Here is a 72,089-nt window from a genome sequence, read left to right on the forward strand (position 1 = left end):
ACCTGAAGTGAAGCATCGGAATTCATAACTAGTGTCACAGGAATGGTTCAAAACAGAGTCAGTAAGGAGAGTCAGTCCTCTTGTATTTAAGTCGGCATTGTGCCTTTTCTATTTAATTCCGATGAAATTTGTGTGTTTCATCGTCAATAAGAAGGTCCAAGGGATACAGTAACCCTGGAGTGAAGCATCGGAATCTATAACTAGTGTCACAGGGATGGTTCAAAACATAGACAGTAAGAAGAGTCAGTTTTCTTGTACTTAAGTCGGCATTGTGCCTTTTCTATTTAATTCCGATGCAATTTCTGTGTTTCATCGTCAATAAGAAGGGCAGAGGGATACAGTAATCCTAAAGTGAAGCATCTGAACCTGTAACTAGTGTCACAGGAATAGTTCAAAACAATGTCAGTAAGAAGAGCCAGTCTTCTTGTCCTTAAGTCGGCATTGTGCCTTTCGTATTTAATTTTGATGCAGTTTCTGTGTTTCATCGTCAATAAGAAGGTCCAAGGGACACAGTAAACCTGGAGTGTAGCATCGGAATCTATAACTAGTTTTAGAGGAATGGTTCAAAACATAGACAGTAAGAAGAGTCAGTCTTCGTGTACTTAAGTCGGCATTTTGCCTTTTGTGTTTAATTCCGATTTAATTTCTGTGTTTCATCGTCAATTAGAAGGTCCAAGGGATACAGTAAACCTGAGGTGAAGCATCGCAATTTATAACTAGTGTCACAGGAAAGGTTCAAACTTAGTCAGTAAAAAGAGTCAGTCTTCTTGTACTTAAGTCGCCATTGTACCTTTTCTATTTAATTTCGATGCAATTTGATGTTTCATCGTCAATGACAAGGTCCATGGGATACAGTAAACCTGGACTGAAGCATCGGAATCTATAACTAGTGTCAATGGAATGGTTAAAAACATAGACAGTAATAAGAATTAGTCTTCTTGTACTTAAGTCGGCATTGTGCCTTTTGTATTTAATTCCGATGCAATTTCTGTGTTTCATCGTCAATAAGAAGGTCAGAGGGGTACAGTAAACCTGAAGTGAAGCATCGGAATCTATAGATAGTGTCACAGGAATGGTTCAAAACATAGTCAGTAAGAAGAGTCAGACTTCTTGTCCTTAAGTCGGCATTGTGCCTTTTGTATTTAATTACGATGCAATTTCTGTGTTTCATCGTCAATAAGATGGTCGGAGGGATACAGTAATCCTCAAGTGTAGCATCGGAATCTATAACTAGTGTCACAGGAATGGTTCAAAACAAAGTCAGTAAGAAGAGTCAGTCGTCATGTCCTTAAGTCGGCATTGTGCCTTTTGTATTTAATTCCGATGCAATATCTGTGTTTCATCGTCAATAAGAAGGTCCAAGGGATACAGTAAACCTGGAGTGTAGCATCGAAATCTATAACTAGTGTCACAGGAATGGTTCAAATCATAGACAGTAAGAAGAGTCAGTCTTCTTGTACTTAAGTCGGCATTTTGCCTTTTGTATTTAATTCCGATGGAATTTCTGTGTTTCATCGTCAATAAGACGGTCCACGTGATACAGTAAATCCTGAGGTGAAGCATCGGAATCTATAACTAGTGTCACAGGAATGGTTCAAACATAGACAGTAAGAAGAGTCAGTCTTCTTGTACTTAAGTCGGCATTGTGCCTTTTGTATTTAATTCCGATGCAATTTCTGTGTTTCATCGTCAATAAGAAGGTCGGAGGGATACAGTAAACCTGAAGTGAAGCATCGGAATCCATAAGTAGTGTCACAGGAATGGTTCAAACATAGTCAGTAAGAAGAGTTAGTCTTCTTGTACTTAAGTCGGCATTCTGCCTTTTGTATTTAATTCCGATGCAATTTCTGTGTTTCATCGTCAATAAGAAGGTCCAAGGGATACAGTAAACCTGAAGTGAAGCATCGGGATCTATAACTGGTGTCACAGGAATCGTTCAAGGCATAGTCAGTAAGAAGAGTCAGTCATCTTGTACTTAAGTCGGCATAGTGCCTTTTCTATTTAATTCCGATGCAATTTGTGTGTTTCATCGTCAATAAGAAGGTAAAAGGGATACAGTAAACATGGAATGAAGCATCGGAATCTATAACTAGTGTCAATGGTATGGTTCAAAACATAGACCGTAAGAAGAGTCAGTCTTCTTGTACTTAAGTCGGCATTGTGCCTTTTGTATTTAATTACGATGCAATTTCTGTGTTTCATCGTCATTAAGAAGGTCAGAGGGATACAGTAAACCTGTAGTGAAGCATCAGAATCTATAGCTAGTGTCACAGGAATGGTTCAAATCATAGTCAGTCAGAAGAGGCAGTCTTCTTGTACTTAAGTCGGCATTGTGCCTTTTCTATTTAATTCCGATGCAATTTCTGTGTTTCATCGTCAATAAGAAGGTCGGAGGGATACAGTAATCCTGAAGTGTAGCATCGGAATCTATAACTAGTGTCACAGGAATGGTTCAAAACAAAGTCAGTAAGAAGACTCAGTCGTCATGTCCTTAAGTCGGCATTGTGCCTTTTGTATTTAATTCCGATGCAATATCTGTGTTTCATCGTCAATAAGAAGGTCCAAGGGATACTGTAAACCTGGAGTGTAGCATCGAAATCTATAACTAGTGTCACAGGAATGGTTCAAATCATAGACAGTAAGAAGAGTCAGTCTTCTTGTACTTAAGTCGGCATTTTGCCTTTTGTATTTAATTCCGATGGAATTTCTGTGTTTCATCGTCAATAAGACGGTCCAAGTGATACAGTAAACCTGAAGTGAAGCATCGGAATCTATAACTAGTGTCACAGGAATGGTTCAAACATAGACAGTAAGAGGAGTCAGTCTCCTTGTACTTAATTTTGCACTGTGCCTTTTGTATTTAATTCCGATGCAATTTCTGTGTTTCATCGTCAATAAGAAGGTCAGAGGGATACAGTAATCCTAAAGTGAAGCATCGGAATCTGTAACTAGTGTCACAGGAATGGTTCAAATCATAGACAGTAAGAAGAGTCAGTCTTTGTGTACTTCAGTCGGCATTTTGCATTTTGTATTTAAATCCGATGCAATTTCTGTGTTTCATCGTCAATAACAAGGTCTAAGGGATACAGTAAATCTGAGGTGTAGCATCGGAATCAATAACTAGTGTCACAGGAATGGTTCAAACATAGTCAGTAAGAAGAGTCAGTCTTCTTGTACATAAGTCGGCATTGTACCTTTTCTATTTAATTCCGATGCAATTTCTGTGTTTCATCGTCAATAACAAGGTCCAAGGGATACAGTAAACCTGGAGTGAAGAATCGGAATCTATAACTAGTGTCACAGGAATGGTTCAAAACAAAGTCAGTAAGAAGACTCAGTCGTCATGTCCTTAAGTCGGCATTGTGCCTTTTGTATTTAATTCCGATGCAATATCTGTGTTTCATCGTCAATAAGAAGGTCCAAGGGATACTGTAAACCTGGAGTGTAGCATCGAAATCTATAACTAGTGTCACAGGAATGGTTCAAATCATAGACAGTAAGAAGAGTCAGTCTTCTTGTACTTAAGTCGGCATTTTGCCTTTTGTATTTAATTCCGATGGAATTTCTGTGTTTCATCGTCAATAAGACGGTCCAAGTGATACAGTAAACCTGAAGTGAAGCATCGGAATCTATAACTAGTGTCACAGGAATGGTTCAAACATAGACAGTAAGAGGAGTCAGTCTCCTTGTACTTAATTTTGCACTGTGCCTTTTGTATTTAATTCCGATGCAATTTCTGTGTTTCATCGTCAATAACAAGGTCCAAGGGATACAGTAAACATGAAGTGAAGCATCGGAATTTATAACTAGTGTCACAGGAACGGTTCAAAACATAGTAAGTAAGAAGAGTCAGTCTTCTTGTACTTAAGTCGGCATTGTGCCTTTTCTATTTAATTGCGATGCAATTTCTGTGTTTCATGGTCAATAAGAAGGACCAAGGGATACAGTAAACCTGGAGTGAAGCATCGGAGTCTATAACTAGTGTCACAAATCTGGTTCAAAAATAGACAGTAATAAGAGACAGTCTTCTTGAACTTAATTCGGCATTGTGATTTTTGTATTTAATTCCGATGCAATTTCTGTGTTTCATCCTCAATAATAAGATCAGAGGGGTACAGTAAACCTGAAGTGAAGCATCGGAATCCATAATTAGCGTCACAGGAATGGTTCAAAACATAGTCAGTAAGAAGAGTTAGTCTTCTTGTACTTAAGTCGGCATTGTGCGTTTTGTATTTAATTCCGATAAAATTTCTGTGTTTCATCGTCAATAAGAAGGTCAGAGGGGTACAGTAAACCTGAAGTGAAGCATCGGAATCTATAGATAGTGTCACAGGAATGGTTCAAAACATAGTCAGTAAGAAGAGTCAGACTTCTTGTCCTTAAGTCGGCATTGTGCCTTTTGTATTTAATTCCGATGCAATTTCTGTGTTTCATCATCAATAAGATGTTCCAAGGGATACAGTAAACCTGGAGTGAAGCATCGGAATCTATAACTAGTGTCACAGGAATGGTTCAAAGCATAGACAGTAAGAAGAGTCAGTCTCCTTGTACTTAATTCTGCACTGTGCCTTTTGTATTTAATTCCGATGCAATTTCTGTGTTTCATCGTCAATAAGAAGGACCAAGGGATACAGTAAACCTGGAGTGAAGCATCGGAGTCTATAACTAGTGTCACAGGACTGGTTCAAAAATTGACAGTAATAAGAGTCAGTCTTCTTGAACTTAATTCGGCATTGTGCCTTTTGTATTTAATTTCGATGCAATTTCAGTGTTTCATCGTCAATAAGAAGGTCAGAGGGATAGAGTAAACCTGAAGTGAAGCATCGCAATCCATAACTAGTGTCACAGGAATGGTTCAAATCATAGACAGTAAGAAGAGTTAGTCTTCTTGTACTTAAGTCGGCATTGTGCCTTTTGTATTTAATTCCGATGCAATTTCTGTGTTTCATCGTCAATAAGAAGGTCCAAGGGATACAGTAAACCTGAAGTGAAGCATCGGAATCTGTAGCTAGTGTCACAGGAATGGTTCAAATCATACACAGTAAGAAGAGTCAGTCTTCGTGTACTTCAGTCGGCATTTTGCCTATTGTATTTAATTACGATGCAATTTCTGTGTTTCATCGTCATTAAGAAGGTCAGAGGGATACAGTAAACCTGTAGTGAGGCATCAGAATCTATAGCTAGTGTCACAGGAATGGTTTAAATCATAGTCAGTCAGAAGAGTCAGTCTTCTTGTACTTAAGTCGGCATTGTGACTTTTCTATTTAATTCCGATGCAATTACTGTGTTTCATCGTCAATAAGAAGGTCGGAGGGATACAGTAATCCTGAAGTGTAGCATCGGAATCTATAACTAGTGTCACAGGAATGGTTCAAAACAAAGTCAGTAAGAAGACTCAGTCGTCATGTCCTTAAGTCGGCATTGTGCCTTTTGTATTTAATTCCGATGCAATATCTGTGTTTCATCGTCAATAAGAAGGTCCAAGGGATACTGTAAACCTGGAGTGTAGCATCGAAATCTATAACTAGTGTCACAGGAATGGTTCAAATCATAGACAGTAAGAAGAGTCAGTCTTCTTGTACTTAAGTCGGCATTTTGCCTTTTGTATTTAATTCCGATGGAATTTCTGTGTTTCATCGTCAATAAGACGGTCCAAGTGATACAGTAAACCTGAAGTGAAGCATCGGAATCTATAACTAGTGTCACAGGAATGGTTCAAACATAGACAGTAAGAAGAGTTAGTCTTCTTGTACTTAAGTCGGCATTGTGCGTTTTGTATTTAATTCCGATAAAATTTCTGTGTTTCATCGTCAATAAGAAGGTCAGAGGGGTACAGTAAACCTGAAGTGAAGCATCGGAATCTATAGATAGTGTCACAGGAATGGTTCAAAACATAGTCAGTAAGAAGAGTCAGACTTCTTGTCCTTAAGTCGGCATTGTGCCTTTTGTATTTAATTCCGATGCAATTTCTGTGTTTCATCATCAATAAGATGTTCCAAGGGATACAGTAAACCTGGAGTGAAGCATCGGAATCTATAACTAGTGTCACAGGAATGGTTCAAAGCATAGACAGTAAGAAGAGTCAGTCTCCTTGTACTTAATTCTGCACTGTGCCTTTTGTATTTAATTCCGATGCAATTTCTGTGTTTCATCGTCAATAAGAAGGACCAAGGGATACAGTAAACCTGGAGTGAAGCATCGGAGTCTATAACTAGTGTCACAGGACTGGTTGAAAAATTGACAGTAATAAGAGTCAGTCTTCTTGAACTTAATTCGGCATTGTGCCTTTTGTATTTAATTTCGATGCAATTTCAGTGTTTCATCGTCAATAAGAAGGTCAGAGGGATAGAGTAAACCTGAAGTGAAGCATCGCAATCCATAACTAGTGTCACAGGAATGGTTCAAATCATAGTCAGTAAGAAGAGTTAGTCATCTTGTACTTAAGTCGGCATTGCGCCTTTTGTATTTAATTCCGATGCAATTTCTGTGTTTCATCGTCAATAAGAAGGTCCAAGGGATACAGTAAACCTGAAGTGAAGCATCGGAATCTGTAGCTAGTGTCACAGGAATGGTTCAAATCATACACAGTAAGAAGAGTCAGTCTTCGTGTACTTCAGTCGGCATTTTGCCTATTGTATTTAATTCCGATGCAATTTTTGTGTTTCATCGTCAAGAAGAAGGTCCAAGGGATACAGTAAACCTGTAGTGATGCATCGGGATCTATAACTGGTCTCACAGGAATCGTTCAAGGCATAGTCAGTAAGAAGAGTCAGTCATCTTGTACTTAAGTCGGCATAGTGCCTTTTCTATTTAGTTCCGATGCAATTTGTATGTTTCATCTTCAATAAGAAGGTAAAAGGGATACAGAAAACCTGGGATGAAACATCGGAATCTATAACTAGTGTCAATGGTATGGTTCAAAACATAGACAGTAAGAAGAGTCAGTCTTCTTGTACTTAAGTCGGCATTGTGCCTTTTGTATATAATTACGATGCAATTTCTGTGTTTCATCGTCATTACGAAGGTCAGAGGGATACAGTAAACCTGAAGTGAAGCATCGGAATCTATAGCTAGTGTCACAGGAATGGTTCAAATCATAGTCAGTAAGAATAGTCAGTCTTCTTGTACTTAAGTCGGCATTGTGCCTTTTCTATTTAATTCCGATGCAATTTCTGTGTTTCATCGTCAATAAGAAGGTCGGAGGGATACAGTAATCCTGAAGTGTAGCATCGGAATCTATAACTAGTGTCACAGGAATGGTTTAAAACAAAGTCAGTAAGAAGAGTCAGTCTTCTTGTCCTTAAATCGGCATTGTGCATTTTGTATTTAATTCCGATGCAATATCTGTGTTTCATCGTCAATAAGAAGGTCCAAGGGATACAGTAACCCTGGAGTGTAGCATCGAAATCTATAAGTAGTGTCACAGGAATGGTTCAAATCATAGACAGTAAGAAGAGTCAGTCTTCTTGTACTTAAGTCGGCATTTTGCCTTTTGTATTTAATTCCGATGGAATTTCTGTGTTTCATCGTCAATAAGACGGTCCAAGTGATACAGTAAACCTGAGGTGAAGCATCGGAATCTATAACTAGTGTCACAGGAATGGTTCAAACATAGACAGTAAGAAGAGTCAGTCTTCTTGTACTTAAGTCGGCATTGTGCCTTTTGTATTTAATTCCGATGCAATTTCTGTGTTTCATCGTCAATAAGAAGGTCAGAGGGGTACAGTAATCCTGAAGTGAAGCATCGGAATCTATAGCTAGTGTCACAGGAATGGTCCAAAACATAGTCAGTAAGAAGAGTCGGACTTCTTGTCCTTAAGTCGGCATTGTGCCTTTTGTATTTAATTCCGATGCAATTCGTGTGTTTCATCATCAATAAGAAGGTCCAAGGGATACAGTAAACCTGGAGTGAAGCATCGGAATCTATAACTAGTGTCACAGGAATGGTTCAAACATAGACAGTAAGAGGAGTCAGTCTCCTTGTACTTAATTTTGCACTGTGCCTTTTGTATTTAATTCCGATGCAATTTCTGTGTTTCATCGTCAATAAGTAGGTCAGAGGGATACAGTAATCCTAAAGTGAAGCATCGGAATCTGTAACTAGTGTCACAGGAATGGTTCAAATCATAGACAGTAAGAAGAGTCAGTCTTCGTGTACTTCAGTCGGCATTTTGCCTTTTGTATTTAATTCCGATGCAATTTCTGTGTTTCATCGTCAATAAGAAGGATCAAGGGATACAGTAAACCTGGAGTGAAGCATCGGAGTCTATAACTAGTGTTACAGGACTGGTTCAAAAATTGACAGTAATAAGAGTCAGTCTTCTTGTGCTTAATTCGGCATTGTGCCTTTTGTATTTAATTCCGATGCAATTTCTGTGTTTCATAGTCAATAAGAAGGTCAGAGGGATACAGTAAACCTGAAGTGAGGCATCGGAATCCATAACTAGTGTCACAGGAATGGTTCAAAGCAAAGTCAGTAAGAAGAGTCAGTCTTCTTGTCCTTAAGTCGGCATTGTGCCTTTTGTATTTAATTCCGAAGCAATTACTGTGTTTCATCGTCAATAAGAAGGTCCAAGGGATACAGTAAACCTGGAGTATAGCATCGGAATCTATAACTAGTGTCATAGGAATGGTTCAAAACGTAGACAGTAAGAAGAGTCAGTCTTCGTGTACTTAAGTCGGCATTTTGCCTTTTGTATTTAATTCCGATGCAATTTCTGTGTTTCATCGTCAATAAACAGGTCCAAGGGATACAGTAAACCTGAGGTGAAGCATCGGAATCTATAACTAGTGTCACAGGAATAATTCAAACATATTCAGTAAGATGAGTCAGCCTTCTTGTACTTAAGTCGGCATTGTACCTTTCCTATTTAATTCCGATGCAATTTCTGTGTTTCATCAGCAATAAGAAGGTCCAAGGGATACAGTAAACCTGGAGTAAAGCATCGGAATCTATAACTAGCGTCACAGGAATGGTTCAAAACATAGACAGTAAGAAGAGTCAGTCTCCTTGTACTTAATTCTGCACTGTGCCTTTTGTATTTAATTCCGATGCAATTTCTGTGTTTCATCGTCAATAAGAAGGTCCAAGGGATACAGTAAACATGAAGTGAAGCATCGGAATTTATAACTAGTGTCACAGGAATGGTTCAAAACAAAGTCAGTAAGAAGAGTCTGTCTTCTTGTACTTAAGTCGGCATTGTGCCTTTTCTATTTAATTCCGATGCAACTTCTGTGTTTCATCGTCAATAAGAAGGACCAAGGGATACAGTAAACCTGGAGTGAAGCATCGGGATATATAACTAGTGTCACAGGACTGGTTCTAAAAAGACAGTAATAAGAGTCAGTCTTCTTGTACTTAATTCGGCATTGTGCCTTTTGTATTTAATTCCGATGCAATTTCTGTGTTTCATCGTCAATAAGAAGGTCGGAGGGATACAGTAAACCTGAAGTGAAGCATCGGAATCTGTAACTAGAGTCACAGGAATGGTTCAAATCATAGACAGTAAGAAGAGTCAGTCTTCGTGTACTTCAGTCGGCATTTTGCCTTTTGTATTTAATTCCGATGCAATTTTTGTGTTTCATCGTCAATAAGAAGGTCCAAGGGATACAGTAAACCTGAAGTGAAGCATCAGAATCTATAACTAGTGTCTCAGGAATGGTTCAAAACATAGACAGTAAGAAGAGTCAGTCTTCTTGTCCTTAAGTCGGCATTGTGACTTTTGTAATTAATTCCGATGCTATTTCTGTGTTTCATCGTCAATTAGAAGCTCCAAGGGATACAGTAAACCTGGAGTGAAGCATCGGAATCTATACCTAGTGTCACAGAAGTGGATCAAACCATAGACAGTGATAAGTGTCAGTCTTCTTGTACTTAATCCTGCTTTGTGCCTTTTGTATTTAATTCCGATGCAATTTCTGTGTTTCATCGTCAATAAGAAGGTCCAAGGGATACAGTAAACCTGAAGTGAAACATCGGAATTTATAACTAGTGTCACAGGAATGGTTCAAAACATAGTCAGTAAGGAGGGGCAGTCTTCTTGTACTTAAGTCGGCATTGTGCCTTTTGTATTTAATTCCGATGCAATTTCTGTGTTTCATCGTCAATAAGAAGGTCGGAGGGGTACAGTAAACCTGAAACCTGAAGTGAAGCATCGGAATCTATAGCTAGTGTCACAGGAATGGTTCAAAACATAGACAGTAAGAAGAGTCAGTCTTCTTGTACTTAATTCTGCTTTGTGCCTTTTGTATTTAATTCCTATGCAGTTTCTGTGTATCATCGTCAATAAGAAGGTCCAAGGGATACAGTAAACCTGAAGTGAAACATCGGAATTTATAACTAGTGTCAAGGAATGGTTCAAAACATAGTCAGTAAGGAGGGGCAGTCTTCTTGTACTTAAGTCGGCATTGTGCCTTTTGTATTTAATTCCGATGCAATTTCTGTGTTTCATCGTCAATATGAAGGTCGGAGGGGTACAGTAAACCTGAAACCTGAAGTTAAGCATCGGAATCTATAGCTAGTGTCACAGGTATGGTTCAAAACATAGACAGTAAGAAGAGTCAGTCTTCTTGTACTTAATTCTGCTTTGTGCCTTTTGTATTTAATTGCGATGCAGTTTCTGTGTATCATCGTCAATAAGAGGGTCCAAGTGATACATTAAACCTGAAGTGAAGCATCGGAATTTATAACTAGTGTCACAGGAATAGTTCAAAACATAGACAGTAAGAAGAGTCAGTCTCGTTGAACTTAATTCGGCATTGTGCCTTTTGTATTTAATTCCGATGCAATTTCTGTGTTTCATCGTCAATACGAAGGTCAGAGGGATACAGTAAACGTGAAGTGAAGCATCGGAATCCATAACTAGTGTCACAGGAATGGATCAAAACATAGTCAGTAGGAAGAGTTAGTCTTCTTGTACTTAAGTCGGCGTTGTGCCTTTTGTATTTAATTCAGCTGCGATTTCTGTGTTTCATCGTCAATAAGAAGGTCCAAGGGATACAGTAAAACTGGAGTGAAGCTTCGTAATCTGTAACTAGTGTCACAGGAATGGTTCAAATCATAGACAGTAAGAAGAGTCAGTCTTCGTGTACTTCAGTCGGCATTTTGCCTTTTGTATTGAATTCCGATGCAATTTCTGTGTTTTATCGTCAATGAGAAGGTCCAAGGGATACAGTAAACCTGAAGTGCAGCATCGGTATCTATAACTAGTGTCACAGGAATCGTTCAAAACATAGTCAGTAAGAATAGTCAGTTTTCTTGTACTTAAGTCGGCATAGTGCCTTTTCTATTTAATTCCGATGCAATTTCTGTGTTTCATCGTAAATAAGACGGTCCAAGGGATACAGTAAACCTGGAGTGAAGCATCGGAATCTATAACTAGTGTCAATGGTATGGTTCAAATATAGACAGTAAGAAGAGTCAGTCTTCTTGTACTTACGTCGGTATTGTGCCCTTTGTATTTAATTCCGATGCAATTTCTGTGTTTCATCGTCAATAAGAAGGTCAGAGGGATACAGTAAACCTGAAGTCAAGCATCGGAATCAATAGCTAGTGTCACTGGATTGGTTCAAAACATAGTCAGTAAGAAGAGTCAGTCTTCTTGTCCTTAAGTCGGCATTGTGCCTTTTCTATTTAATTCCGATGCAATTTCTGTGTTTCATCGTCAATAAGAAGGACCAAGGGATACAGTAAACCTGGAGTGAAGCATCGGGATATATAACTAGTGTCACAGGACTGGTTCTAAAAAGACAGTAATAAGAGTCAGTCTTCTTGTACTTAATTCGGCATTGTGCCTTTTGTATTTAATTCCGATGCAATTTCTGTGTTTCATCGTCAATAAGAAGGTCGGAGGGATACAGTAAACCTGAAGTGAAGCATCGGAATCTGTAACTAGAGTCACAGGAATGGTTCAAATCATAGACAGTAAGAAGAGTCAGTCTTCGTGTACTTCAGTCGGCATTTTGCCTTTTGTATTTAATTCCGATGCAATTTTTGTGTTTCATCGTCAATAAGAAGGTCCAAGGGATACAGTAAACCTCAAGTGAAGCATCGGAATCTATAACAGGTGTCACGGGAATGGTTCAATTCATAGTCAGTAGGAAGAGTCGGTCTTTATGTACTTAATTCGGCATTGTGCCTTTTGTATTTAATTCCGATGTATTTTCTGTGTTTCATCGTCAATAAGAAGGTCCAAGGGATACAGTAAACCTGAAGTGAAGCATCAGAATCTATAACTAGTGTCTCAGGAATGGTTCAAAACATAGACAGTAAGAAGAGTCAGTCTTCTTGTCCTTAAGTCGGCATTGTGACTTTTGTAATTAATTCCGATGCTATTTCTGTGTTTCATCGTCAATTAGAAGCTCCAAGGGATACAGTAAACCTGGAGTGAAGCATCGGAATCTATACCTAGTGTCACAGAAGTGGATCAAACCATAGACAGTGATAAGTGTCAGTCTTCTTGTACTTAATCCTGCTTTGTGCCTTTTGTATTTAATTCCGATGCAATTTCTGTGTTTCATCGTCAATAAGAAGGTCCAAGGGATACAGTTAACCTGAAGTGAAACATCGGAATTTATAACTAGTGTCACAGGAATGGTTCAAAACATAGTCAGTAAGGAGGGGCAGTCTTCTTGTACTTAAGTCGGCATTGTGCCTTTTGTATATAATTCCGATGCAATTTCTGTGTTTCATCGTCAATAAGAAGGTCGGAGGGGTACAGTTAACCTGAAACCTGAAGTGAAGCATCGGAATCTATAGCTAGTGTCACAGGAATGGTTCAAAACATAGACAGTAAGAAGAGTCAGTCTTCTTGTACTTAATTCTGCTTTGTGCCTTTTGTATTTAATTCCTATGCAGTTTCTGTGTATCATCGTCAATAAGAAGGTCCAAGGGATACAGTAAACCTGAAGTGAAGCATCGGAATTTATAACTAGTGTCACAGGAATGGTTCAAAACATAGACAGTAAGAAGAGTCAGTCTCCTTGAACTTAATTCGGCATTGTGCCTTTTGTATTTAATTCCGATGCAATTTCTGTGTTTCATCGTCTTTAAGAAGGTCAGAGGGATACAGTAAACCTGAAGTGAGGCATCGAAATCCATAACTAGTGTCACAGGAATGGTTCAAAACATAGTCAGTAAAAAGAGTTAGTCTTCTTGTACTTAAGTCGGCATTGTGCCTTTTGTATTTAATTCCGATGCAATTTCTGTGTTTCATCGTCAATAAGAAGGTCCAAGGGATACAGTAAACCCGGAGTGAAGCATCGGAATCTGTAACTAGTGTCACAGGAATGGTTCAAATCATAGACAGTAAGAAGAGTCAGTCTTCGTGTACTTCAGTCGGCATTTTGCCTTTTGTATTTAATTCCGATGCAGTTTTTGTGTTTCATCGTCAATAAGAAGGTCCAAGGGATACAGTAAACCTCAAGTGAAGCATCGGAATCTATAACAGGTGTCACAGGAATGGTTCAAACATAGTCAGTAGGAAGAGTCGGTCTTTATGTACTTAAGTCGGCATTGTGCCTTTTGTATTTAATTCCGATGTATTTTCTGTGTTTCATCGTCAATAAGAAGGTCCAAGGGATACAGTAAACCTGAAGTGAAGCATCGGAATCTATAACTAGTGTCACAGGAATGGTTCAAAACATGGACAGTAAGAAGAGTCTGTCTTCTTGTCCTTAAGTCAGCATTGTGAATTTTGTAATTAGATCCGATGCTATTTTTGTGTTTCATCGTCAATAAGAAGCTCCAAGGGATACAGTAAACCTGGAGTGAAGCGTTGGAATCTATAACTAGTGTCGCAGAAGTGGTTCAAAACATAGATAGTAATAAGTGTCAGTCTTCTTGTACTTAATTCTGCTTTGTGCCATTTGTATTTAATTCCGATGCAATTTCTGTGTTTCATCGTCAATAAGAAGGTCGGAGGGGTACAGTAAACCTGAAACCTGAAGTTAAGCATCGGAATCTATAGCTAGTGTCACAGGAATGTTTCAAAAGATAGACAGTAAGAAGAGTCAGTCTTCTTGTACTTAATTCTGCTTTGTGCCTTTTGTATTTAATTCCGATGCAGTTTCTGTGTATCATCGTCAATAAGAAGGTCCAAGTGATACATTAAACCTGAAGTGAAGCATCGGAATTTATAACTAGTGTCACAGGAATAGTTCAAAACATAGACAGTAAGAAGAGTCAGTCTCGTTGAACTTAATTCGGCATTGTGCCATTTGTATTTAATTCCGATACAATTTCTGTGTTTCATCGTCAATACGAAGGTCAGAGGGATACAGTAAACGTGAAGTGAAGCATCGGAATCCATAACTAGTGTCACAGGAATGGATCAAAACATAGTCAGTAGGAAGAGTTAGTCTTCTTGTACTTAAGTCGGCGTTGTGCCTTTTGTATTTAATTCAGCTGCAATTTCTGTGTTTCATCGTCAATAAGAAGGTCCAAGGGATACAGTAAAACTGGAGTGAAGCTTCGTAATCTGTAACTAGTGTCACAGGAATGGTTCAAATCATAGACAGTAAGAAGAGTCAGTCTTCGTGTACTTCAGTCGGCATTTTGCCTTTTGTATTGAATTCCGATGCAATTTCTGTGTTTTATCGTCAATGAGAAGGTCCAAGGGATACAGTAAACCTGAAGTGCAGCATCGGTATCTATAACTAGTGTCACAGGAATCGTTCAAAACATAGTCAGTAAGAATAGTCAGTTTTCTTGTACTTAAGTCGGCATTGTGCCTTTTCAATTTAATTCCGATGCAATTTCTGTGTTTCATCGTCAATAAGAAGGTCCAAGCGATACAGTAAACCTGGAGTGAAGCATCGGAATCTATAACTAGTGTCACAGGAATGGTTCAAAACATAGACAGTAAGAAGAGTCAGTCTTTATGTACTTACGTCGACATTGTGCCTTTTCTATTTAATTCCGATGCAATTTCTGTGTTTCATCGTCAATGAGAATGTCAGAGGGATACAATAAACCTGAAGTGAAGCATCGGAATCTGTAACTAGTGTCACAGGAATGGTTCAAAACAAAGTCAGTGAGAAGAGTCAGTCTTCTTGTCCTTAAGTCGGCATTGTGCCTTTTGTATTTAATTCCGATGCAATTTCTGTGTTTCATCGTCAATAAGAAGGTCCAAGGGATACTGTAAACCTGGAGTGAAGAATCGGAATCTATAACTAGTGTCAATGGAATGGTACAAAACATAGACAGAAAGAAGAGTCAGTCTTCTTGTACTTAAGTCGGCATTTTCTCTTTTGTATTTAATTCCGATGCAATATCTGTGTTTCATCGTCAATAAGAAGGATCAAGGGATACAGTAAACCTGGAGTGAAGCATCGGAGTCTATAACTAGTGTCACAGGACTGGTTCAAAAATTGACAGTAATAAGAGTCAGTCTTCTTGTACTAAATTCGGCATTGTGCCTTTTGTATTTAATTCCGATGCAATTTCTGTGTTTCATAGTCAATAAGAACGTCAGAGGGATACAGTAAACCTGAAGTGAGGCATCGGAATCCATAACTAGTGTCACAGGAATGGTTCAAAGCAAAATCAGTAAGAAGAGTCAGTCTTCTTGTCCTTAAGTCGGCATTGTGCCTTTTGTATTTAATTACGAAGCAATTTCTGTGTTTCATCGTCAATAAGAAGGTCCAAGGGATACAGTAAACCTGGAGTATAGCATCGGAATCTATAACTAGTGTCATAGGAATGGTTCAAAACGTAGATTGTAAGAAGAGTCAGTCTTCGTGTACTTAAGTCGGCATTTTGCCTTTTGTATTTAATTCCGATGCAATTTCTGTGTTTCATCGTCAATAAACAGGTCCAAGGGATACAGTAAACCTGAGGTGAAGCATCGGAATCTATAACTAGTGTCACAGGAATGGTTCAAACATAGTCAGTAAGAAGAGTCAGCCTTCTTGTACTTAAGTCGGCATTGTGCCTTTTCTATTTAATTCCGATGCTATTTCTGTGTTTCATCGTCAACAAGAAGGACCAAGGGATACAGTAAACCTGGAGTGAAGCATCGGGATTCATAACTAGTGTCACAGGACTGGTTCAGAAATAGACAGTAATAAGAGTCAGTCTTCTTGTACTTAATTCGGCATTGTGCCTTTTGTATTTAATTCCGATGCAATTTCTGTGTTTCATCGTCAATAAGAAGGTCAGAGGGATACAGTAAACCTGAAGTGAGGCATCGGAATCCATAACTAGTGTCACAGGAATGGTTCAAAACATAGTCAGTAAGAAGAGTTAGTCTTCTTGTACTTAAGTCGGCATTGTGCCTTTTGTATTTAATTCCGATGCAATTTCTGTGTTTCATCGTCAATAAGAAGGTCCAAGGGATACAGTAAACCCGGAGTGAAGCATCGGAATCTGTAACTAGTGTCACAGGAATGGTTCAAATCATAGACAGTAAGAAGAGTCAGTCTTCGTGTACTTCAGTCGGCATTTTGCCTTTTGTATTTAATTCCGATGCAATTTTTGTGTTTCATCGTCAATAAGAAGGTCCAAGGGATTCAGTAAACCTCAAGTGAAGCATCGGAATCTATAACAGGTGTCACGGGAATGGTTCAAAACATAGTGAGTAGGAAGAGTCGGTCTTTATGTACTTAAGTCGGCATTGTGCCTTTTGTATTTAATTCCGATGTATTTTCTGTGTTTCATCGTCAATAAGAAGGTCCAAGGGATACAGTAAACCTGAAGTGAAGCATCGGAATCTATAACTAGTGTCACAGGAATGGTTCAAAACATAGACAGTAAGAAGAGTCAGTCTTCTTGTCCTTAAGTCGGCATTGTGACTTTTGTAATTAATTCCGATGCTATTTCAGTGTTTCATCGTCAATAAGACGCTCCAAGGGATACAGTAAACCTGGAGTGAAGCATCGGAATCTATAACGAGTGTCACAGAAGTGGATCAAACCATAGACAGTGATAAGTGTCAGTCTTCTTGTACTTAATTCTGCTTTGTGCCTTTTGTATTTAATTCCGATGCAGTTTCTGTGTTTCATCGTCAATAAGAAGGTCCAAGGGATACAGTAAACCTGAAGTGAAGCATCGGAATTTATAACTAGTGTCGCAGGAATGGTTCAAAACATAGACAGTAAGAAGAGTCAGTCTCCTTGAACTTAATTCGGCATTGTGCCTTTTGTATTTAATTCCGATGCAATTTCTGTGTTTCATCGTCAATAAGAAGGTCAGAGGGATACAGTAAACCATCGGAATCCATAACTAGTGTCACAGGAATGGTTCAAAACATGGTCAGTAAGAAGAGTTAGTCTTCTTGTACTTAAGACGGCATTGTGCCTTTTGTATTTAATTTCGATGCAATTTCTGTGGTTCTTCGTCAATAAGAAGGTCCAAGGGATACAGTAAACCCGGAGTGAAGCATCGGAAACTGTAACTAGTGTCACATTAATGGTTCAAATCATAGACAGTAAGAAGAGTCAGTCTTCGTGTACTTCAGGTTGCAATTTGCCTTTTGTATTTAATTCCGATGCAGTTTTTGTGTTACATCGTCAATAAGAAGGTCCAAGGGATACAGTAAACCTGAAGTGAAGCATCGGAATCTATAACAGGTGTCACAGGAATGGTTCAAAACATAGTCAGTAGGAAGAGTCGGTCTTTATGTACTTATGTCGGCATTGTGCCTTTTGTATTTAATTCCGATGTATTTTCTGTGTTTCATCGTCAATAAGGAGGTCCAAGGGATACAGTAAACCTGAAGTGAAGCATCGGAATCTATAACTAGTGTCACAGGAATGGTTCAAAACATAGACAGTAGGAAGAGTTAGTCTTCTTGTCCTTAAGTCGGCATTGTGAATTTTGTAATTAATTCCGATGCTATTTCTGTGTTTCATCGTCAATAAGAAGCTCCAAGGGATACCGTAAACCTGGAGTGAAGCATCGGAATCTATAACTAGTGTCACAGGAATGGATCAAAACATAGTCAGTAGGAAGAGTTAGTCTTCTTGTACTTAAGTCGGCGTTGTGCCTTTTGTATTTAATTCAGATGCAATTTCTGTGTTTCATCGTCAATAAGAAGGTCCAAGGGATACAGTAAACCTGGAGTGAAGCTTCGTAATCTGTAACTAGTGTCACAGGAATGGTTCAAATCATAGACAGTAAGAAGAGTCAGTCTTCGTGTACTTCAGTCGGCATTTTGCCTTTGGTATTTAATTCCGATGCAATTTCTGTGTTTTATCGTCAATGAGAAGGTCCAAGGGATACAGTAAACCTGATTTGCAGCATCGGTATCTATAACTAGTGTCACAGGAACCGTTCAAAACATAGTCAGTAAGAATAGTCAGTTTTCTTGTACTTAAGTCGGCATAGTGCCTTTTCTATTTAATTCCGATGCAATTTCTGTGTTTCATCGTCAATAAGACGGTCCAAGGGATACAGTAAACCTGGAGTGAAGCATCGGAATCTATAACTAGTGTCAATGGTATCGTTCAAATATAGACAGTAAGAAGAGTCAGTCTTCTTGTACTTACGTCGGTATTGTGCCCTTTGTATTTAATTCCGATGCAATTTTTGTGTTTCATCGTCAATAAGAAGGTCAGAGGGATAAAGTATACCTGAAGTCAAGCATCGGAATCTATAGCTAGTGTCACAGGAATGGTTCAAAGCATAGTCAGTAAGAAGAGTCAGTCTTCTTGTCCTTAAGTCGGCATTCTGCCTTTTCTATTTAATTCCGATGCAATTTCTGTGTTTCATCGTCAATTAGAAGGTCCAAGCGATACAGTAAACCTGGAGTGAAGCATCGGAATCTATAACTAGTGTCACAGGAATGGTTCAAAGCATAGACAGTAAGAAGAGTCAGTCTTTATGTACTTACGTCGACATTGTGCCTTTTCTATTTAATTCCGATGCAATTTCTGTGTTTCATCGTCAATGAGAATGTCAGAGGGATACAATAAACCTGAAGTGAAGCATCGGAATCTATAACTAGTGTCACAGGAATGGTTCAAAGCAAAGTCAGTTAGAAGAGTCAGTCTTCTTGTCCTTAAGTCGGCATTCTGCCTTTTCTATTTAATTCCGATGCAATTTCTGTGTTTCATCGTCAATAAGAAGGTCCAAGCGATACAGTAAACCTGGAGTGAAGCATCGGAATCTATAACTAGTGTCACAGGAATGGTTCAAAACAAAGTCAGTTAGAAGTGTCAGTCTTCTTGTCCTTAAGTCGGCATTGTGCCTTTTGTATTTAATTCCGATGCAATTTCTGTGTTTCATCGTCAATAAGAAGGTCCAAGGGATACATTAAACCTGAGGTGAAACACCGGAATCTATAACTAGTGTCACACGAATGGTTCAAAGCATAGTCAGTAAGAAGAGGCAGACTTCTTGTACTTAAGTCGGCTGTGTACCTTTTCTATTTAATTCCGATGCAGTTTCTGTGTTTTATCGTCAATAACAAGGTCCAAGGGATACAGTAAACCTGGAGTGATGCATCGGGGTCTGTAACTAGTGTCACAGGAATGGTTCAAATCATAGACAGTAAGCAGAGTCAGTCTTCGTGTACATCAGTCGGCATTTTGCCTTTTGTACTTAATTTCGATGCAATTTTTGTGATTCATTGTCAATAAGAAGGTCCAAGGAATACAGTAAACCTGAAGTGAAGCATCGGGATCTATAACTAGTGTCACAGGAATCGTTCAAAACATAGTCAATTAGAAAAGTCAGTCTTCTTGTACTTAAGTCGGCATAGTGCCGTTTCTATTTCATTCCGATGCAATTTGTGTGTTTCATCGTCAATAAGAAGGTCCAAGGGATACAGTAAACCTGAAGTGAAGCATCGGAATCTATACCTAGTGTCAATGGTATGGTTCAAAACATAGACAGTAAGAAGAGTCAGTCTTCTTCTACTTAAGTCGGCATTGTGATTTTTGAAGTTAATTACGATGCAATTTCTGTGTTTCATCGTCATTAAGAAGGTCAGAGGGATACAGTAAAACTGAAGTGAAGCAACGGAATCTATAGCTAGTGTCACAGGAATAGTTCAAATCATAGTCTGTAAGAAGAGTCCGTCTTCTTGTCCCTATGTCGGCATTGTGCCTTTTCTATTTAATTCCGATGCAATTTCTGTGTTTCATCGTCAATAAGAAGGTCCAAGGTATACAGTAAACCTGAAGTGAAGCATCGGATCTATTACTAGTGGCACAGGAATGGTTCAAAACATGGTCAGTATGAAAAGTCAGTCTTCTTGTACTTAAGTCGTCATTGTGCCTTTTCTATTTAATTCCGATGCAATTTCTGTGTTTCATCGTCAATAAGAAGGACCAAGGGATACAGTAAACCTGGAGTGAAGCATCGGAGTCTATAACTAGTGTCACAGGACTGGTTCAAAAGTGGACAGTAATAAGAGTCAGTCTTCTTGAACTTAATTCGGCATTGTGATTTTTGTATTTAATTCCGATGCAATTTCTGTGTTTCATCGTCAATAAGAAGGTCAGAGGGATACAGTAAGCCTGAAGTGAAGCATCGGAATCCATAACTAGCGTCACAGGAATGGTTCAAAGCATAGTCAGTATGATGAGTTAGTCTTCTTGTACTTAAGTCGGCGTTGTGCCTTTTGTATTTAATTCCGATGCAATTTCTGAGTTTCATCGTCAATAAGAAGGTCCAAGGGATACAGTAAACCTGAAGTGAAGCATCGGAATTTATAACTAGTGTCACAGGAATGGTTCAAAACATAGTCAGTAAGAGGAGTCAGCTTTCTTGTACATAAGTCAGCGTTGTGCCTATTCTATTTAATTCCGATGCAATTTCTGTGTCTCATCGTCAATAAGAAGGTCAGAGGGATACAGTAAACCTGAAGTGAACCATCGGAATCCATAACTGGTGTCACAGGAATGGTTCAAAGCATATTCAGAATGAAGAGTTAGTCTTCTTGTACTTAAGTCGGCATTGTGCCTTTTGTATTTAATTCCGAAGTAATTTCTGTGGTTCATCGTCAATAAGAAGGTCCAAGGGATACAGTAAACCTGGATTGAAGCATCGGAATCTGTAGCTAGTGTCACAGGAATGGTTCAAATAATAGACAGTAAGAAGAGTCAGTCTTCGTGTACTGAAGTCGGCATTTTGCCTTTTGAATTTAATTCCGATGCAATTTCTATGTTTCAACGTCAATAAGAAGGTCCAAGTGATACAGTAAACCTGAGGTGAAGCATCGGAATCCATAACTAGTGTCACAGGAATGGTTCAAACATAGTCAGTAAGTAGAGTCAGTCTTCTTGTACTTAGGTCGGCATTGTATCTTTTCTATTTAATTCCGATGCAATTTCTGTGTTTCATCGTCAATAACAAGGTCCAATGGATACAATAAACCTGGAGTGAAGGATCGGAATCTATAACTAGTGTCAATGGAATGGTTCAAAACATAGACAGTAAGAAGAGTCGGTCTTCTTGTACCTAAGTCGGCATTGTGCCTTTTGTATTTAATTCCCATGCAATTTCTGTGTTTCATCGTCAATAAGAAGGACAGAGGGGTACAGTAAACCTGAAGTGAAGCATCGGAATCTATAGCTAGTGTCACAGGAATGGTTCAAAGCATAGTCAGTAAGAAGATTCGGACTTCTTGTCCTTAGGTCGGCATTGTGCTTTTTGTATTTAATTCCGATGCAATTCTTGTGTTTCATCATCAATAAGAAGGTCCAAGGGATACAGTAAACCTGGAGTGAAGCATCGGAATCTATAACTAGTGTCACAGGAATGGATCAAACATAGACAGTAAGAGAAGTCAGTCTCCTTGTACTTAATTTTGCACTGTGCCTTTTGTATTTAATTCCGATGCAATTTCTGTGTTTCATCGTCACTAAGAAGGTCCAAGGGATACAGTAAACATGAAGTGAAGCATCGGAATATATAACTGTGTGTCACAGGAATGGTTCAAAACATAGTCAGTAAGAAGAGTCAGTCTTCTTGTACTTAAGTCGGCATGTGTGCCTTTTCTATCTAATTCCGATGCTATTTCTGTGATTCATCGTCAATAGAAGGACCAAGGGATACAGTAAAACTGGAGTGAAGCATCGGTGTCTATAATTAGTGTCACAGGACTGGTTCAAATATAGACAGTAATAAGAGTCAGTCTTCTTGAACTTAATTTGGCATTGTGCCTTTTGTATTTAATTCCGATGCAATTTCTGTGTTTCATCGTCAATAAGAAGGTCAGAGGGATACAGTAAACCTGAAGAGAAACATCGGAATCCATAACTAGCGTCACAGGAATGGTTCAAAACATAGTCAGTAAGAAGAGTTAGTCTTCTTGTACTTAAGTCGGCATTGTGCCGTTTGTATTTAATTCGATGCAATTTCTGTGTTTCATCGTCAATAAGAAGGTCCAAGGGATACAGTAAACCTGGAGTGAAGCATCGAATCTGTAACTAGTGTCACAGGAATGGTTCAAATCATAGACAGTAAGAAGAGTCAGTCGTCGTGTACTTCAGTCGGCATTTTGCATTTTGTATTTAATTCCGATGCAATTTTTGTGTTTCATCGTCAATAAGAAGGTCCAAGGGATACAGTAAACCTGAGGTGAAGCATCGGAATCTATAACTAGTGTCACGGGAATGGTTCAAAACATAAACAGTAGAAGAGTCAGTCTCCTTGTACTTAATTCTGCATTGTGCCATTTGTATTTAATTCCGATGCCATTTTCTGTGTTTCATCGTCAATAAGAAGGTAGAAGGGATACAGTAAACCTGAAGTGAAGCGTCGGAATTTATAACTAGTGTCACAGGAATGGTTCAAAACATAGTCAGTAAGAAGAGTCAGTCTTCTTGTACTTAAGTCGGCATTGTGCCTTTTCTATTTAATTCCGATGCAATTTCTGTGTTTCATCGTCAATAAGAAGGACCGACGGGAACAGTAAACCTGGAGTGAAGCATCGGAGTCTATAACTAGTGTCTCAGGACTGGTTCAAAAAATAGACAGTAAGAAGAGTCAGTCTTCTTGAACCTTAATTCGGCATTGTGCCTTTTGTATTTAATTCCGATGCAATTTCTGTGTTTCATCGTCAATAAGAAGGTCAGAGGGATACAGTAAACCTGAAGCGAAGCATCGGAATCCATAAACTAGTGTCACAGGAATGGTTCAAAGCATAGTCAGTAAGAGGAGTTAGTCTTCTTGTACTTAAGTCGGCATTGTGCCTTTTGTATTTAATTCCGATGCAATTTCTGTGGTTCATCGTCAATAAGAAGGTCCAAGCGATAGAGTAAACCTGGAGTGAAGCATCGGCGTCTGTAACCAGTGTCACAGGAATGGTTCAAATCATAGACAGTAAGAAGGAGTCAGTCTTCGTGTACATCAGTCGGCATTTTGCCTTTTGTACTTAATTTCGATGCAATTTTTGTGATTCATCGTCAATAAGAAGGTGCAAGGAATAGAGTAAACCTGAAGTGAAGCATCGGGATCTATAACTAGTGTCACAGGAATCGTTCAAAACATAGTCAGTTAGAAGAAGTCAGTCTTCTTGTTCTTAAGTCGGCATAGTGCCATTTCTATTTAATTCCGATGCAATTTGTGTGTTTCATCGTCAATAAGAAGGTCCAAGGGATACAGTAAACCTGGAGTGAAGGCATCGGAATCGATACCTAGTGTCAATGGTATGGTTCAAAACATAGACAGTAAGAAGAGTCAGTCTCCTTCTACTTAAGTCGGCATTGTGCCTTTTGAATTTAATTACGATGCAATTTCTGTGTTTCATCGTCATTAGGAAGGTCAGAGGGATCAGTAAAACTGAAGTGAAGCAACGGAATCTATAGCTAGTGTCACAGGAATAGTTCAAAACATAGTCTGTAAGAAGAGTCAGTCTTCTTGTCCCTATGTCGGCATTGTGCCTTTTCTATTTAATTCCGATGCTATTTCTGTGTTTCATCGTCAATAACAAGGACCAAGGGATACAGTAAACCTGGAGTGAAGCATCGGAGTCTATAACTAGTGTCACAGGACTGGTTCAAAAATGGAAAGTAATAAGAGTCAGTCTTCTTGAACTTAATTCGGCATTGTGATTTTTGTATTTAATTCCGATGCAATTTCTGTGTTTCATCGTCAATAAGAAGGTCAGAGGGATACAGTAAACCTGAAGTGAGGCATCGGAATCCATAACTAGTGTCACAGGAATGGTTCAAAGCAAAATCAGTAAGAAGAGTCAGTCTTCTCGTCCTTAAGTCGGCATTGTGCCTTTTGTATTTAATTACGAAGCAATTTCTGTGTTTCATCGTCAATAAGAAGGTCCAAGGGATACAGTAAACCTGGAGTATAGCATCGGAATCTATAACTAGTGTCATAGGAATGGTTCAAAACGTAGATTGTAAGAAGAGTCAGTCTTCGTGTACTTAAGTCGGCATTTTGCCTTTTGTATTTATTCCGATGCAATTTCTGTGTTTCATCGTCAATAAACAGGTCCAAGGGATACAGTAAACCTGAGGTGAAGCATCGGAATCTATAACTAGTGTCACAGGAATGGTTCAAACATAGTCAGTAAGAAGAGTCAGCCTTCTTGTACTTAAGTCGGCATTGTGCCTTTTCTATTTAATTCCGATGCTATTTCTGTGTTTCATCGTCAATAAGAAGGACCAAGGGATACAGTAAACCTGGAGTGAAGCATCGGGATCCATAACTAGTGTCACAGGACTGGTTCAGAAATAGACAGTAATAAGAGTCAGTCTTCTTGTACTTAATTCGGCATTGTGCCTTTTGTATTTAATTCCGATGCAATGTCTGTGTTTCATCGTCAATAAGAAGGTCAGAGGGATACAGTAAACCTGAAGTGAGGCATCGGAATCCATAACTAGTGTCACAGGAATGGTTCAAAACATAGTCAGTAAGAAGAGTTAGTCTTCTTGTACTTAAGTCGGCATTGTGCCTTTTGTATTTAATTCCGATGCAATTTCTGTGTTTCATCGTCAATAAGAAGGTCCAAGGGATACAGTAAACCCGGAGTGAAGCATCGGAATCTGTAACTAGTGTCACAGGAATGGTTCAAATCATAGACAGTAAGAAGAGTCAGTCTTCGTGTACTTCAGTCGGCATTTTGCCTTTTGTATTTAATTCCGATGCAATTTTTGTGTTTCATCGTCAATAAGAAGGTCCAAGGGATACAGTAAACCTCAAGTGAAGCATCGGAATCTATAACAGGTGTCACGGGAATGGTTCAAAACATAGTCAGTAGGAAGAGTCGGTCTTTATGTACTTAAGTCGGCATTGTGCCTTTTGTATTTAATTCCGATGTATTTTCTGTGTTTCATCGTCAATAAGAAGGTCCAAGGGATACAGTAAACCTGAAGTGAAGCATCGGAATCTATAACTAGTGTCACAGGAATGGTTCAAAACATAGACAGTAAGAAGAGTCAGTCTTCTTGTCCTTAAGTCGGCATTGTGACTTTTGTAATTAATTCCGATGCTATTTCAGTGTTTCATCGTCAATAAGAAGCTCCAAGGGATACAGTAAACCTGGAGTGAAGCATCGGAATCTATAACGAGTGTCACAGAAGTGGATCAAACCATAGACAGTGATAAGTGTCAGTCTTCTTGTACTTAATTCTGCTTTGTGCCTTTTGTATTTAATTCCGATGCAGTTTCTGTGTTTCATCGTCAATAAGAAGGTCCAAGGGATACAGTAAACCTGAAGTGAAGCATCGGAATTTATAACTAGTGTCGCAGGAATGGTTCAAAACATAGACAGTAAGAAGAGTCAGTCTCCATGAACTTAATTCGGCATTGTGCCTTTTGTATTTAATTCCGATGCAATTTCTGTGTTTCATCGTCAATAAGAAGGTCAGAGGGATACAGTAAACCATCGGAATCCATAACTAGTGTCACAGGAATGGTTCAAAACATGGTCAGTAAGAAGAGTTAGTCTTCTTGTACTTAAGACGGCATTGTGCCTTTTGTATTTAATTTCGATGCAATTTCTGTGGTTCTTCGTCAATAAGAAGGTCCAAGGGATACAGTAAACCCGGAGTGAAGCATCGGAAACTGTAACTAGTGTCACATTAATGGTTCAAATCATAGACAGTAAGAACAGTCAGTCTTCGTGTACTTCAGGTTGCAATTTGCCTTTTGTATTTAATTCCGATGCAGTTTTTGTGTTACATCGTCAATAAGAAGGTCCAAGGGATACAGTAAACCTCAAGTGAAGCATCGGAATCTATAACAGGTGTCACAGGAATGGTTCAAAACATAGTCAGTAGGAAGAGTCGGTCTTTATGTACTTATGTCGGCATTGTGCCCTTTGTATTTAATTCCGATGTATTTTCTGTGTTTCATCGTCAATAAGGAGGTCCAAGGGATACAGTAAACCTGAAGTGAAGCATCGGAATCTATAACTAGTGTCACAGGAATGGTTCAAAACATAGACAGTAGGAAGAGTTAGTCTTCTTGTCCTTAAGTCGGCATTGTGAATTTTGTAATTAATTCCGATGCTATTTCTGTGTTTCATCGTCAATAAGAAGCTCCAAGGGATACCGTAAACCTGGAGTGAAGCATCGGAATCTATAACTAGTGTCACAGGAATGGATCAAAACATAGTCAGTAGGAAGAGTTAGTCTTCGTGTACTTCAGTCGGCATTTTGCCTTTGGTATTTAATTCCGATGCAATTTCTGTGTTTTATCGTCAATGAGAAGGTCCAAGGGATACAGTAAACCTGATTTGCAGCATCGGTATCTATAACTAGTGTCACAGGAACCGTTCAAAACATAGTCAGTAAGAATAGTCAGTTTTCTTGTACTTAAGTCGGCATAGTGCCTTTTCTATTTAATTCCGATGCAATTTCTGTGTTTCATCGTCAATAAGACGGTCCAAGGGATACAGTAAACCTGGAGTGAAGCATCGGAATCTATAACTAGTGTCAATGGTATCGTTCAAATATAGACAGTAAGAAGAGTCAGTCTTCTTGTACTTACGTCGTTATTGTGCCCTTTGTATTTAATTCCGATGCAATTTTTGTGTTTCATCGTCAATAAGAAGGTCAGAGGGATAAAGTATACCTGAAGTCAAGCATCGGAATCTATAGCTAGTGTCACAGGAATGGTTCAAAGCATAGTCAGTAAGAAGAGTCAGTCTTCTTGCCCTTAAGTCGGCATTCTGCCTTTTCTATTTAATTCCGATGCAATTTCTGTGTTTCATCGTCAATAAGAAGGTCCAAGCGATACAGTAAACCTGGAGTGAAGCATCGGAATCTATAACTAGTGTCACAGGAATGGTTCAAAGCATAGACAGTAAGAAGAGTCAGTCTTTATGTACTTACGTCGACATTGTGCCTTTTCTATTTAATTCCGATGCAATTTCTGTGTTTCATCGTCAATGAGAATGTCAGAGGGATACAATAAACCTGAAGTGAAGCATCGGAATCTATAACTAGTGTCACAGGAATGGTTCAAAGCAAAGTCAGTTAGAAGAGTCAGTCTTCTTGTCCTTAAGTCGGCATTCTGCCTTTTCTATTTAATTCCGATGCAATTTCTGTGTTTCATCGTCAATAAGAAGGTCCAAGCGATACAGTAAACCTGGAGTGAAGCATCGGAATCTATAACTAGTCTCACAGGAATGGTTCAAAACAAAGTCAGTTAGAAGTGTCAGTCTTCTTGTCCTTAAGTCGGCATTGTGCCTTTTGTATTTAATTCCGATGCAATTTCTGTGTTTCATCGTCAACAAGAAGGTCCAAGGGATACACTAAACCTGAGGTGAAGCACCGGAATCTATAACTAGTGTCACACGAATGGTTCAAAGCATAGTCAGTAAGAAGAGGCAGACTTCTTGTACTTAAGTCGGCTGTGTACCTTTTCTATTTAATTCCGATGCAGTTTCTGTGTTTTATCGTCAATAACAAGGTCCAAGGGATACAGTAAACCTGGAGTGATGCATCGGGGTCTGTAACTAGTGTCACAGGAATGGTTCAAATCATAGACAGTAAGCAGAGTCAGTCTTCGTGTACATCAGTCGGCATTTTGCCTTTTGTACTTAATTTCGATGCAATTTTTGTGATTCATTGTCAATAAGAAGGTCCAAGGAATACAGTAAACCTGAAGTGAAGCATCGGGATCTATAACTAGTGTCACAGGAATCGTTCAAAACATAGTCAATTAGAAAAGTCAGTCTTCTTGTACTTAAGTCGGCATAGTGCCGTTTCTATTTCATTCCGATGCAATTTGTGTGTTTCATCGTCAATAAGAAGGTCCAAGGGATACAGTAAACCTGAAGTGAAGCATCGGAATCTATACCTAGTGTCAATGGTATGGTTCAAAACATAGATAGTAAGAAGAGTCAGTCTTCTTCTACTTAAGTCGGCATTGTGATTTTTGAATTTAATTACGATGCAATTTCTGTGTTTCATCGTCATTAAGAAGGTCAGAGGGATACAGTAAAACTGAAGTGAAGCAACGGAATCTATAGCTAGTGTCACAGGAATAGTTCAAATCATAGTCTGTAAGAAGAGTCCGTCTTCTTGTCCCTATGTCGGCATTGTGCCTTTTCTATTTAATTCCGATGCAATTTCTGTGTTTCATCGTCAATAAGAAGGACCAAGGGATACAGTAAACCTGGAGTGAAGCATCGGAGTCTATAACTAGTGTCACAGGACTGGTTCAAAAGTGGACAGTAATAAGAGTCAGTCTTCTTGAACTTAATTCGGCATTGTGATTTTTGTATTTAATTCCGATGCAATTTCTGTGTTTCATCGTCAATAAGAAGGTCAGAGGGATACAGTAAGCCTGAAGTGAAGCATCGGGATCTATAACTGGTGTCACAAGAATCGTTCAAAACATAGTCAGTAAGAAGAGTCAGTCATCTTGTACTTAAGTCGGCATTGTGCCATGTCTATTTAATTTCGATGCAATTTCTGTGTTTCATCGTCAATAAGAAGGACGGAGGGATACAGTAATCCTGAAGTGTAGCATCGGAATCTATAACTAGTGTCACAGGAATGGTTCAAAACAAAGTCAGTAAGAAGAGTCAGTCTTCTAGTCCTTAAGTCGGAATTGTGCCTTTTGTATTTAATTCCGATGCAATTTCTGTGTTTCATCGTCAATAAGAAGGTCCAAGGGAAACAGTAAACCTGGAGTGTAGCATCGGAATCTATAACTAGTGGCACAGGAATGGTTCAAATCATAGACAGCAAGAAGAGTCAGTCTTCGTGTACTGAAGTCGGCATTTTGCCTTTTGTATTTAATTCCGATGCAATTTCTGTGTTTCATCGTCAATAAGAAGGTCCAAGTGATACAGTAAACCTGAGGTGAAGCATCGGAATCTATAACTAGTGTCACAGGAATGGTTCAAACATAGTCAGTAAGTAGAGTCAGTCTTCTTGTACTTAGGTCGGCATTGTATCTTTTCTATTTAATTCCGATGCAATTTCTGTGTTTCATCGTCAATAACAAGGTCCAATGGCTACAATAAACCTGGAGTGAAGGATCGGAATCTATAACTAGTGTCAATGGAATGGTTCAAAACATAGACAGTAAGAAGAGTCAGTCTTCTTGTACCTAAGTCGGCATTGTGCCTTTTGTATTTAATTCCGATGCAATTTCTGTGTTTCATCGTCAATAAGAAGGACAGAGGGGTACAGTAAACCTGAAGTGAAGCATCGGAATCTATAGCTAGTGTCACAGGAATGGTTCAAAGCATAGTCAGTAAGAAGATTCGGACTTCTTGTCCTTAGGTCGGCATTGTGCTTTTTGTATTTAATTCCGATGCAATTCTTGTGTTTCATCATCAATAAGAAGGTCCAAGGGATACAGTAAACCTGGAGTGAAGCATCGGAATCTATAACTAGTGTCACAGGAATGGATCAAACATAGACAGTAAGAGAAGTCAGTCTCCTTGTACTTAATTTTGCACTGTGCCTTTTGTATTTAATTCCGATGCAATTTCTGTGTTTCATCGTCAATAAGAAGGTCCAAGGGATACAGTAAACATGAAGTGAAGCATCGGAATATATAACTAGTGTCACAGGAATGGTTCAAAACATAGTCAGTAAGGAGAGTCAGTCTTCTTGTACTTAAGTCGGCATTGTGCCTTTTCTATTTATTTCCGATGCAATTTCTGTGTTTCATCGTCAATAAGAAGGTCACAGGGATACAGTAAAACTGGAGTGAAGCATCGGTGTCTATAATTAGTGTCACAGGACTGGTTCAAAAATAGACAGTAATAAGAGTCAGTCTTCTTGAACTTAATTTGGCATTGTGCCTTTTGTATTTAATTCCGATGCAATTTCTGTGTTTCATCGTCAATAAGAAGGTCAGAGGGATACAGTAAACCTGAAGAGAAACATCGGAATCCATAACTAGCGTCACAGGAATGGTTCAAAACATAGTCAGTAAGAAGAGTTAGTCTTCTTGTACTTAAGTCGGCATTGTGCCGTTTGTATTTAATTCCGATGCAATTTCTGTGTTTCATCGTCAATAAGAAGGTCCAAGGGATACAGTAAACCTGGAGTGAAGCATCGGAATCTGTAACTAGTGTCACAGGAATGGTTCAAATCATAGACAGTAAGAAGAGTCAGTCGTCGTGTACTTCAGTCGGCATTTTGCATTTTGTATTTAATTCCGATGCAATTTTTGTGTTTCATCGTCAATAAGAAGGTCCAAGGGATACAGTAAACCTGAGGTGAAGCATCGGAATCTATAACTAGTGTCACGGGAATGGTTCAAAACATAAACAGTAAGAAGAGTCAGTCTCCTTGTACTTAATTCTGCATTGTGCCATTTGTATTTAATTCCGATGCATTTTCTGTGTTTCATCGTCAATAAGAAGGTAGAAGGGATACAGTAAACCTGAAGTGAAGCATCGGAATTTATAACTAGTGTCACAGGAATGGTTCAAAACATAGTCAGTAAGAAGAGTCAGTCTTCTTGTACTTAAGTCGGCATTGTGCCTTTTCTATTTAATTCCGATGCAATTTCTGTGTTTGATCGTCAATAAGAAGGACCGAGGGAACGGTAAACCTGGAGTGAAGCATCGGAGTCTATAACTAGTGTCACAGGACTGGTTCAAAAAGAGACAGTAAGAAGAGTCAGTCTTCTTGAACTTAATTCGGCATTGTGCCTTTTGTATTTAATTCCGATGCAATATCTGTGTTTCATCGTCAATAAGAAGGTCAGAGGGATACAGTAAACCTGAAGTGAAGCATCGGAATCCATAACTAGTGTCACAGGAATGGTTCAAAGCATACTCAGTAAGAGGAGTTAGTCTTCTTGTACTTAAGTCGGCATTGTGCCTTTTGTATTTAATTCCGATGCAATTTCTGTGGTTCATCGTCAATAGGAAGGTCCAAGCGATAGAGTAAACCTGGAGTGAAGCATCGGCGTCTGTAACCAGTGTCACAGGAATGGTTCAAATCATAGACAGTAAGAAGAGTCAGTCTTCGTGTACATCAGTCGGCATTTTGCCTTTTGTACTTAATTTCGATGCAATTTTTGTGATTCATCGTCAATAAGAAGGTCCAAGGAATACAGTAAACCTGAAGTGAAGCATCGGGATCTATAACTAGTGTCACAGGAATCGTTCAAAACATAGTCAGTTAGAAGAGTCAGTCTTCTTGTTCTTAAGTCGGCATAGTGCCATTTCTATTTAATTCCGATGCAATTTGTGTGTTTCATCGTCAATACGAAGGTCCAAGGGATACAGTAAACCTGGAGTGAAGCATCGGAATCGATACCTAGTGTCAATGGTATGGTTCAAAACATAGACAGTAAGAAGAGTCAGTCTCCTTCTACTTAAGTCGGCATTGTGCCTTTTGAATTTAATTACGATGCAATTTCTGTGTTTCATCGTCATTAAGAAGGTCAGAGGGATACAGTAAAACTGAAGTGAAGCAACGGAATCTATAGCTAGTGTCACAGGAATAGTTCAAAACATAGTCTGTAAGAAGAGTCAGTCTTCTTGTCCCTATGTCGGCATTGTGCCTTTTCTATTTAATTCCGATGCTATTTCTGTGTTTCATCGTCAATAACAAGGACCAAGGGATACAGTAAACCTGGAGTGAAGCATCGGAGTCTATAACTAGTGTCACAGGACTGGTTCAAAAATGGACAGTAATAAGAGTCAGTCTTCTTGAACTTAATTCGGCATTGTGATTTTTGTATTTAATTCCGATGCAATTTCTGTGTTTCATCGTCAATAAGAAGGTCAGAGGGATACAGTAAGCCTGAAGTGAAGCATCGGAATCCATAACTAGCGTCACAGAAATGGTTCAAAACATAGTCAGTAAGATGAGTTAGTCTTCTTGTACTTAAATCGGCATTGTGCCTTTTGTATTTAATTCCGATGCAATTTCTGTGTTTCATCGTCAATAAGAATGTCCAAGGGATACAGTAAACCTGAGGTGAAGCATCGGAATCTATAACTAGTGTCACGGGAATGGTTCAAAACATAAACAGTAAGAAGAGTCAGTCTCCTTGTACTTAATTCTGCATTGTGCCATTTGTATTTAATTCCGATGCATTTTCTGTGTTTCATCGACAATAAGAAGGTAGAAGGGATACAGTAAACCTGAAGTGAAGCATCAGAATTTATATCTAGTGTCACAGGAATGGTTCAAAACATAGTCAGTAAGAAGAGTCAGTCTTCTTGTACTTAAGTCGGCATTGTGCCTTTTGTATTTAATTCCGATGCAATGTGTGTGTTTCATCGTCAATAAGAAGGTCAGAGGGATACAGTAAACCTGAAGTGAAGCATCGGAATCCATAACTAGTGTCACAGGAATGGTTCAAAGCATAGTCAGTAAGAGGAGTTAGTCTTCTTGTACTTAAGTCGGCATTGTGCCTTTTGTATTTAATTCCGATGCAATTTCTGTGGTTCATCGTCAACAAGAAGGTCCAAGCTATACAGCAAACCTGGAGTGAAGCATCGGCGTCTGTAACTAGAGTCACAGGAATGGTTCAAATCATAGACAGTAAGAAGAGTCAGTCTTCGTGTACATCAGTCGGCATTTTGCCTTTTGTACTTAATTTCGATGCAATTTTTGTGATTCATCGTCAATAAGAAGGTCCAACAAATGCAGTAAACCTGAAGTGAAGCATCGGGATCTATAACTAGTGTCACAGGAATCGTTCAAAACATAGTCAGTTAGAAGAGTCAGTCTTCTTGTACTTAAGTCGGCATAGTGCCATTTCTATTTAATTCCGATGCAATGTGTGTGTTTCATCGTCAATAAGAAGGTCCAAGGGATACAGTAAACCTGGAGTGAAGCATCGGAATCTATACCTAGTGTCAATGGTATGGTTCAAAACATAGACAGTAAGAAGAGTCAGTCTTTTTCTACTTAAGTCGGCATTGTGCCTTTTGAATTTAATTACGATGCAATTTCTGTGTTTCATCGTCATTAAGAAGGTCAGAGGTATACAGTAAAATTGAAGTGAAGCAACGGAATCTATAGCTAGTGTCACAGGAATAGTTCAAAACATAGTCTGTATGAAGAGTCAGTCTTCTTGTCCCTATGTCGGCATTGTGCCTTTTCTACTTAATTCCGGTGCAATTTCTGTGTTTCATCGTCAATAAGAAGGTCCAAGGTATACAGTAAACCTGAAGTGAAGCATCGGATCTATTACTAGTGGCACAGGAATGGTTCAAAACATAGTCAGTAAGAAGAGTCAGTCTTCTTGTACTTAAGTCGGCATTGTGCCTTTTCTATTTAATTCCGATTCAATTTCTGTGTTTCATCGTCAATAAGAAGGACCAAGGGATACAGTAAACCTGGAGTGAAGCATCGGAGTCTATAACTAGTGTCACAGGACTGGTTCAAAAATGGACAGTAATAAGAGTCAGTCTTCTTGAACTTAATTCGGCATTGTGATTTTTGTATTTAATTCCGATGCAATTTCTGTGTTTCATCGTCAATAAGAAGGTCAGAGGGATACAGTAAGCCTGAAGTGAAGCATCGAAATCCATAACTAGCGTCACAGGAATGGTTCAAAACATAGTCAGTTAGATGAGTTAGTCTTCTTGTACTTAAGTCGGCATTGTGCCTTTTGTATTTAATTCCGATGCAATTTCTGTGTTTCATCGTCAATAAGAAGGTCCAAGGGATACAGTAAACCTGGAGTGAAGCATCGGAATCTGTAACTAGTGTCACAGGAATGGTTCAAATCATAGACAGTAAGAAGAGTCAGTCTTCGTGTACTTAAGCCGGCATTTTGCCTTTTGTGTTTAATTCCGATTTAATTTCTGTGTTTCATCGTCAATAAGAAGGTCCAAGGGATACAGTAAATCTGAGGTGAAGCATCGGAATTTATAACTAGTGTCACAGGAATGGTTCAAACATAGTCAGTAAAAAGAGTCAGTCTCCTTGTACTTAAGTCGGCATTGTACATTTTCTATCTAATTTCGATGCAATTTCTGTGTTTCATCGTCAATGACAAGGTCCAAGGGATACAGTAAACCTGGAGTGAAGCATCGGAATCTATAACTATTGTCAATGGAATGGTTAAAAACATAGACAGTAATAAGAATTAGACTTCTTGTACTTAAGTCGGCATTGTGCCTTTTGTATTTAATTCCAATGCAATTTCTGTGTTTCATCATCAATACGAAGGTCCAAGGGATACAGTAAACCTGGAGAGAAGCATCGGAATCTATAACTAGTGTCGCAGGAATGGTTCAAAACATAGACAGTAAGAAGAGTCAGTCTCCTTGTACTTAATTCTGCACTGTGCCTTTTGTATTTATTTCCGATGCAATTTCTGTGTTTCATCGTCAATAGGAAGGTCCAAGGGATACAGTAAACCTGAAGTGAAGCATCGGAATTTATAACTAGAGTCACAGGAATGGTTCAAAACATAGTCAGTAAAAAGAGTCATCTTTCTTGTACATAAGTCGGCATTGTGCCTATTCTATTTAATTCCGATGCAATTTCTGTGTTTCATCGTCAATAAGAAGGTCAGAGGGATACAGTAAACCTGAAGAGAAGCATCGGAATCCATAACTAGTGTCACAGGAATGGTTCAAAACAAAGTCAGTAAGAAGAGTCAGTCTTCTTGTACTTAAGTCGGCATTGTGCCTTTTCTATTTAATTCCGTTGCAATTTCTGTGTTTCATCGTCAATAAGAAGGTCCAAGGGATACAGTAAACCTGAAGTGAAGCATCGGGATCTATAACTGGTGTCACAGGAATCGTTCTAATCATAGTCAGTTAGAAGAGTCAGTCTTCCTGTACTTAAGTCGGCATAGTGCATTTTCTATTTAATTCCGATGCAATTTGTGTGTTTCATCGTCAATATAAAGGTCCAAGGGATACAGTAAACCTGGAGTGAGGCATCGGAATCTATAACTAGTGTCAATGGTATGGTTCAAAACATAGACAGTAAGAAGAGTCAGTCTTCTTGTACTTAAGTCGGCATTGTGCCTTTTGCATTTAATTACGATGCAATTTCTGTGTTTCATCGTAAATAAGAAGGTCCAAGGGATACAGTAAACCTGAGGTGAAGCATCGGAATCTATAACTAGTGTCACAGGAATGGTTCAAACATAGTCAGTAAGAAGAGTCAGTCTTCTTGTACATAAGTCGGCATTGTACCTTTTCTATTTAATTCCGATGCAATTTCTGTGTTTCATCGTCAATAACAAGGTTCAAGGGATACAGTAAACCTGGAGTGAAGAATCGGAATCTATAACTAGTGTCAATGGAATGCTTCAAAACATAGACAGAAAGAAGAGTCAGTCTTCTTGTACTTATGTCGGCATTTTGCCTTTTGTATTTAATTCCGATGCAATTTCTGTGTTTCATCGTCAATAAGAGTGTCAGAGGGGTACAGTAAACCTGAAGTGAAGCATCGGAATCTATAGCTAGTGACACAGGAATGGTTCAAAACAAAGTCAGTAAGAAGAGTCAGTCTTCTTGTACTTAAGTCGGCATTGTGCCTTTTCAATTTAATTCCGTTGCAATTTCTGTGTTTCATAGTCAATAAGAAGGACCAAGAGATACAGTAAACCTGGAGTGAAGCATCGGAGTCTATAACTAGTATCACAGGACTGGTTCAAATATAGGCAGTAATAAGAGTCAGTCCTCTTGTACTTAATTCGGCATTGTGCCTTTTGTATTGAATTCCGATGCAATTTCTGTGTTTCATCGTCAATAAGAAGGTCAGAGGGATACAGTAAACCTGAAGTGAGGCATTGGAATCCGTAACTAGTGTCACAGGAATGGTTCAAAACATAGTCAGTAAGAAGAGTTAGTCTTCTTGTACTTAAGTCGGCATTGTGCCTTTTGTATTTAATTCCGATGGAATTTCTGTGTTTCATCGTCAATAAGAAGGTGCAAGGAATACAGCAAACCTGGAGTGAAGCATCGGCGTCTGTAACTAGTGTCACAGGAATGGTTCAAATCATAGACAGTAAGAAGAGTCAGTCTTCGTGTACATCAGTCGGCATTTTGCCTTTTGTACTTAATTTCGATGCAATTTTTGTGATTCATCGTCAATAAGAAGGTCCAACAAATGCAGTAAACCTGAAGTGAAGCATCGGGATCTATAACTAGTGTCACAGGAATCGTTCAAAACATAGTCAGTTAGAAGAGTCAGTCTTCTTGTACTTAAGTCGGCATAGTGCCATTTCTATTTAATTCCGATGCAATGTGTGTGTTTCATCGTCAATAAGAAGGTCCAAGGGATACAGTAAACCTGGAGTGAAGCATCGGAATCTATACCTAGTGTCAATGGTATGGTTCAAAACATAGACAGTAAGAAGAGTCAGTCTTTTTCTACTTAAGTCGGCATTGTGCCTTTTGAATTTAATTACGATGCAATTTCTGTGTTTCATCGTCATTAAGAAGGTCAGAGGGATACAGTAAAATTGAAGTGAAGCAACGGAATCTATAGCTAGTGTCACAGGAATAGTTCAAAGCATAGTCTGTAAGAAGAGTCAGTCTTCTTGTCCCTATGTCGGCATTGTGCCTTTTCTCTTTAATTCCGGTGCAATTTCTGTGTTTCATCGTCAATAAGAAGGTCCAAGGTATACAGTTAACCTGAAGTGAAGCATCGGATCTATTACTAGTGGCACAGGAATGGTTCAAAACATAGTCAGTAAGAAGAGTCAGTCTTCTTGTACTTAAGTCGGCATTGTGCCTTTTCTATTTAATTCCGATGCAATTTCTGTGTTTCATCGTCAATAAGAAGGACCAAGGGATACAGTAAACCTGGAGTGAAGCATCGGAGTCTATAAGTAGTGTCACAGGACTGGTTCAAAAATGGACAGTAATAAGAGTCAGTCTTCTTGAACTTAATTCGGCATTGTGATTTTTGTATTTAATTCCGATGCAATTTCTGTGTTTCATCGTCAATAAGAAGGTCCAAGGGATACAGTAAACCTGGAGTGAAGCATCGGAATCTGTAACTAGTGTCACAGGAATGGTTCAAATCATAGACAGTAAGAAGAGTCAGTCTTCGTGTACTTAAGCCGGCATTTTGCCTTTTGTGTTTAATTCCGATTTAATTTCTGTGTTTCATCGTCAATAAGAAGGTCCAAGGGATACAGTAAATCTGAGGTGAAGCATCGGAATTTATAACTAGTGTCACAGGAATGGTTCAAACATAGTCAGTAAAAAGAGTCAGTCTCCTTGTACTTAAGTCGGCATTGTACATTTTCTATCTAATTTCGATGCAATTTCTGTGTTTCATCGTTAATGACAAGGTCCAAGGGATACAGTAAACCTGGAGTGAAGCATCGGAATCTATAACTATTGTCAATGGAATGGTTAAAAACATAGACAGTAATAAGAATTAGACTTCTTGTACTTAAGTCGGCATTGTGCCTTTTGTATTTAATTCCAATGCAATTTCTGTGTTTCATCATCAATAAGAAGGTCCAAGGGATACAGTAAACCTGAAGTGAAGCATCGGGATCTATAACTGGTGTCACAGGAATCGTTCTAATCATAGTCAGTTAGAAGAGTCAGTCTTCCTGTACTTAAGTCGGCATAGTGCATTTTCTATTTAATTCCGATGCAATTTGTGTGTTTCATCGTCAATATGAAGGTCCAAGGGATACAGTAAACCTGGAGTGAGGCATCGGAATCTATAACTAGTGTCAATGGTATGGTTCCAAACATAGACAGTAAGAAGAGTCAGTCTTCTTGTACTTAAGTCGGCATTGTGCCTTTTATATTTAATTACGATGCAATTTCTGTGTTTCATCGTAAATAAGAAGGTCCAAGGGATTCAGTAAACCTGAGGTGAAGCATCGGAATCTATAACTAGTGTCACAGGAATGGTTCAAACATAGTCAGTAAGAAGAGTCAGTCTTCTTGTACATAAGTCGGCATTGTACCTTTTCTATTTAATTCCGATGCAATTTCTGTGTTTCATCGTCAATAACAAGGTTCAAGGGATACAGTAAACCTGGAGTGAAGAATCGGAGTCTATAACTAGTGTCAATGGAATGCTTCAAAACATAGACAGAAAGAAGAGTCAGTCTTCTTGTACTTATGTCGGCATTTTGCCTTTTGTATTTAATTCCGATGCAATTTCTGTGTTTCATCGTCAATAAGAGTGTCAGAGGGGTACAGTAAACCTGAAGTGAAGCATCGGAATCTATAGCTAGTGTCACAGGAATGGTTCAAAACAAAGTCAGTAAGAAGAGTCAGTCTTCTTGTACTTAAGTCGGCATTGTGCCTTTTCAATTTAATTCCGTTGCAATTTCTGTGTTTCATAGTCAATAAGAAGGACCAAGAGATACAGTAAACCTGGAGTGAAGCATCGGAGTCTATAACTAGTATCACAGGACTGGTTCAAATATAGGCAGTAATAAGAGTCAGTCCTCTTGTACTTAATTCGGCATTGTGCCTTTTGTATTGAATTCCGATGCAATTTCTGTGTTTCATCGTCAATAAGAAGGTCAGAGGGATACAGTAAACCTGAAGTGAGGCATTGGAATCCGTAACTAGTGTCACAGGAATGGTTCAAAACATAGTCAGTAAGAAGAGTTAGTCTTCTTGTACTTAAGTCGGCATTGTGCCTTTTGTATTTAATTCCGATGGAATTTCTGTGTTTCATCGTCAATAAGAAGGTGCAAGGAATACAGCAAACCTGGAGTGAAGCATCGGCGTCTGTAACTAGTGTCACAGGAATGGTTCAAATCATAGACAGTAAGAAGAGTCAGTCTTCGTGTACATCAGTCGGCATTTTGCCTTTTGTACTTAATTTCGATGCAATTTTTGTGATTCATCGTCAATAAGAAGGTCCAACAAATGCAGTAAACCTGAAGTGAAGCATCGGGATCTATAACTAGTGTCACAGGAATCGTTCAAAACATAGTCAGTTAGAAGAGTCAGTCTTCTTGTACTTAAGTCGGCATAGTGCCATTTCTATTTAATTCCGATGGAATGTGTGTGTTTCATCGTCAATAAGAAGGTCCAAGGGATACAGTAAACCTGGAGTGAAGCATCGGAATCTATACCTAGTGTCAATGGTATGGTTCAAAACATAGACAGTAAGAAGAGTCAGTCTTTTTCTACTTAAGTCGGCATTGTGCCTTTTGAATTTAATTACGATGCAATTTCTGTGTTTCATCGTCATTAAGAAGGTCAGAGGGATACAGTAAAATTGAAGTGAAGCAACGGAATCTATAGCTAGTGTCACAGGAATAGTTCAAAGCATTGTCTGTAAGAAGAGTCAGTCTTCTTGTCCCTATGTCGGCATTGTGCCTTTTCTATTTAATTCCGGTGCAATTTCAGTGTTTCATCGTCAATAAGAAGGTCCAAGGTATACAGTAAACCTGAAGTGAAGCATCGGATCTATTACTAGTGGCACAGGAATGGTTCAAAACATAGTCAGTAAGAAGAGTCAGTCTTCTTGTACTTAAGTCGGCATTGTGCCTTTTCTATTTAATTCCGATGCAATTTCTGTGTTTCATCGTCAATAAGAAGGACCAAGGGATACAGTAAACCTGGAGTGAAGCATCGGAGTCTATAACTAGTGTCACAGGACTGGTTCAAAAATGGACAGTAATAAGAGTCAGTCTTCTTGAACTTAATTCGGCATTGTGATTTTTGTATTTAATTCCGATGCAATTTCTGTGTTTCATCGTCAATAAGAATGTCAGAGGGATACAGTAAGCCTGAAGTGAAGCATCGAAATCCATAACTAGCGTCACAGGAATGGTTCAAAACATAGTCAGTAAGATGAGTTAGTCTTCTTGTACTTAAGTCGGCATTGTGCCTTTTGTATTTAATTCCGATGCAATTTCTGTGTTTCATCGTCAATAAGAAGGTCCAAGGGATACAGTAAACCTGGAGTGAAGCATCGGAATCTGTAACTAGTGTCACAGGAATGGTTCAAATCATAGACAGTAAGAAGAGTCAGTCTTCGTGTACTTAAGCCGGCATTTTGCCTTTTGTGTTTAATTCCGATTTAATTTCTGTGTTTCATCGTCAATAAGAAGGTCCAAGGGATACAGTAAATCTGAGGTGAAGCATCGGAATTTATAACTAGTGTCACAGGAATGGTTCAAACATAGTCAGTAAAAAGAGTCAGTCTCCTTGTACTTAAGTCGGCATTGTACATTTTCTATCTAATTTCGATGCAATTTCTGTGTTTCATCGTTAATGACAAGGTCCAAGGGATACAGTAAACCTGGAGTGAAGCATCGGAATCTATAACTATTGTCAATGGAATGGTTAAAAACATAGACAGTAATAAGAATTAGACTTCTTGTACTTAAGTCGGCATTGTGCCTTTTGTATTTAATTCCAATGCAATTTCTGTGTTTCATCATCAATAAGAAGGTCCAAGGGATACAGTAAACCTGGAGAGAAGCATCGGAATCTATAACTATTGTCGCAGGAATGGTTCAAAACATAGACAGTAAGAAGAGTCAGTCTCCTTGTACTTAATTCTGCACTGTGCCTTTTGTATTTATTTCCGATGCAATTTCTGTGTTTCATCGTCAATAGGAAGGTCCAAGGGATACAGTAAACCTGAAGTGAAGCATCGGAATTTATAACTAGTGTCACAGGAATGGTTCAAAACATAGTCAGTAAGAAGTGTCAGCTTTCTTGTACATAAGTCGGCATTGTGCCTATTCTATTTAATTCCGATGCAATTTCTGTGTTTCATCGTCAATAAGAAGGTCAGAGGGATACAGTAAACCTGAAGAGAAGCATCGGAATCCATAACTAGTGTCACAGGAATGGTTCAAAACAAAGTCAGTAAGAAGAGTCAGTCTTCTTGTACTTAAGTCGGCATTGTGCCTTTTCTATTTAATTCCGTTGCAATTTCTGTGTTTCATCGTCAATAAGAAGGTCCAAGGGATACAGTAAACCTGAAGTGAAGCATCGGGATCTATAACTGGTGTCACAGGAATCGTTCTAATCATAGTCAGTTAGAAGAGTCAGTCTTCCTGTACTTAAGTCGGCATAGTGCATTTTCTATTTAATTCCGATGCAATTTGTGTGTTTCATCGTCAATATGAAGGTCCAAGGGATACAGTAAACCTGGAGTGAGGCATCGGAATCTATAACTAGTGTCAATGGTATGGTTCAAAACATAGACAGTAAGAAGAGTCAGTCTTCTTGTACTTAAGTCGGCATTGTGCCTTTTGTATTTAATTACGATGCAATTTCTGTGTTTCATCGTAAATAAGAAGGTCCAAGGGATACAGTAAACCTGAGGTGAAGCATCGGAATCTATAACTAGTGTCACAGGAATGGTTCAAACATAGTCAGTAAGAAGAGTCAGTCTTCTTGTACATAAGTCGGCATTGTACCTTTTCTATTTAATTCCGATGCAATTTCTGTGTTTCATCGTCAATAACAAGGTTCAAGGGATACAGTAAACCTGGAGTGAAGAATCGGAATCTATAACTAGTGTCAATGGAATGCTTCAAAGCATAGACAGAACGAAGAGTCAGTCTTCTTGTACTTATGTCGGCATTTTGCCTTTTGTATTTAATTCCGATGCAATTTCTGTGTTTCATCGTCAATAAGAGTGTCAGAGGGTTACAGTAAACCTGAAGTGAAGCATCGGAATCTATAGCTAGTGTCACAGGAATGGTTCAAAACAAAGTCAGTAAGAAGAGTCAGTCTTCTTGTACTTAAGTCGGCATTGTGCCTTTTCAATTTAATTCCGTTGCAATTTCTGTGTTTCATAGTCAATAAGAAGGACCAAGAGATACAGTAAACCTGGAGTGAAGCATCGGAGTCTATAACTAGTATCACAGGACTGGTTCAAATATAGGCAGTAATAAGAGTCAGTCCTCTTGTACTTAATTCGGCATTGTGCCTTTTGTATTGAATTCCGATGCAATTTCTGTGTTTCATCGTCAATAAGAAGGTCAGAGGGATACAGTAAACCTGAAGTGAGGCATTGGAATCCGTAACTAGTGTCACAGGAATGGTTCAAAACATAGTCAGTAAGAAGAGTTAGTCTTCTTGTACGTAAGTCGGCATTGTGCCTTTTGTATTTAATTCCGATGGAATTTCTGTGTTTCATCGTCAATAAGAAGGTGCAAGGAATACAGTAAACCTGGAGTGAAGCATCGGAATCTGTAACTAGTGTCACAGGAATGGTTCAAATCATAGACAGTGAGAAGAGTCAGTCTTCGTGTACTTCAGTTGGCATTTTGCCTTTTGTATTTAATTCCGATGCAATTTTTGTGTTTCATCGTCAATAAGAAGGTCCAAGGAATACAGTAAACCTGAAGTGAAGCATCGGGATTTATAACTGGTGTCACAGGAATCGTTCAAACATAGTCAGTAAGAGGAGTCAGTCTTCTTGTACTTAAGTCGGCATAGTGCCTTTTCTATTTAATTCCGATGCTATTTGTGTGTTTCATCGTCAATAAGAAGGTCCAAGGGATACAGTAAACCTGGAGTGAAGCATCGGAATCTATAACTAGTGTCAATGGTACGGTTCAAAACATAGACAGTAAGAAGAGTCAGTCTTCTTGTACTTAAGTCGGCATTGTGCCTTTTTTATTTAATTACGATGCAATTTCTGTGTTTCATCGTCATTAAGAAGGTCAGAGGGATACAATAACCCGAAGTGAACCATCGGAATCTATAGCTAGTGTCACAGGAATGGTTCAAAACATAGTCAGTAAGAAGAGTCAGTCTTTTTGTTCTTATGTCGGCATTGTGCCTTGGTATTTCATTCCGATGCAATTTCTGTGTTTCATCGTCAATACGAAGGTCCAAGGGATACAGTAAACCAGGAGTGAAGCATCGGAATCTATAACTAGTGTGACAGGAATGGTTCAAAACATAGACAGTAAGAAGTGTAAGTCTTCTTGTACTTAATTCGGCATTGTGCCTTTTGTATTTAATTCCGATGCAATTTCTGTGTTTCATCGTCAATAAGAAGGTCCAAGGGATACAGTAAACCTCAAGTGAAGCATCGGAATGTATAACGGGTGTCACAGGAATGGTTCAAAACATAGTCAGTAGGAAGAGTCGGTCTTCATGTACTTAAGTGGGCATTGTGCCTTTTGTATTTAATTCCGATGTATTTTCTGTGTTTCATCGTCAATAAGAATGTCCAAGGGATACAGTAATCCTGAAGTGAAGCATCGGAATCTATAACTAGTGTCATAGAAATGGTTCAAAACATAGACAGTAGGAAGAGTCAGTCTTCTTGTACTTAAGTCGGCATTGTGCCGTTAGTATTTAATCCGATGCAATTTCTGTGTTTCATCGTCAATAAGAAGGTCCAAGGGATAAAGTAATTATGAAGTGAGGCATCGGAATCTATAACAAGTGTCACAGAAGTGGTTCAAAACATAGACAGTAATAAGAGTCAGACTTCTTGTACTTAATTCTGCTTTGTGCCTATTGTATTTAATTCCGATGCAATTTCTGTGTTTCATCGTCAATAAGAAGGTCCAAGGGATACAGTAAACCTGAAGTGAAGCATCGGTGTTTATAACTAGTGTCACAGGAATGGTTCAAAACATAGTCAGTAAGGAGAGGCAGCCTTCTTGTACGTAAGTGGCATTGTGCCTTTTGTATTTAATTCCGATGCAATTTCTGTGTTTCATCGTCAATAAGAAGGTCAGAGGGGTACAGTAAACCTGAAACCTGAAGTGAAGCATCGGAATCTATAGCTAGTGTCACAGGAATGTTTCAAAACATAGACAGTAAGAACAGTCAGTCTTCATATACTTAAATCTGCTTTGTGCCTTTTGTATTTAATTCCGATGCAATTTCTGTGTTTCATCGTCAATAAGAAGGTCCAAGGGATACAGTAAACCTGAAGTGAAGCCTCGGAATTTATAACTAGTGTCACAGCAATGGTTCAAAACATAGACAGTAAGAAGAGTCAGTCTTCTTGTACCTAAGTCGACATTGTGCTTTTTGTATTTAACTCCGATGGAATTTCTCTGTTTCATCGTCAATAAGAAGGTCAGAGGGATACAGTAAACCTGGAGTGAAGCATCGGAATCTATAACTAGTGTCACAGGATTGGTTCAAAACATAGTCAGTAAGAAGAGTCAGTCTTCTTGTACTTAAGTCGGCATTGTGCCTTTTCTATTTAATTCCGATGCTATTTCTGTGTTTCATCGTCAATAAGAAGGACCAAGGGATACAGTAAACCTCGAGTGAAGCATCGGTGTCTATAACTAGTGTCACAGGACTGGTTCAAAAATAGACAGTAATAAGAGTCAGTCTTCTTGAACTTAATTTGGCATTGTGAATTTTGTATTTAATTCCGATGCAATTTCTGTGTTTCATCGTCAATAAGAAGGTCAGAGGGATACAGTAAACCTGAAGAGAAGCATCGGAAGCCATAACTAGCGTCACAGGAATGGTTCACAACATATTCAGTAAGAAGAGTTAGTCTTCTTGTACTAAAGTCGGCATTGTGCCTTTTGTATTTAATTCCGATGCAATTTCTGTGTTTCATCGTCAATAAGAAGGTCCAAGGGATACAATAAACCTGGAGTGAAGCATCGGAATCTGTAACTAGTGTCACAGGAATGGTTCAAATCATAGACAGTAAGAAGAGTCAGTCTTCGTGTACTTCAGTCGGCATTTTGCCTTTTGTATTGAATTCCGATGCAATTTTTGTGTTTCATCGTCAATAAGAAGGTCCAAGGGATACAGTAAACCTGAAGTGAAGCATCGGGATCTATAACTGGTGTCACAGGAATCGTTCCAATCATAGTCAGTTAGAAGAGTCAGTCTTCCTGTACTTAAGTCGGCATAGTGCCTTTTCTATTTAATTCCGATGCAATTTGTGTGTTTCATCGTCAATATGAAGGTCCAAGAAATACAGTAAACCTGGAGTGAAGCATCGGAATCTATAACTAGTGTCAATGGTATGGTTCGAAACGTAGACAGTAAGAAGAGTCAGTCTTCTTGTACTTAAGTCGGCATTGTGCCTTTTGTATTTAATTACGATGCAATTTCTGTGTTTCATCGTATATAAGAAGGTCCAAGGGATACAGTAAACCTGAGGTGAAGCATCGGAATCTATAACTAGTGTCACAGGAATGGTTCAAACATAGTCAGTAAGAAGAGTCGGTCTTCTTGTACATAAGTCGGCATGGGCATTGTACCTTTTCTATTTAATTTCGATGCAAATTCAGTGTTTCATCGTCAATAACAAGGTCCAAGGGATACAGTAAACCTGGAGTGAAGAATCGGAATCTATAACTAGTGTCAATGGAATGGTTCAAAACATAGACAGAAAGAAGAGTCAGTCTTCTTGTACTTATGTCGGCATTTTGCCTTTTGTATTTAATTCCGACGCAATTTCTGTGTTTCATCGTCAATAAGAGTGTCAGAGGGGTACAGTAAACCTGAAGTGAAGCATCGGAATCTATAGCTAGTGTCACAGGAATGGTTAAAAACATAGTCAGTAAGAAGAGTCAAACTTCTTGTCCTTAAGTCGGCATTGTGCCTTTTGTATTTAATTCCGATGCAATTTCTGTGTTTCATCATCTATAAGAAGGTCCAAGGGATACAGTAAACCTGGAGTGAAGCATCGGAATCTATAACTAGTGTCACTGGAATGGTTCAAAATAAAGTCAGTAAGAAGAGTCAGTCTTCTTGTACTTAAGTCGGCATTGTGCCTTTTGTATTTAATTCCGATGCAATTTCTGCGTTTCATCGTCAATAACAAGGTCCAAGGGATACAGTAAACCTGGAGTGAAGAATCGGAATTTATAACTAGTGTCAATGGAATGGTTCAAAACATAGACAGAAAGAAGAGTCAGTCTTCTTTTACTTATGTCGGCATTTGCCTTTTGTATTTAATTCCGATGCAATTTCTGTGTTTCATCGTCAATAAGAGTGTCAGAGGGGTACAGTAAACCTGAAGTGAAGCATCGGAATCTATAGCTAGTGTCACAGGAATGGTTAAAAACATATTCAGTAAGAAGAGTCAAACTTCTTGTCCTTAAGTCGGCATTGTGCCTTTTGTATTTAATTCCGATGCAATTTCTGTGTTTCATCATCAATAAGAAGGTCCAAGGGATACAGTAAACCTGGAGTGAAGCATCGGAGTCTATAACTAGTGTCACAGGACTGGTTCAAAAATAGACAGTAATAAGAGTCAGTCCTCTTGTCCTTAATTCGGCATTGTGCCTTTTGTATTTAATTCCGATGCAATTTCTGTGTTTCATCGTCAATAAGAAGGTCAGAGGGATACAGTAAACCTGAAGTGAGGCATTGGAATCAATAACTAGTGTCACAGGAATGGTTAAAAACATAGTCAGTATGAAGAGTTAGTCTTCTTGTACTTAAGTCGGCATTGTGCCCTTTGTATTTAATTCCGATGGAATTTCTGTGTTTCATCGTCAATGAGAAGGTCCAAGGGATACAGTAAACCTGGAGTGAAGCATCGGAATCTGTAACTAGTGTCACAGGAATGGTTCAAATCATAGACAGTAAGAAGAGTCAGTCTTCGTGTACTTCAGTTGGCATTTTGCCTTTTGTTTTTAATTCCGATGCAATTTTTGTGTTTCATCGTCAATAAGAAAGTCCAAGGAATACAGTAAACCTGGAGTGAAGAATCGGAATCTATAACTAGTGTCACAGGAATGGTTCAAAACAAAGTCAGTAAGAAGAGTCAGTCTTCTTGTACTTAAGTCGTTATTGTGCCTTTTGTATTTAATTCCGATGCAATTTCTGCGTTTCATCGTCAATAACAAGGTCCAAAGGATACAGTAAACCTGGAGTGAAGAATCGGAATCTATAACTAGTGTCAATGGAATGGTTCAAAACATAGACAGAAAGAAGAGTCAGTCTTCTTGTACCTATGTCGGCATTTTGCCTTTTGTATTTAATTCCGATGCAATTTCTGTGTTTCATCGTCAATAAGAGTGTCAGAGGGGTACAGTAAACCTGAAGTGAAGCATCGGAATCTATAGCTAGTGTCACAGGAATGGTTAAAAACATACTCAGTAAGAACTGTCAAACTTCTTGTCCTTAAGTCGGCATTGTGCCTTTTGTATTTAATTCCGATGCAATTTCCGTGTTTCATCGTCAATAAGAAGGTCAGAGGGATACAGTAAACCTGAAGTGAGGCATTGGAATCCATAACTAGTGTCACAGGAATGGTTCAAAACATAGTCAGTAAGAAGAGTTAGTCTTCTTGTACTTAAGTCAGCATTGTGCCTTTTGTATTTAATTCCGATGGAATTTCTGTGTCTCATCGTCAATGAGAAGGTCCAAGGGATACAGTAAACCTGAAGTGAAGCATCGGGATCTATATCTGGTGTCACAGGAATCGTTCAAACATAGTCAGTAAGAAGAGTCAGTCTTCTTGTACTTAAGTCGGCATAGTGCCTTTTCTATTTAATTCCGATGCTATTTGTGTGTTTCATCGTCAATAAGAAGGTCCAAGGGATACAGTAAACCTGGAGTGAAGCATCGGAATCTATAACTAGTGTCAATGGAATGGTTCAAAACATAGACAGTAAGAAGCGTCAGTCTTCTTGTACTTAAGTCGGCATTGCGCCTTTTGTATTTAATTACGATGCAATTTCTGTGTTTCATTGTCATTAAGAAGGTCAGAGGTATACAGTAAACCCGAAGTGAACCATCGGAATCTGTCGCTAGTGTCACAGGAATGGTTCGAAACATAGTCAGTAAGAAGAGTCAGTCTTTTTGTCCTTATGTCGGCATTGTGCCTTTTGTATTTCATTCCGATGCAATTTCTGTGTTTCATTGTCAATAAGAAGGTCCAAGGGATTCAGTAAACCAGGAGTGAAGCGTCGGAATCTAAAACTAGTGGCACTGGAATGGTTCAAAACATAGACAGTAAGAAGAGTAAGTCTTCTTGTACTTAAATCGGCATTGTGCCTTTTGTATTTAATTCCGATGCAATTTCTGTGTTTCATCGTCAATAAGAAGGTCCAAGGGATACAGTAATCTTCAAGTGAAGCATCGGAATCTATAACGGGTGTCACAGGAATGGTTCAAAGCATAGTCAGTAGGAAGAGTCGGTCTTCATGTACTTAAGTCGGCATTGTGCCTTTTGTATTTAATTCCGATGTATTTTCTGTGTTTCATCGTCAATAAGAAGGTCCAAGGTATACAGTAATCCTGAAGTGAAGCGTCGGAATCTATAACTAGTGTCACAGGAATGGTTCAAAACATAGACAGTAGGAAGAGTCAGTCTTCTTGTACTTAAGTCGGCATTGTGCCGTTAGTATTTAATTCCGATGCAATTTCTGTGTTTCATCGTCAATAAGAAGGTCCAAGGGATACAGTAAACCTGAAGTGAAGCATTGGATCTATAACTGGTGTCACAGGAATGGTTCAATACATAGTCAGTAAGAAGAGTCAGTCTTCTTATACTTAAGTCGGCATTGTGCCTTTTCTATTTAATTCCGATGCAATATCTGTGTTTCATCGTCAATAAGAAGGTCCAAGGGATACAGTAAACATGAAGTGAAGCATCGGAATCTATAACACGTGTCAATGGAATGGTTCAAAACATAGTCAGTAAGAAGAGTCAGTCTTCTTTTACTTAACTCGGCATTGTGCCTTTTCTATTTAATTCCGATCCAATTTCTGTGTTTCATCGTCTATAAGAAGGTCCAAGGGATAAAGTTAACCTGGAGTGAAGCATCGGAGTCTATAACTAGTGTCACAGGAGTGGTTCAAAACATAGACAGTATGAAGAGTCAGTCTTCTTGTCCTTAAGTCGGCATTGTGACTTTTGTAATTAATTCCGATGCAATTTCTGTGTTCCATCGTCAATAAGAAGCTCCAAGGGATACAGTAAACCTGGAGTGAGGCATCGGAATCTATAACTAGTGTCACAGAAGTGGTTCAAAACATAGACAGTAATAAGAGTCAGTCTTCTTGTACTTAATTCTGCTTTGTGCCTTTTGTATTTAATTCCGATGCAATATCTGTGTTTCATCGTCAATAAGAAGGTCCAAGGGATACAGTAAACCTGAAGTGAAGCATCGTAATTTATAACTAGTGTCACAGGAATGGTTCAAAACATAGTCAGTAAGGAGAGGCAGTCCTCTTGTACTTAAGTCGGCATTGTGCCTGTTGTATTTAATTCCGATGCAATTTCTGTGTTTCATCGTCAATAAGAAGGTCAGAGGGGTACAGTAAACCTGAAACCTGAAGTGAAGCATCGCAATCTATAGCTAGTGTCACAGGAATGGTTCAAAACACAGACAGTAAGAAGAGTCAGTCTTCTTGTACTTAAGTCGGTATTGTGCTTTTTGTATTTAACTCCGATGGAATTTCTCTGTTTCATCGTCAATAAGAAGGTCAGAGGGATACAGTAAACCTGGAGTGAAGCAGCGCAATCTGTAACTAGTGTCACAGGCATGGTTCAAATCATAGACAGTAAGAAGAGTCAGTCTTCGTGTACTTCAGTCGGCATTTTGCCTTTTGTATTTAATTCCGATGCAATTTCTGTGTTTTATCGTCAATAAGAAGGACAGAGGGATACAGTAAACCTGAAGTGAGGCATTGGAATCCATAACTAGTGTCACAGGAATGGTTCAAAACATAGTCAGTAAGAAGAGTTAGTCTTCTTGTACTTAAGTCGGCATCGTGCCCTTTGTATTTAATTCCGATGGAATTTCTGTGTTTCATCGTCAATGAGAAGGTCCGAGGGATACAGTAAACCTGGAGTGAAGCATCGGAATCTGTAACTAGTGTCACAGGAATGGTTCAAATCATAGACAGTAAGAAGAGTCAGTCTTTGTGTACTTCAGCTGGCATTTTGCCTTTTGTTTTTAATTCCGATGCAATTTTTGTGTTTCATCGTCAATAAGAAAGTCCAAGGAATACAGTAAACCTGGAGTGAAGCATCGGAATCTATAACTAGTGTCACAGGAATGGTTCAAAACAAAGTCAGTAAGAAGAGTCAGTCTTCTTGTACTTAAGTCGGCATTGTGCCTTTTGTATTTAATTCCGATGCAATTTCTGCGTTTCATCGTCAATAACAAGGTCCAAGGGATACAGTAAACCTGGAGTGAAGAATCGGAATCTATAACTAGTGTCAATGGAATGGTTCAAAGCATAGACAGAAAAAAGAGTCAGTCTTCTTGTACCTATGTCGGCATTTTGCCTTTTGTATTTAATTCCGATGCAATTTCTGTGTTTCATCGTCAATAAGAGTGTCAGAGGGGTACAGTAAACCTGAAGTGAAGCATCGGAATCTATAGCTAGTGTCACAGGAATGGTTAAAAACATACTCAGTAAGAAGAGTCAAACTTCTTGTCCTTAAGTCGGCATTGTGCCTTTTGTATTTAATTCCGATGCAATTTCTGTGTTTCATCATTAATAAGAAGGTCCAAGGGATACAGTAAACCTGGAGTGAAGCATCGGAGTCTATAACTAGTGTCACAGGACTGGTTCAAAAATAGACAGTAATAAGAGTCAGTCCTCTTGTCCTTAATTCGGCATTGTGCCTTTTGTATTTAATTCCGATGCAATTTCCGTGTTTCATCGTCAATAAGAAGGTCAGAGGGATACAGTAAACCTGAAGTGAGGCATTGGAATCCATAACTAGTGTCACAGGAATGGTTCAAAACATAGTCAGTAAGAAGAGTTAGTCTTCTTGTACTTAAGTCGGCATAGTGCCTTTTGTATTTAATTGCGATGGAATTTCTGTGTTTCATCGTCAATGAGAAGGTCCAAGGGATACAGTAAACCTGAAGTGAAGCATCGGGATCTATAACTGGTGTCACAGGATTCGTTCAAACATAGTCAGTAAGAAGAGTCAGTCTTCTTGTACTTAAGTCGGCATAGTGCCTTTTCTATTTAATTCCGAAGCTATTTGTGTGTTTCATCGTCAATAAGAAGGTCCAAGGAATACAGTAAACCTGGAGTGAAGCTTCGGAATCTATAACTAGTGTCAATGGTATGGTTCAAAACATAGACAGTAAGAAGAGTAAGTCTTCTTGTACTTAATTCGGCATTGTGCCTTTTGTATTTAATTCCGATGTATTTTCTGTGTTTCATCGTCAATAAGAAGGTCCAAGGGATACAGTAATCCTGAAGTGAAGCATCGGAATCTATAACTAGTGTCACAGGAATGGTTCAAATCATAGACAGTAGGAAGAGTCAGTCTTCTTGTACTTAAGTCGGCATTGTGCCGTTAGTATTTAATTCCGATGCAATTTCTGTGTTTCATCGTCAATAAGAAGGTCCAAGGGATACAGTAAACCTGAAGTGAAGCATTGGATCTATAACTGGTGTCACAGGAATAGTTCAATAGATAGTCAGTAAAAAGAGTCAGTCTTCTTGTACTTAAGTCGGCATTGTGCCTTTTCTATTTAATTCCGATGCAATATCTGTGTTTCATCGTCAATAAGAAGGTCCAAGGGATACAGTAAACATGAAGTGAAGCATCGGAATCTATAACAAGTGTCAATGGAATGGTTCAAAACATAGTCAGTAAGAAGAGTCAGTCTTCTTTTACTTAAGTCGGCATTGTGCCTTTTCTATTTAATTCCGATGCAATTTCTGTGTTTCATCGTCAATAAGAAGGTCCAATTGATAAAGTTAACCTGGAGTGAAGCATCGGAATCTATAACTAGTGTCACAGAAGTGGTTCAAAACATAGACAGTAATAAGAGTCAGTCTTCTTGTACTTAATTCTGCTTTGTGCCTTTTGTATTTAATTCCGATGCAATATCTGTGTTTCATCGTCAATAAGAAGGTCCAAGGGATACAGTAAACCTGAAGTGAAGAATCGTAATTTATAACTAGTGTCACAGGAATGGTTCAAAACATAGTCAGTAAGGAGGGGCAGTCCTCTTGTACTTAAGTCGGCATTGTGCCTTTTGTATTTAATTCCGATGCAATTTCTGTGTTTCATCGTCAATAAGAAGGTCAGAGGGGTACAGTAAACCTGAAACCTGAAGTGAAGCATCGCAATCTATAGCTAGTGTCACAGGAATGGTTCAAAACATACAGTAAGAAGAGTCAGTCTTCTTGTACTTAAGTCGGTATTGTGCTTTTTGTATTTAACTCCGATGGAATTTCTCTGTTTCATCGTCAATAAGAAGGTCAGAGGGATACAGTAAACCTGGAGTGAAGCATCGGAATCTATAACTAGTGTCACAGGAATTGTTCAAATCATAGACAGTAAGAAGAGTCAGACTTCTTTTACTTAAGTCGGCATTGTGCCTTTTGTATTTAATTCCGATGCAATTTCTGTGTTTCGTCGTCAATAAGAAGGACCAAGCTATACAGTAAACCTGGAGTGAAGCATCGGAGTCTGTAACTAGTGCCACAGGACTAGTTCAAAAACAGACAGTAAGAAGAGTCAGTCTCCTTGAACTTAATTCGGCATTGTGCTTTTTGTGTTTAATTCCGATGCAATTTCTGTGTTTCATCGTCAATAAGAAGGTCAGAGGGATACAGTAAACCTGAAGTGAGGCATCGGAAACCATAACTAGTGTCAAAGGAATGGCTCAAAACATAGTCAGTAAAAAGAGTTAGTCTTCTTGTACTTAAGTCGGCATTGTGCCTTTTGTATTTAATTCCGATGCAATTTCTGTGTTTCATCGTCAATAAGAACGTCCAAGGGATACAGTATACCTGGAGTGAAGCATCGGAATCTGTAACTAGTGTCACAGGATTTGTTCAAATCATAGACAGTAAGAAGAGTCAGTCTTCGTGTACTTCAGTTGGCATTTTGCCTTTTGTATTTAATTCCGATGCAATTTTTGTGTTTCATCGTCAATGAGAAGGTCCAAGGAATACAGTAAACCTGAAGTGAAGAATCGGGATCTATAACTGGTGTCACAGGAATCGTTCAAACATAGTCAGTAAGAAGAGTCAGTCTTCTTGTACTTCTGTCGGCATAGTGCATTTTCTATTTAATTCCGATGCAATTTGTGTGTTTCATCGTCAATAAGAAGGTGCAAGGGATACAGTAAACCTGGAGTGAAGCATCGGAATCTATAACTAGTGCCAATGGTATGGTTCAAAACATAGACAGTAAGAAGAGTCAGTCTTCTTGTACTTAAGTCGGCATTGTGCATTTTGTATTTCATTCCGATGCAATTTCTGTGTTTCATCGTCAATAAGAAGGTCCAAGGGATACAGTAAACCAGGAGTGAAGCATCGGAATCTAAAACTAGTGTCACAGGAATGGTTCAAAACATAGACAGTAAGAAGAGTAAGTCTTCTTGTACTTAATTCGGCATTGTGCCTTTTGTATCTATTTCCGATGCAATTTCTGTGTTCCATCGTCAATAAGAAGGTCCAAGGGATACAGTAAACCTCAAGTGAAGCATCGGAATCTATAACGGGTGTCACAGGAATGGTTCAAAACATAGACAGTAGGAAGAGTCAGTCTTCTTGTACTTAATTCTGCTTTGTGCCTTTTGTATTTAATTCCGATGCAATTTCTGTGTTTCATCATTAATAAGAAGGTACAAGGGATACAGTAAACCTGAAGTGAAGCATCGGAATCTATAACTAGTGTCACAGGAATGGTTCAAACATAGACAGTAAGAAGAGTCAGTCTTCTTGTACTTAAGTCGGCATTGTGCTTTTTGTATTTAACTCCGATGGATTTTCTGTGTTTCATCGTCAATAAGAAGGTCAGAGGGATACAGTAAACCTGGAGTGAAGCATCGGAATCTATAACTAGTGTCTCAGGAATGGTTCAAATCATAGACAGCAAGAAGAGTCAGACTTCTTTTACTTAAGTCGGCATTGTGTCTTTTGTATTTAATTGCGATGCAATTTCTGTGTTTCATCGTCAATAAGAAGGACCAAGCTATACAGTAAACCTGGAGTGAAGCATCGGAGTCTATAACTAGTGTCACAGGACTAGTTCAAAAATAGACAGTAAGAAGAGTCAGTCTCCTTGAGCTTAATTCGGCATTGTGCCTTTTGTATTTATTTCCGATGCCATTTCTGTGTTTCATCGTCAATAAGAAGGTCCAAGGGATACAGTAAACCTCAAGTGAAGCATCGGAATCTATAACGGGTGTCACAGGAATGGCTCAAACATAGTCAGTAGGAAGAGTCGGTCTTCATGTACTTAAGTCGGCATTGTGCCTTTTGTATTTAATTCCGATGTATTTTCTGTGTTTCATCGTCAATAAGAAGGTCCAAGGGATACAGTAAACCTGAAGTGAAGCATCGGAATCTATAACTAGTGTCACAGGAATGGTTCAAAGCATAGACAGTAGGAAGAGTCAGTCTTCTTGTACTTAAGTCGGCATTGTGCCGTTAGTATTTAATTCCGATGCAATTTCTGTGTTTCATCGTCAATAAGAAGGTCCAAGGGATACAGTAAACCTGAAGTGAAGCATTGGACCTATAACTGGTGTCACAGGAATGGTTCAAAACATAGTCAGTAAAAAGAGACAGTCTTCTTGTCCTTAAGTCGGCATTGTGCCTTTTCTGTTTAATTCCGATGCAATATCTGTGTTTCATCGTCAATAAGAAGGTCCAAGGGATACAGTGAACATGAAGTGAAGCATCGGAATCTATAACAAGTGTCAATGGAATGGTTCAAATCATTGTCAGTAAGAAGAGTCAGTCTTCTTGTACTTAAGTCGGCATTGTGCCTTTTCTATTTAATTCCGATGCAATTTCTGTGTTTCATCGTCAATAAGAAGGTCCAAGGGATAAAGTAGACCTGGAGTGAAGCATCGGAATCTATAACTAGTGTCACAGGAATGGTTAAAAACATAGACAGTAAGAGGAGTCAGTCTTCTTTTCCTTAAGTCGGCATTGTGAATTTTGTAATTAATTCCGATGCAATTTCTGTGTTTCATCGTCAATAAGAAGGACCAAGCTATACAGTAAACGTGGAGTGAAGCATCGGAATCCATAACTAGTGTCACAGGAATGGATCAAAACATAGTCAGGAGGAAGAGTTAGTCTTCTTGTACTTAAGTCGGCGTTGTGCCTTTTGTATTTAATTCCGATGCAATATCTGTGTTTCATCGTCAATAAGAAGGTCCAAGGGATACAGTAAACCTGGAGTGAAGCTTCGTAATCTGTAACAAGTGTCACAGGAATTGTTCAAATCTCAGACTGTAAGAAGAGTCAGTCTTCTTGTACTTACGTCGGTATTGTGCCCTTTGTATTTAATTCCGACGCAATTTCTGTGTTTCATCGTCAATAAGAAGGTCAGAGGGATACAGTAAACCTGAAGTGAAGCATCGGAATCTATAGCTAGTGTCACAGGAATGGTTCAAAACATAGACAGTAAGAAGAGTCAGTCTTTATGTACTTACGTCGACATTGTGCCTTTTGTATTTAATTCCGATGCAATTTCTGTGTTTCATCGTAAATGAGAAGGTCAGAGGGATACAATAAACCTGAAGTGAAGCATCGGAATATATAACTGGTGTCACAGGAATGGTTCTAAGCATAGACAGTGAGAAGAGTCAGTCTTCTTGTCCTTAAGTCGGCATTGTGCTTTTGTATTTAATTACGATGCAATTTCTGTGTTTCATCGTCAATAAGAAGGTCCAAGGGATACAGTAAACCTGAAGTGAAGCATCGGAATTTATAACTAGTGTCACAGGAATGGTTCATAACATAGTCAGTAAGGAGAGGCAGTCTTCTTGTACTTAAGTCGGCATTGTGCCTTTTGTATTTAATTCCGATGCAATTTCTGTGTTTCATCGTCAATAAGAAGGTCAGAAGGGTACAGTAAACCTGAGACCTGAAGTGAAGCATCGGAATTTATTGCTAGTGTCACAGCAATGGTTCAAAATATAGACAGTAAGTAGAGTCAGTCCTCTTGTACTTAATTCTGCTTTGTGCCTTTTGTATTTAATTCCGATGCAATTTCTGTGTTTCGTCGTCAATAAGAAGGACCAAGCTATACAGTAAACCTGGAGTGAAGCATCGGAGTCTGTAACTAGTGCCACAGGACTAGTTCAAAAACAGACAGTAAGAAGAGTCAGTCTCCTTGAACTTAATTCGGCATTGTGCTTTTTGTGTTTAATTCCGATGCAATTTCTGTGTTTCATCGTCAATAAGAAGGTCAGAGGGATACAGTAAACCTGAAGTGAGGCATCGGAAACCATAACTAGTGTCAAAGGAATGGCTCAAAACATAGTCAGTAAGAAGAGTTAGTCTTCTTGTACTTAAGTCGGCATTGTGCCTTTTGTATTTAATTCCGATGCAATTTCTGTGTTTCATCGTCAATAAGAACGTCCAAGGGATACAGTAAACCTGGAGTGAAGCATCGGAATCTATAACTAGTGTCACAGGAATGGTTCAAAACATAGACAGTAAGAAGAGTCAGTCTTCTTGTCCGTAAGTCGGCATTGTGACTTTTGTAATTAATTCCGATGCAATTTCTGTGTTTCATCGTCAATAAGACGGTCCAAGGGATACAGTAAACCTGGAGTGAAGCATCGGAATCTATAACTAGTGTCACAGAAGTGGTTCAAAACATAGACAGTACTTAATTCTGCTTTGTGCCTTTTGTATTTAATTCCGATGCAATTTCTGTGTTTCATCGTCAATAAGAAAGTCCAAGGGATACAGTAAACCTGAAGTGAAGCATCGGAATTTATAACTAGTGTCACAGGAATGGTTCAAAACATAGTCAGTAAGGAGAGGCAGTCTTCTTGTACTTAATTCTGCTTTGTGCCTTTTGTATTTATTTCCGATGCAATTTCTGTGTTTCATCATTAATAAGAAGGTACAAGGGATACAGTAAACCTGAAGTGAAGCATCGGAATCTATAACTAGTGTCACAGGAATGGTTCAAACATAGACAGTAAGAAGAGTCAGTCTCCTTGTACTTAAGTCGGCATTGTGCATTTTGTATTTAACTCCGATTGAATTTCTGTGTTTCATCGTCAATAAGAAGGTCAGAGGGATACAGTAAACCTGGAGTGAAGCATCGGAATCTATAACTAGTGTCACAGGAATGGTTCAAATCATAGACAGCAAGAAGAGTCAGACTTCTTTTACTTAAGTCGGCATTGTGTCTTTTGTATTTAATTCCGATGCAATTTCTGTGTTTCATCGTCAATAAGAAGGACCAAGCTATACAGTAAACCTGGAGTGAAGCATCGGGGTCTATAAGTAGTGTCACAGGACTAGTTCAAAAATAGACAGTAAGAAGAGTCAGTCTCCTTGAGCTTAATTCGGCATTGTGCCTTTTGTATTTATTTCCGATGCCATTTCTGTGTTTCATCGTCAATAAGAAGGTCCAAGGGATACAGTAAACCTCAAGTGAAGCATCGGAATCTATAACGGGTGTCACAGGAATGGCTCAAACATAGTCAGTAGGAAGAGTCGGTCTTCATGTACTTAAGTCGGCATTGTGCCTTTTGTATTTAATTCCGATGTATTTTCTGTGTTTCATCGTCAATAAGAAGGTCCAAGGGATACAGTAAACCTGAAGTGAAGCATCGGAATCTGTAACTAGTGTCACAGGAATGATTCAAAGCATAGACAGTAGGAAGAGTCAGTCTTCTTGTACTTATGTCGGCATTGTGCCGTTAGTATTTAATTCCGATGCAATTTCTGTGCTTCATCGTCAATAAGAAGGTCCAAGGGATACAGTAAACCTGAAGTGAAGCATTGGATCTATAACTGGTGTCACAGGAATGGTTCAAAACATAGTCAGTAAAAAGAGACAGTCTTCTTGTCCTTAAGTCGGCATTGTGCCTTTTCTGTTTAATTCCGATGCAATATCTGTGTTTCATCGTCAATAAGAAGGTCCAAGGGATACAGTAAACATGAAGTGAAGCATCGGAATCTATAACAAGTGTCAATGGAATGGTTCAAAACATTGTCAGTAAGAAGAGTCAGTCTTCTTGTACTTAAGTCGGCATTGTGCCTTTTCTATTTAATTCCGATGCAATTTCTGTGTTTCATCGTCAATAAGAAGGTCCAAGGGATAAAGTAGACCTGGAGTGAAGCATCGGAATCTATAACTAGTGTCAAAGGAATGGTTAAAAACATAGACAGTAAGAGGAGTCAGTCTTCTTGTCCTTAAGTCGGCATTGTGAATTTTGTAATTAATTCCGATGCAATTTCTGTGTTTCATCGTCAATAAGAAGGACCAAGCTATACAGTAAACGTGGAGTGAAGCATCGGAATCCATAACTAGTGTCACAGGAATGGATCAAAACATAGTCAGGAGGAAGAGTTAGTCTTCTTGTACTTAAGTCGGCGTTGTGCCTTTTGTATTTAATTCCGATGCAATATCTGTGTTTCATGGTCAATAAGAAGGTCCAAGGGATACAGTTAACCTGGAGTGAAGCTTCGTAATCTGTAACAAGTGTCACAGGAATTGTTCAAATCTCAGACAGTAAGAAGAGTCAGTCTTCTTGTACTTACGTCGGTATTGTGCCCTTTCTATTTAATTCCGATGCAATTTCTGTTTTTCATCGTCAATAAGAAGGTCAGAGGGATACAGTAAACCTGAAGTGAAGCATCGGAATCTATAGCTAGTGTCGCAGGAATGGTTCAAAACATAGTCAGTAAGAAGAGTCAGTCTTCTTGTCCTTAAGTCGGCATTGTGCCTTTTGTATTTAATTCCGATGCAATTTCTGTGTTTCATCGTCAATAAGAAGATCCAAGGGATATAGTAAACCTGAAGTGAAGCATCGGAATCTATAACTAGTGTCACAGGAATGGTTCAAAACATAGACAGTAAGAAGAGTCAGTCTTTATGTACTTACGTCGACATTGTGCCTTTTGTATTTAATTCCGATGCAATTTCTGTGTTTCATCGTAAATGAGAAGGTCAGAGGGATACAATAAACCTGAAGTGAAGCATCGGAATATATAACTGGTGTCACAGGAATGGTTCAAAACAAAGTCAGTGAGAAGAGTCAGTCTTCTTGTCCTTAAGTCGGCATTGTGCCTTTTGTATTTAATTACGATGCAATTTCTGTGTTTCATCGTCAATAAGACGGTCCAAGGGATACAGTAAACCTGGAGTGTAGCATCGGAATCTATAACTAGTGTCACAGGAATGGTTCAAAGCATAGACAGTGAGAAGAGTCAGTCTTCTTGTCCTTAAGTCGGCATTGTGCCTTTTGTATTTAATTACGATGCAATTTCTGTGTTTCATCGTCAATAAGAAGGTCCAAGGGATACAGTAAACCTGAAGTGAAGCATCGGAATTTATAACTAGTGTCACAGGAATGGTTCAAAACATAGTCAGTAAGGAGAGGCAGTCTTCTTGTACTTAAGTCGGCATTGTGCCTTTTGTATTTAATTCCGATGCAATTTCTGTGTTTCATCGTCAATAAGAAGGTCAGAAGGGTACAGTAAACCTGAGACCTGAAGTGAAGCATCGGAATTTATTGCTAGTGTCACAGGAATGGTTCAAAATATAGACAGTAAGAAGAGTCAGTCCTCTTGTACTTAATTCTGCTTTGTGCCTTTTGTATTTAATTCCGATGCAATTTCTGTGTTTCATCATTAATAAGAAGGTGCAAGGGATACAGTAAACCTGAAGTGAAGCATCGGAATTTATAACTAGTGTCACAGGAATGGTTCAAACATAGACAGAAAGAAGAGTCAGTCTTCTTGTACTTAAGTCGGCATTGTGCTTTTTGTATTTAACTCCGATGGAATTTCTGTGTTTCATCGTCAATAAGAAGGTCAGTTGGGATACAGAAAACCTAGAGTGAAGCATCGGAACCTATAACTAGTGTCACAGGAAAGGTTCAAATCATAGACAGTAAGAAGAGTCAGACTTCTTTTACTTAAGTCGGCATTGTGCCTTTTGTATTTAATTCCGATGCAATTTCTGTGTTTCATCGTCAATACGAAGGACCAAGCTATACAGTAAACCTGGAGTGAAGCATCGGAGACTATAACTAGTGTCACAGGACTAGTTCAAAAATAGACAGTAAGAAGAGTCAGTCTCATTGAACTTAATACGGCATTGTCCCTTTTGTATTTATTTCCGATGCAATTTCTGTGTTTCATCGGCAATAAGAAGGTCCAAGGGATACAGTAAACCTCAAGTGAAGCATCGGAATCTATAACGGGTGTCACAGGAATGGCTCAAACATAGTCAGTAGGAAGAGTCGGTCTTCATGTACTTAAGTCGGCATTGTGCCTTTTGTATTTAATTACGATGCAATTTCTGTGTTTCATCGTCAATAAGAAGGTCCAAGGGATACAGTAAACCTGAAGTGAAGCATTGGATCTATAACTGGTGTCACAGGAATGGTTCAAAACATAGTCAGTAAAAAGAGTCAGTCTTCTTGTACTTAAGTCGGCATTGTGCCTTTTCTATTTAATTCCGATGCAATATCTGTGTTTCATCGTCAGTAAGAAGGTCCAAGGGATACAGTAAACATGAAGTGAAGCTTCGGAATCTATAACAAGTGTCAATGGAATGGTTCAAAACATAGACAGTAGGAAGAGTCAGTCTTCTTGTACTTAAGTCGGCATTGTGCCGTTAGTATTTAATTCCGATGCAATTTCTGTGTTTCATCGTCAATAAGAAGGTCAGAGGGGTACAGTAAACCTGAGACCTGAAGTGAAGCATCGGAATCTATAGCTAGTGTCACAGGAATGGTTCAAAACATAGACAGTAATAAGAGTCAGTCTTCTTGTACTTAATTCTGCTTTGTGCCTTTTGTATTTAATTCCGATGCAATTTCTGTGTTTCATCATTAATAAGAAGGTCCAAGGGATACAGTAAACCTGAAGTGAAGCATCGGAATTTATAACTAGTGTCACAGGAATGGTTCAAACGTAGACAGTAAGAAGAGTCAGCCTTCTTTTACTTAAGTCGGCATTGTGCCTTTTGTATTTAATTCCGATGCAATTTCTGTGTTTCATCGTCAAAAAGAAGGACCAAGCTATACAGTAAACCTGGAGTGAAGCATCGGAGTCTATAACTAGTGTCACAGGACTAGTTCAAAAATAGACAGTAAGAAGAGTCAGTCTCCTTGAACTTAATTCGGCATTGTGCCTTTTGTAATTATTTCCGATGCAATTTCTGTGTTTCATCGTCAATAAGAAGGTCCAAGGGATACAGTAAACCTCAAGTGAAGAATCGGAATCTATAACGGGTGTCACAGGAATGGCTCAAACATAGTCAGAAGGAAGACTCGGTCTTCATGTACTTAAGTCGGCATTGTGCCTTTTGTATTTATTTCCGATGTATTTTCTGTGTTTCATCGTCAATAAGAAGGTCCAAGGGATACAGTAAACCTGAAGTGAAGCATCGGAATCTATAACTAGTGTCACAGGAATGGTTCAAAACATAGACAGTAGGAAGAGTCAGTCTTCTTGTACTTAAGTCGGCATTGTGCCGTTAGTATTTAATTCCGATGCAATTTCTGTGTTTCATCGTCAATAAGAAGGTCCAAGGGATACAGTAAACCTGAAGTGAAGCATTGGATCTATAACTGGTGTCACAGGAATGGTTCAAAACATAGTCAGTAAAAATAGTCAGTCTTCTTGTACTTAAGTCGGCATTGTGCCTTTTCTATTTAATTCCGATGCAATATCTGTGTTTCATCGTGAATAAGAAGGTCCAAGGGATACAGTAAACATGAAGTGAAGCATCGGAATCTATAACAAGTGTCAATGGAATGGTTCAAAACATAGTCAGTAAGAAGAGTCAGTCTTCTTGTACTTAAGTCGGCATTGTGCCTTTTCTATTTAATTCCGATGCAATTTCTGTGTTTCATCGTCAATAAGAAGGTCCAAGGGATAAAGTAAACCTGGAGTGAAGCATCGGAATCTATAACTAGTGTCACAGGAATGGTTCAAACATAGACAGTAAGAAGAGTCAGTCTTCTTGTCCTTAAGTCGGCATTGTGACTTTTGTAATTAATTCCGATGCAATTTCTGTGTTTCATCGTCAATAAGACGGTCCAAGGGATACAGTAAACCTGGAGTGAAGCATCGGAATCTATAACTAGTGTCACAGAAGTGGTTCAAAACATAGACAGTAATAAGAGTCAGCCTCTTGTAGTTAATTCTGCTTTGTGCCTTTTGTATTTAATTCCGGTGCAATATCTGTGTTTCATCGTCAATAAGAAGGTCCAAGGAATACAGTAAACCTGAAGTGAAGCATCGGAATTTATAACTAGTGTCACAGGAATGGTTCAAAACATAGTCAGTAAGAAGAGTCAGACTTCTTTTACTTAAGTCGGCATTGTGCCTTTTGTATTTAATTCCGATGCAATTTCTGTGTTTCATCGTCAATTAGAAGGACCAAGCTATACAGTAAACCTGGAGTGAAGCATCGGAGTCTATAACTAGTGTCACAGGACTAGTTCAAAAATAGACAGTTAGACGAGTCAGTCTCCTTGAACTTAATTCGGCATTGTGCCTTTTGTATTTATTTCCGATGCAATTTCTGTGTTTCATCGTCAATAAGAAGGTCCAAGGGATACAGTAAAGCTCAAGTGAAGCATCGGAATCTATAACGGGTGTCACAGGAATGGCTCAAACTTAGTCAGTAGGAAGAGTCGATCTTCATGTACTTAAGTAGGCATTGTGCCTTTTGTATTTAATTCCGATGTATTTTCTGTGTTTCATCGTCAATAAGAAGGTCCAAGGGATACAGTAAACCTGAAGTGAAGCATCGGAAACTATAACTAGTGTCACAGGAATGGTTCAATACATAGACAGTAGGAAGAGTCAGTCTTCTTGTACTTAAGTCGGCATTGTGCCGTTAGTATTCAATTCCGATGCAATTTCTGTGTTTCATCGTCAATAAGAAGGTCCAAGGGATACAGTAAACCTGAAGTGAAGCATTGGATCTATAACTGGTGTCACAGGAATGGTTCAAAACATAGTCAGTAAAAAAGAGTCAGTCTTCTTGTACTTTACACGGCATTGTGCCTCTTCTATTTAATTCCGATGCAATATCTGTGTTTCATCGTCAATAAGAAGGTCCAAGGGATACAGTAAACATGAAGTGAAGCATCGGAATCTATAAGAAGTGTAAATGGATTGGTTCAAAACATAGTCAGTAAGAAGAGTCAGTCTTCTTGTACTTAAGTCGGCATTGTGCCTTTTCTATTTAATTCCGATGCAATTTCTGTGTTTCATCGTCAATAAGAAGGTCCTAGGGAAAAAGTAAACCTGGAGTGAAGCATCGGAATCTATAACTAGTGTCACAGGAATTGTTCAAAACATAGACAGTAAGAAGAGTCAGTCTTCTTGTCCTTAAGTCGGCATTGTGACTTTTGTAATTAATTCCGATGCAATTTCTGTGTTTCATCGTCAAAAAGACGGTCCAAGGGATACAGTAAACCTGGAGTGAAGCATCGGAATCTATAACTAGTGTCACAGAAGTGGTTCAAAACATAGACAGTAATTAGAGTCAGTCTTCTTGTACTTAATTCTGCTTTGTGCCTTTTGTATTTAATTCCGATGCATTTTCTGTGTTTCATCGTCAATAAGAAGGTCCAAGGGATACAGTAAACCTGAAGTGAAGCATCGGAATTTATAACTAGTGTCACAGGAATGGTTCAAAACATAGTCAGTAAGGAGAGGCAGTCTTCTTGTACTTAAGTCGGCATTGTGCCTTTTGTATTTAATTCCGATGCAATTTCTGTGTTTCATCGTCAATAAGAAGGTCAGAGGGGTACAGTAAACCTGAGACCTGAAGTGAAACGTCGGAATCTATAGCTAGTGTCACAGGAATGGTTCAAAACATAGACAGTAAGAAGAGTCAGTCTTCTTGTACTTAATTCTGCTTTGTGCCTTTTGTATTTAATTCCGATGCAATTTCTGTGTTTCATCATTAATAAGAAGGTCCAAGGGATACAGTAAACCTGAAGTGAAGCATCGGAATTTATAACTAGTGTCACAGGAATGGTTCAAACTTAGACAGTAAGAAGAGTCAGTCTTCTTGTACTTAAGTCGGCATTGTGCTTTTTGGATTTAACTCCGATGGAATTTCTGTGTTTCATCGTCAACAAGAAGGTCAGAGGGATACAGTAAACCTGGAGTGAAGCATCGGAATCTATAACTAGTGTCACAGGAATGGTTCAAATCATAGACAGTAAGAAGAGTCAGACTTCTTTTACTTAAGTCGGCATTGTGCCTTTTGTATTTAATTCCGATGCAATTTCTGTGTTTCATCGTCAATAAGAAGGACCAAGCTATGCAGTAAACCTGGAGTGAAGCATCGGAGTCTATAACTAGTGTCACAGGACTAGTTCAAAAATAGACAGTAAGACGAGTCAGTCTCCTTGAACTTAATTCGGCATTGTGCCTTTTGTATTTATTTCCGATGCAATTTCTGTGTTTCATCGTCAATAAGAAGGTCCAAGGGATACAGTAAACCTGAAGTGAAGCATCGGAATCTATACCTAGTGTCACAGGAATGGTTCAAAACATAGACAGTAGGAAGAGTCAGTCTTCTTGTACTTAAGTCGGCATTGTGCCGTTAGTATTTAATTCCGATGCAATTTCTGTGTTTCATCGTCAATAAGAAGGTCCAAGGGATACAGTAAACCTGAAGTGAAGCATTGGATCTATAACTGGTGTCACAGGAATGGTTCAAAATATAGTCAGTAAAAAAGACTCAGTCTTCTTGTACTTAAGTCGGCATTGTGCCTTTTCTATTTAATTCCGATGCAATTTCTGTGCTTCATCGTCAATAAGAAGGTCAGAGGGGTACAGTAAACCTGAGACCTGAAGTGAAGCATCGGAATCTATAACGGGTGTCACAGGAATGGCTCAAACATAGTCAGTAGGAAGAGTCGGTCTTCATGTACTTAAGTCGGCATTGTGCCTTTTATATTTAATTCCGATGTATTTTCTGTGTTTCATCGTCAATAAGAAGGTCCAAGGGATACAGTAAACCTGAAGTGAAGCATCGGAATCTATAACTAGTGCCACAGGAATGGTTCAAAACATAGACAGTAAAAAGAATCAGTCTTCTTGTACTTAAGTCGGCATTGTGCCTTCTCTATTTCATTCCGATGCAATATCTGTGTTTCATCGTCAATAAGAAGGTCCAAGGGTTACAGTAAACATGAAGTGAAGCATCGGAATCTATAACAAGTGTCAATGGAATGGTTCAAAACATAGTCAGTAAGAAGAGTCAGTCTTCTTGTACTTAAGTCGGCAATGTGCCTTTTCTATTTAATTCCGATGCAATTTCTGTGTTTCATCGTCAATAAGAAGGTCCAAAGGATAAAGTCAACCTGGAGTGAAGCATCGGAATCTATAACTAGTGTCACAGGAATGGTTCAAAACATAGACAGTAAGAAGAGTCAGTCTTCTTGTCCTTAAGTCGGCATTGTGAGTTTTGTAACTAATTCCGATGCAATTTCTGTATTTCATCGTCAATAAGACGGTCCAAGGGATACAGTAAACCTGGAGTGAAGCATCGGAATCTATAAATAGTGTCACAGAAGTGGTTCAAAACATAGACAGTAATAAGAGTCAGTCTTCTTGTTCTTAATTCTACTTTGTGCCTCTTGTATTTAATTCCGATGCAATTTGTGTGTTTCATCGTCAATAAGAAGGTCCAAGGGATACAGTAAACCTGAAGTGAAGCATCGGAATTTATAACTAGTGTCACAGGAATGGTTCAAAACATAGTCAGTAAGGAGAGGCAGTCTTCTTGTACTTAAGTCGGCATTGTGCCTTTTGTATTTAATTCCGATGCAATTTCTGTGTTTCATCGTCAATAAGAAGGACCAAGCTATACAGTAAACCTGGAGTGAAGCATCGGAGTCTATAACTAGTGTCACAGGACTAGTTCAAAAATAGACAGTAAGAAGAGTCAGTCTCCTTGAACTTACGTCGGTATTGTGCCCTTTGTATTAAATTCCGATGCAATTTCTGTGTTTCATCGTCAATAAGAAGGTCAGAGGGATACAGTAAACCTGAAGTGAAGCATCGGAATCTATAGCTAGTGTCACAGGAATGGTTCAAAACATAGTCAGTAAGAAGAGACAGTCTTCTTGTCCTTAAGTCGGCATTGTGCCTTTTCTATTTAATTCCGATGCAATTTCTGTGTTTCATCGTCAATAAGAAGGTCCAAGGGATACAGTAACCCTGAAGTGAAGCATCGGAATCTATATGTAGTGTCACAGGAATGGTTCAAAACATAGTCAGTAAGAAGAGTCAGTCTTTATGTACTTACGTCGACATTGTGCCTTTTATATTTAATTCCGATGCAATTTCTGTGTTTCATCGTAAATGAGAAGGTCAGAGGGATACAATAAACCTGAAGTGAAGCATCGGAATATATAACTGGTGTCACAGGAATGGTTCAAAACAGAGTCAGTGAGAAGAGTCAGTCTTCTTGTCCTTAAGTCGGCATTGTGCCTTTAGTATTTAATTTCGATGCAATAGCTGTGTATCATCGTCAATAAGAAGGTCCAAGGGATACAGTAAACCTGAGGTGTAGCATCGGAATCTATAACTAGTGTCACAGGAATGGTTCAAAGCATAGACAGTAAGAAGAGTCAGTCTTCGTGTACTTAAGTCGGCATTTTGCCTTTTGTATTTAATTCCGATGCAATTTCTGTGTTTCATCGTCAATAAGAAGGTCCAAGGGATACAGTAAACCTGAGGTGAAGCACCGGATTCTATAACTAGTGTCACAGGAATGGTTCAAAACATAGTCTTGTACTTGAGTCGGCATTGTACGTTTTCTATTTAATTCCGATGCAGTTTCTGTGTTTCATCGTCAATAACAAGGTCCAAGGGATACAGTAAACCTGGAGTGAAGCATCGGAATCTATAACTAGTGTCACGGGAATGGTTCAAAACATAAACAGTAAGAAGAGTCAGTCTCCTTGTATTTAATTCTGCACTGTGCCATTTGTATTTAATTCCGATGCATTTTCTGCGTTTCATCGTCAATAATAAGGTAGAAGGGATACAGTAAGCCTCACGAGAAGCATCGGAATTTATAACTAGTGTCACAGGAATGGTTCAAAACATAGTCAGTAAGAAGAGTCAGTCTTCTTGTACTTAAGTCGGCATTGTGCCTTTTCTATTTAATTCCGATGCAATTTCTGTGTTTCATCGTCAATAAGAAGGACCGAGGGATACAGTAAACCTGGAGTGAAGCATCGGAGTCTATAACTAGTGTCACAGGACTGGTTCAAAAATAGACAGTAAGAAGAGTCAGTCTTCTTGAGCTTAATTCGGCCTTGTGCCTTTTGTATTTAATTCCGATGCAATTTCTGTGTTTCATCGTCAATAAGAAGGACCGAGGGATACAGTAAACCTGGAATGAAGCATCGGAGTCTATAACAAGTGTCACAGGACTGGTTCAAAAATAGACAGTAAGAAGAGTCAGTCTTCTTGAACTTAATTCGGCATTGTGCCTTTTGTATATAATTCCGATGCAATTTCTGTGTTTCATCGTCAATAAGAAGGTCAGAGGGATACAGTAAACCTGAAGTGAAGCATCGGAATCCATAACTGGTGTCACAGGAATGGTTCAAAGCATAGTCAGTAAGAGGAGTTGGTCTTCTTGTACTTAAGTCGGCATTGTGCCTTTTGTATTTAATTCCGATGCAATTTCTGTGTTTCATCATTAATAAGAAGGTCCAAGGGATACAGTAAACCTGGAGTGAAGCTTCGTAATCTGTAACTAGTGTCACAAGACCAGTTCAAAAATAGACAGTAAGAAGAGTCAGTCTCCTTGAACTTAATTCGGCATTGTGCCTTTTTTATTTAATTCCGATGCAATATCTGTGTTTCATCGTCAATAAGGAGGACAAAGCTATACAGTAAACCTGGAGTGAAGCATCGGAGTCTATAACTAGTGTCACAGGACTAGTTCAAAAATAGACAGTAAGAAGAGTCAGTCTCCTTGAACTTAATTCGGCATTGTGCCTTTTTTATTTAATTCCGATGCAATTTCTGGGTTTCATCGTCAATAAGAAGGTCAGAGGGATACAGTAAACCTGAAGTGAAGCATCGGAATCTATAACTAGTGTCACAGGAATGGATCAAAACATAGTCAGTAGGAAGAGTTAGTCTTCTTGTACTTAAGTCGGCGTTGTGCCTTTTGAATTTAATTCCGATGCAATTTCTGTGTTTCATCGTCAATGAGAAGGTCCAAGGGATACAGTAAACCTGGAGTGAAGCTTCGTAATCTGTAACTAGTGTCACAGGAATGGTTCAAATCATAGACAGTAAGAAGAGTCAGTCTTCGTGTACTTCAGTCGGCATTTTGCCTTTTGTATTTAATTCCGATGCAATTTCTGTGTTTTATCGTCAATGCGAAGGTCCAAGGGATACAGTAAACCTGAAGTGCAGCATTGGTATCTATAACTAGTGTCACAGAAATCGTTCAAAACATAGTCAGTAAGAATAGTCAGTTTTCTTGTACTTAAGTCGGCATAGTGCCTTTTCTATTTAATTCCGATGCAATTTCTGTGTTTCACCGTCAATGAGACGGTCCAAGGGATACAGTAAACCTGGAGTGAAGCATCGGAATCTATATCAAGTGTCAATGGTATGGTTCAAAAAATAGACAGTAAGAAGAGTCAGTCTTCTTGTACTTACGTCGGTATTGTGCCCTTTGTATTAAATTCCGATGCAATTTCTGTGTTTCATCGTCAATAAGAAGGTCAGAGGGATACAGTAAACCTGAAGTGAAGCATCGGAATCTATAGCTAGTGTCACAGGAATGGTTCAAAACATAGTCAGTAAGAAGAGACAGTCTTCTTGTCCTTAAGTCGGCATTGTGCCTTTTCTATTTAATTCCGATGCAATTTCTGTGTTTCATCGTCAATAAGAAGGTCCAAGGGATACAGTAAACCTGAAGTGAAGCATCGGAATCTATAACTAGTGTCACAGGAATGGTTCAAAACATAGACAGTAAGAAGAGTCAGTCTTTATGTACTTACGACGACATTGTGCCTTTTATATTTAATTCCGTTGCAATTTCTGTGTTTCATCGTAAATGAGAAGGTCAGAGGGATACAATAAACCTGAAGTGAAGCATCGGAATATATAACTGGTGTCACAGGAATGGTTCAAAACAAAGTCAGTGAGAAGAGTCAGTCTTCTTGTCCTTAAGTCGGCATTGTGCCTTTAGTATTTAATTTCGATGCAATTGCTGTGTATCATCGTCAATATGAAGGTCCAAGGGATACAGTAAACCTGGAGTGTAGCATCGGAATCTATAACTAGTGTCACAGGAATGGTTCAAACATAGACAGTAAGAAGAGTCAGTCTTCGTGTACTTAAGTCGGCATTTTGCCTTTTGTATTTAATTCCGATGCAATTTCTGTGTTTCATCGTCAATAAGAAGGTCCAAGGGATACAGTAAACCTGAGGTGAAGCACCGGAATCTATAATTAGTGTCACAGGAATGGTTCAAAACATAGTCTTGTACTTAAGTCGGCATTGTACGTTTTCTATTTAATTCCGATGCAGTTTCTGTGTTTCATCGTCAATAACAAGGTCCAAGGGATACAGTAAACCTGGAGTGAAGCATCGGAATCTATAACTAGTGTCACGGGAATGGTTCAAAACATAAACAGTAAGAAGAGTCAGTCTCCTTGTATTTAATTCTGCACTGTGCCATTTGTATTTAATTCCGATGCATTTTCTGCGTTTCATCGTCAATAATAAGGTAGAAGGGATACAGTAAGCCTGATGAGAAGCATCGGAATTTATAACTAGTGTCACAGGAATGGTTCAAAACATAGTCAGTAAGAAGAGTCAGTCTTCTTGTACTTAAGTCGGCATTGTGCCTTTTCTATTTAATTCCGATGCAATTTCTGTGTTTCATCGTCAATAAGAAGGACCGAGGGATACAGTAAACCTGGAGTGAAGCATCGGAGTCTATAACTAGTGTCACAGGACTGGTTCAAAAATAGACAGTAAGAAGAGTCAGTCTTCTTGAGCTTAATTAGGCCTTGTGCCTTTTGTATTTAATTCCGATGCAATTTCTGTGTTTCATCGTCAATAAGAAGGACCGAGGGATACAGTAAACCTGGAGTGAAGCATCGGAGTCTATAACAAGTGTCACAGGACTGGTTCAAAAATAGACAGTAAGAAGAGTCAGTCTTCTTGAACTTAATTCGGCATTGTGCCTTTTGTATTTAATTCCGATGCAATTTCTGTGTTTCATCGTCAATAAGAAGGTCAGAGGGATACAGTAAACCTGAAGTGAAGCATCGGAATCCATAACTGGTGTCACAGGAATGGTTCAAAGCATAGTCAGTAAGAGGAGTTGGTCTTCTTGTACTTAAGTCGGCATTGTGCCTTTTGTATTTAATTCCGATGCAATTTCTGTGTTTCATCGACAATACGAAGGTCCAAGCGATACATTAAACATGGAGTGAAACATCGAGGTCTGTAACTAGTGTCACAGGAATGGTTCAAATCATAGACAGTAAGAAGAGTCTGTCTTCCTGTACTTCAGTCGGCATTTTGCCTTTTGTATTTAATTCCGATGCAATTTTTGTGATTCATCGTCAATAAGAAAGCCCAAGGGATACAGTAAACCTGAAGTGAAGCATCGGGATCTCTAACTAGTGTCACAGGAATCGTTCAAAACATAGTCAGTTAGAAGAGTCAGCTTTCTTGTACTTAAGTCGGCATAGTGCCTTTTCTATTTAATTTCGATGCAATTTGTGTGTTTCATCGTCAATAAGAAGGTCCAAGGGATACAGTATACCTGGAGTGAAGCATCGGAATCTATACCTAGTGTCAATGGTATGGTTCAAAACATAGACAGTAAGAAGAGCCAGTCTTCTTCTACTTAAGTCGGCATTGTGCCTTTTGAATTTAATTACGATGCAATTTCTGTGTTTCATCGTCATTAAGAAGGTCAGAAGGATACAGTAAACCTGAAGTGAAGCATCGGAATCTATAGCTAGTGTCACAGGAATAGTTCAAAACATAGTCAGTAAGAAGAGTCAGTCTTCTTGTCCTTATGTCGGCATTGTGCTTTTTGTATTTAATTCCGATGCAATTTCTGTGTTTCATCGTCAATAAGAAGGTCCAAGGTATACAGTAAACCTGAAGTGAAGCATCGGATCTATTACTAGTGGCAAAGGAATGGTTCAAAACATAGTCAGTAAGAAGAGTCAGTCTTGTTGTACTTAAGTCGGCATTGTGCCTTTTCTATTTAATTCCGATGCAATTTCTGTGTTTCATCGTCAATACGAAGGTCCAAGGGATACAGTAAACATGGAGTGAAGCATCGTAATCTATAACTAGTGTCAATGGAATGGTTCAAAACACAGTCAGTAAGAGGAGTCAGTCTTCTTGTACTTAAGTCAGCATTGTGCCCCTTTCTATTTAATTCCGATGCAATTTCTGTGTTTCATCGTCAATAAGAAGGTCCAAGGGACATAGTAAACCTGGAGTGAAGCATCGGAATCTATGACTAGTGTCACAGAAATGGTTCAAAACATAGACAGTAAGAAGAGTCAGTCTTCTTGTACTTACGTCGACATTGTGCCTTTTCTATTTAATTCCGATGCAATTTCTGTGTTTCATCGTCAATAAGAAGTTCCAAGGGATACAGTAAACCTGAAGTGAAGCTTAGGAATCTATAGCTAGTGTCACAGGAATAGTTCAAAACATAGTCAGTAAGAAGAGTTAGTCTTCTTGCACTTATTTCTGCTTTGTGCCTTTTATATTTAGTTTCGATGCAATTTCTGTGTTTCATCGTCAATATGAAGGTCCAAGGGATACAGTAAACCTGAAGTGAAGCATCGGAATCTATAACTAGTGTCACAGGAATGGTTCAAAACATAGTCAGTAAGAAGAGTCAGTCTGCTTGTCCTTCAGTCGGCATTGTGCCTTTTGTATTTAATT

Source organism: Schistocerca piceifrons, chromosome 2 (genome assembly GCF_021461385.2).
Source record: "Schistocerca piceifrons isolate TAMUIC-IGC-003096 chromosome 2, iqSchPice1.1, whole genome shotgun sequence".
Lineage (NCBI taxonomy): Eukaryota > Metazoa > Arthropoda > Insecta > Orthoptera > Acrididae > Schistocerca > Schistocerca piceifrons.